At 46.5% G+C, this 70,919-nt stretch overlaps 2 protein-coding genes across 17 annotated transcripts; one reads left to right on the top strand and one right to left on the bottom strand.

Annotated features, from left to right (window-relative positions):
• Positions 1–23,603: 23,603 nt before the first annotated feature.
• LOC121457508 (MAPK-interacting and spindle-stabilizing protein-like) lies at positions 23,604–37,465 on the bottom strand. 15 transcript variants are annotated; one of them, XM_041666262.1, is made up of 6 exons: positions 35,738–36,040; positions 31,981–32,166; positions 29,720–29,886; positions 28,887–29,037; positions 27,640–27,701; positions 23,604–24,760 (listed from the first exon to the last, which is right to left on the bottom strand). In XM_041666262.1, exon 6 carries the CDS (start codon positions 24,671–24,673, stop codon positions 23,696–23,698), a length of 978 nt encoding a protein of 325 aa, XP_041522196.1. In that variant the 5' UTR covers positions 24,674–24,760; positions 27,640–27,701; positions 28,887–29,037; positions 29,720–29,886; positions 31,981–32,166; positions 35,738–36,040; the 3' UTR covers positions 23,604–23,695. The 15 variants fall into 15 exon arrangements, with proteins under 15 accessions (XP_041522196.1, XP_041522197.1, XP_041522201.1 ...); XM_041666263.1 differs by having other exon boundaries at positions 31,981–32,163; XM_041666267.1 differs by lacking the exons at positions 31,981–32,166; positions 35,738–36,040 and adding an exon at positions 37,277–37,465.
• Positions 36,059–66,518, top strand: Ppp2r2d (protein phosphatase 2 regulatory subunit Bdelta). 2 transcript variants are annotated; one of them, XM_041666257.1, is made up of 9 exons: positions 36,059–36,293; positions 36,377–36,469; positions 56,037–56,134; positions 57,302–57,467; positions 57,991–58,103; positions 60,391–60,568; positions 61,607–61,771; positions 62,872–63,133; positions 66,000–66,518. In XM_041666257.1, the coding sequence occupies exons 1-9, from the start codon at positions 36,287–36,289 to the stop codon at positions 66,277–66,279; spliced, it is 1,362 nt and encodes a 453-aa protein (XP_041522191.1). In that variant the 5' UTR covers positions 36,059–36,286; the 3' UTR covers positions 66,280–66,518. The 2 variants fall into 2 exon arrangements, with proteins under 2 accessions (XP_041522191.1, XP_041522192.1); XM_041666258.1 differs by lacking the exons at positions 36,059–36,293; positions 36,377–36,469 and adding an exon at positions 36,717–36,798.
• The last annotated feature ends 4,401 nt before the right edge of the window (positions 66,519–70,919 follow it).

Below are 70,919 nucleotides of genomic sequence, written 5' to 3'. Positions count from 1 at the left end.
TGGGGAACCCTCCTGTCACCCCACTCCTGGGCCTGGGAACTGCCCTGGCATCATCACTCACTCACTGCACACCTTTACAGCCTCATGTTCTGCTCTCTCTCTCTCCCTCCCTTCCTCCCTCCCTCCCTCCCTCCCTCCCTCCCTCCCTCATCCCCGTGTGGCATCCTCCATCCAAGGCATAGGGCCCTGCAATCATGCTGCTGGAGGACAGAGCTCAGCCATAGACTCAGCATAAGCGCAACACGGCAGCTGACCAGAACTGACACCATCTCGAGCTATGGGCTCACATAACCTCCTCTTTATGACATTTCTCAGTCTCACAACTTCCCCCACCTCCTCTCCAGGCTAGAACATATGGGCCTGGGCCATTCCTTGGCTCTCTAACACTAGATCACAGCCAGCAATGGATGCTCACAGCCAGACAAAATGCTGATTGGCCGTCCACAGAGCAAGGTGGCATCTGGACCCATGCTGGCATAGGCACTCCACTCTTACCCCTGTGTGGCGCCCTTAGGCTCACCCAGCTATTTGCAAAGTTGATATTGGCTAGGACGCATCAGCCAATCAGGATCGTCAGGCAGCCCCCTCTAAGACCAAAGCCCAATAACCTTGACTATGACCTCTGTGCTGTGAGTGTGCAGTCTCTCAGCCACGTGGAGTGACTTTAGGTGGGAGAACTCATCAGCCAGAGCCAGGGACACTTTGCATGATTCTTTTGTGTCCAGCTTTCCATGCTGTGCTCTGACACTTCTCCAATAGCAATCTCAGGGGCATAGTCATTTCCTTCCTGGAGTCCCTTGAGATACATAAACACATCAAGTTCAAGGCTCTGTGGTGTGAGTTGACCTCCATTTATGAGGCCATTTATGGGAAGAGGCCAGCAAAGACTCCACAGACTATCTCACTTAAACCTCCAAAAAGTAATTCTCCCCCTTTCCACCAATGCCTTCACTGGAGGCCCCAGATTCAGTAAGGTTGTTAGGGGTTGATCCCGGGATCCCCCAACATTGCCTCCCACCCCAGGGAAGAAGGTACCCACAACATCAGGAGAGACCCTGAGAACTGGCCTCTGGGTCACTGGTGCCACCTGTGAAAACTATGACTGTGTCTCCTGAAACCCCTTCCAGTCTAAGGACAGGCTGGCGTAGCCCATTACAGAAGGCAGAGGTGACACAAGGCGACTCCTGACACTATGTCTCGTGAGATGATGTGACTGCCATCTTGTTCGCTGGACCTGTCACACTTGAGCCAATGAGTGAGAGTCCCTCCTTTGGCAGAACCACATGTGGCCCCTTATCAGGCTTCAAGTCTTCCCAGCACAGGCACCGGACATGTTTCAGTAGAGACCTCCCAGCCCCCACTGCTCCTGGGGCACACCTGCGCCCTTGTGAGCCAGAGAGCAACAGAAAATAATGGCTGCGGGTGTGGGTAACTTGTTACACAGCAGCTGCTCCTGCACCACGGCCTGCAAGGCCTGAGGTGCAGTGCTTTGGATGAGAGACTAGAGAAGTCATCTTAGCAAGATTTTGTTCTCTTGTGCCAAAGCGGCTGGGCTTTCCCAACATAAGCCAGCTGCTGCACAGCTCCCTTCCTTCCTACCGCAAAAGAGGAGAGGCCTTCAGAGGCCAGCAGAGGCCAGCCAAGGCCGGCAGAGGTCAGCAGGAGAAGCTGCCAAACCTCACAGCCTGGCCAGGCCAGGCAGGCTAGTGGTCCTGTTCCACTGTGGCCACACACAGCTGGAGTCAGTTCCCAGGCTACTGGTGACAACGCAGCATCGTCGGTGGGCTTCCTGGGATACTCACTCCTATTTTTCCCTCCTTCCCTGTGGCAGCCTTAGGCAGTTTCCTATCGACAAGCTAAGTCTGCTCTGAAAGTTAGGCCTTAATTCAACGCGGGGAAGGGGACTCTGGAAGCATTTAACACGGCAGCTTCAGCTGGCGCTCCATTTAGAGGACGCTTATTGTAATAACACGGAGATGTTTCTTCAAGGGTGTTTGACAGGCAGTCTCTAGAGGCCATCTTCCCACATCAGTATTTTTTCCCCCCGCCTAGAAAAGAAGATACATGGTAGTTATGTCTTTACTGTAGCAGAGGAAGATTTACTTTCTTAATAATCGAGACCCTGATGCAGCTAGGCCTTGCAGCACACTGCAGTTAACGCTTGCGTTTGCGGTGCAGTTCCGTCATGAGGGTTTAATTGACAACTTGAGATTTGCCATTGCGCAGCCATGAAACATCTGGGAAGCTTGAGAGACACGTGTTTTTACAGCCTTAAGGCTACTCGCAATTTGATAAGCATAATAAGATATGGATGATCTAAATGCTTAAGCATTTAATTACGAGGAAATGGAAGATGTTTTGTTTTGTGTTGTGTGGCTTATCCTTTCATAAGTTTTCATTTAAGCATCTGGGAACAGAAGCCAACTTTCTGTCTTTGGTTCCACTGTCACCCTCTCCTTAAAGAGCAGTGCACAGCACACTCCAGGAAAACAGGATTCTGCCTTATGCTTCCAAAGCCTTGAACAAAATCTCCCGAGGCCTGTGGCAGCCTCCCCTTCACCATGGCCCTGAGAGCATCCACGTCAGTAGTAGGGGGCTTTGCTTCTCCTCCTTAAACCCCAGAGCGGTAATGGTGTGGCATGGGCAGTCAAAGGTCTCTGCATGGTGAAGACAAGGCCACAGGCACAACCAGGAGATGCCCAGTGTGGGGCAACCAGGAGATGCCCAGTGTGGGGCAACCAGGAGATGCCCAGTGTGGGGCAACCAGGAGATGCCCAGTGTGGGGCAACCAGGAGATGCCCAGTGTGGGGCAACCAGGAGATGCCCAGTGTGGGGCAACCAGGAGATGCCCAGTGTGGGGCAACCAGGAGATGCCCAGTGTGGGGAAACCAGGAGATGCCCAGTGTGGGGCAACCAGGAGATGCCCAGTGTGGGGAAACCAGGAGATGCCCAGTCTGGGGAAACCAGGAGATGCCCAGTCTGGGGAAACCAGGCATCTCTGGGTCCAAAGAGTGAGAGCCGATCTTTCCCCCCATTGAGCACCAGCCTCGGCTTTACTCTTGATTTTTAAAAATTCAGGATATAAAAGTCCAATGGCAACGTGAGTTTTTAAATGTCTTTATATTTACATCCACAGATGTATCATTGGCGAAAGTGCACCTGTGTGTCTACAACACAGTACAGACGTTAAGCCTGTCTTTCCCTTCCCTGCTGTCTTACACGCCCACTTCTCCTTTCTTTTTTTTTTTAGAATTTTTTTTTATTTATTATGTATACAATATTCTGTCTGTGTGTATGCTTGAAGGCCAGAAGAGGACACCAAGACCTCATTTCAGATGGTTGTGAGCCATCATGTGGTTGCTGGGAATTGAACTCAGGACCTTTCGAAGAGCAGTCAGTGCTCTTAACCTCTGAAACATTTCTCCAGTCCCCCACTTCTCCTTTCTAATGCTACTCCCTCCATCCCTTTCTGGCCTCTCACCTCCCCCAGAGAGCCCTTGGTAGAAATGGCATGTAAATTTGTCACAGACCTTCCAGCATGAGTGCCTGACTATTCGGGCAAAGGCACATTTAGAGGGGCGTCTTCCTTGTTAATTCTAGGAAACATGAACCTGGCCAGCGCATTTTTCCGAGACTTACCTTTCTCTCCTAATAGCCCATGTGGCATTCCATTTTTAGTGTTAGGGAATCTCTCTGCCAAACTCTGCTCAGGATCCAGGGACAGGCACCGGCTGCACGCACAGGTTTCATTCTAGAATGCAGATTCCCAGCAGGGTTACCTACATCAGCGTGTGCACTGTCATTGTTGACAACTGTTATAAGCTAGAGCAACATTAAAAAGTGGCTCCAACCTGTCAGGTCAACACATGAACCCCACCACTGTCGGGTATGGCAATAGCCACCCCAGCCACCTCCAGTACCATCCTCGGCTCCTGACAGAACTGGAATGAACTCTGGCCCAAATGCCCAAGCACCACATTCCTCCTTTATCCCGGAATCTGAGACTTGGGAGCCTCACCAAACAAACCCCCAAGAAGCTTCCAGCTCTGAGCACTGTAGTCTGCTGATGGTTCAACAGGATCGCCGCTGTCCACTTGAAGCTGGTGCCTCTGGATGTCCCCTGTGGCCTCCACACTGGGCCTCCCTCCCAGGCAAGCCTGTTCCGGAACTTGCATACATGACGCTTGCTACCTGGTGTTTTCCAGGTGGAAGGAAAAGGATGGTTCCAGAACCTCTGGGCCAACACTGGGCAGTGAGAACCGCTGAGTGAGCAATCCAGGCTCAGAAAGGCTTGCCAGGTATTGGCAAGCAGGAAGAGGAAGATCCAGGAACTGTGATGGCCCATGGAGGAGGGCAAGGGCTGTCGGTCAGAGCAGGCTGAAGGGAGATCGGAAAGAAGAGAGGTGGCCCAGCTGTGACATTCTAACCTCCAAGCACAACTACCCCGGCACACAGGGAAGGCAGCCACAAGTTCTGACACAACCAAAGACTTTGGACCTGTGACCCCCAACACCATCCCATCACCCTGATCCATTCCAGGGAAGGTTTTCCATGCATGACCCTGAACCCTGCACTTATATTTAAATGTGGTTATTTTCTCCCCCAATGAAGTCAACAAGCAAGCACGAGCTGCTGGGAGAAGTCCCCACAGAGCCCTATATGGGGAGCAGGTAACAACCCCCCCGACACTGTGTGGCTTCTGATGACTCACAGGGACAATGAAATCTCACAAACACAAACCTTGGAAAGACACTCAGCAACGTAGGGTCACTAGAGCTCATGATTCAGGCTGCCAGAAGAGAACCTGGTCCTCATCTAAACCCTAGGGGTTCTGATGCCAGATACTTGCTCAACATCAGTTCAGAGCACAGGTGGAGAAACAGCTGCTGAGATGTCACCCAGCCAGATCTCAGTGCATACGAATGCTTCCAAGCCACAGACGGGCCAGATGAAGTATCCAGCCTCTACTCCAGCACAGCAAGAGGCCCTGAGGCTTCTTCTGTGCCCTGAATACACTGCCCAACACAAGCAGAAAGAGAAGGCATGTGTCACCAAAACCTCTGGATTTTATGACAGGTGGGGTAATCCACCCCACACTCAGGACAGCACAGAGCTCCTGGCAGGCTGTGGAAGCGCATCACACCCGCAGGGCCTCCTGCCACTGTCCAGCCCCATTATCCTGTCACCAAAGAGTTGTGTTGACTCCTCTTCTTGGGTAAAATTTGATGTTGTCTGGTTTTAAAATACTTGGCATTGGAAGGTGTAAAATGGTGCCAACCTCCATCGGAAACCATGTTCTCCTTGGGCCCCCTGTGTACCTCAAAAAAACAGGACAAGGAACTTGAGAGATGGCTTAGTTATTAAGAACATTTGTTTCTCTTATAGAGGATCCAGACTCAGTTTCCAGCATCCACACAGTGGCTCACAACAAGCACAGGCAAGAGCAGGGGACCCCCCCACCCCGGTCAGAGAAAGAGACCAAAGGACAAACATGTAAAACTTCCACAGAGTCAATACCTAGGGACAGTAATGCCAAGCACAGCCAACTACCTCAGCTCCTCTCTCTTCCCAACCCTGCTCTGGCCAGTCCCATGCCAGCCAGAAACTTCAAGCATTCCTTGATGCTTCCTAGGAACTAGTGTTGGAGACATAGCCTTAAGAAGTCAGTGCCTCTCTTGGGAAGCAGGGCTGTAAGTCAAGGACTTTCAAAATATATATACTAAAGGGGTCAAGGGTCAGGCATGGAGGTACAGGCCTGTAACCCCAGCACTAGGGAGGCTAAGGCAGCAATACCTTGAGTTTGTGATCAGCCTGAGCTACATATCAAAACCATGTCTAAAATAAATTTTAAGATAATAATAAATAATACAAAAACATAAAGAATACAAGGGATTTGGACAGATCTATTTCCCTGCTACCTTCCTTCAGAAGCAGGACACACTCCAGAAACCTGGATGCCACCCTGACTTCCAGCATGAGACAGCCTAGTGAAAAGTCATGGACAGAGGGAGACTGTCTTGTTGGGCCCTGGGGCCAGGATGAGCTGGAGTAACTGAGCTACCTCTCCTCGGGCTCTAAGGACAGCAGAGAATGTCACAGCCAGCTTCTTCCAGCAGGGCCTGTCCTGGGCAGGGACAATAATACCTCCTGAAGCTGGGTGCTCCATTTTTCTACACATCTGGGTGCAAGCTGCCTTTGCCTTCCTTCCCCATCTGGCACCTGGAGGTGTGGCAGGCTCAGGGGATGTTTTGGAAGACAGGCCTATTTACCACAGAAAGCACAGCCGGGCTTTCAGACATGCACACTGCACATAAATGCTCAAACCACAGGGGAGGATCAATTAGGAACGTGTCTCGTACCTGAGAAAATGAGGGGGTGGAGGGAGCTGTCACTCTTGTTTTAGAACGAAGGATGCCTAGAAGAGAATCATGGTGAATGCCACCCATGTTGGGGACAGGAAGGGGCGAGGGTAAAGCTTGGTGGTCACGTTCCTTCATACTGTGAGGTCAGGTGGCTCTAAGCATACCCCAAGAAGTATGCTGTGACAGACACGGGGATTTTTCTGACCACACTCAGCATAAATTGCTCATGTAGATGCAGTGGTCTCCACTAGGTCTGGAGAGACAGCTCAGTTGGTAAAGTGCTTACCATGGAAGCATGAGACCTGAGTTCAATACCCAGAACCCACATAAAAAGCCACATGTCACTGCATGCCTACAATTCCAGCACTGGAGAGGCCGATGCATGGGGGGAACCAGTCAATTTAGCCAGTCTGGTGAGCTGCAAGTTCAGGGAGACAGCCTGTCTCAAATAACAAAGTAGAGACCAATTGAAGAAGATAGCTAATGTCAGCCTCTGACCTCCACATGCCTGCTTGCATAAACACGCACTCACACACACACACACACACACACACACACACACCACACACCATGCACGTACGTGTACACAAACACAATAGCTCTAGATATTCCAAGATGGTCCAGAATTTGGACTACGCTCTGCAAGCGTGCCTGGAGAAGCAGCTCTTTCTGTCCCTGCTCTGCCCATCTTGGTGAGCCACCAGGGAGACAGCCACCTTAGCCAGCCCTAGTGGAGAACCAAGAACATACCTTGCTGGGAAGGCTGCCAAGGTTCTGGGTCAGACAGCTTTGGCCATGGATAGCTTCAGCACCATCATTTCAGGGCCAGGCCAATCCAGTCCCCCACTTCCCGAGTTACCCTTTCTCTCACGTGGACTCCAATTCTAGGGATCTCCCTGGGAGCCTTGCCCTGGCTCTCTCTGGTCAGGGCTCCTCACACCAGCACTCTGGACTGTTTCACAGGGCTTTTGTTTCGATTATTATTCTACTGTGTGACCCAAAGCAAGATGGGGAGAAAGGGGTTTATTTCATTGTAGCTTACAGTTCGTCATGAAGGGAAGTCAGGGCAGAGACTCAAGGCAGGGATCGGAAGGCAGGAGCCGGAGCAGAGGCCATGGAGGAAGGCTGATTACTGACCTGCTCTCTGACTTGGTTTTTAATACAACTCAGGGCCACCTTCTAAGGACTATCACTTCCCACAGTGGGCCTGGCCCTCCCACATCCAACATCAATCAAGAAAATGGCCCATAAACTTACCTAAAGGCCAGTCTGATGGAGACAAGTCCTCACTTAAGGCTCCCTCTTCCCAGATGACTCTAGCTTGTAACAAGTTAACAAAAACATAACCATCACAGCTCTCCACATCTCTGACACAAGACAGCCTGACCCGAGTAGAAACCACAGATGACTGGGCAGTCTCAAGCTAGCCACCTTCTACCATACACCCCCGATTCTGCCTGTGACCAAGAGGCCCCTCGCATGGCTGCTGCCCCCAGCAGAAGGAGTATGTAAGTTTTCCTGGGAAGAAGTGGGGCTGGCCACCTCCATGCACCTCGCGCTCAAGCCATAGGTAAGTCAGCCTCTGAGAACAAGTGAAAGCAGTTCTACTTCCCAACCTCAGACGACTGTCCGCCTAGGGTGTTTGGTCCAACCTGATCACATGTGCCTCCCTAAAACAGATGCTCTTGAGAAGCAGCAGGTGTCAGAACCAGCTGGAGGAGCATGGAGGCATCTGCCACTCATCCACTGCTCCTCGGGAACCCTTGTCTGAAGGACTGTCCACTGATGAGCCCCCAAAAGTCAGGCAACAGTAAATGAAAATAACCACAGGCCCCGTGTGCTCATTCCTTTAAAGCAGCAGTGGCAGAGCCAGCAAACAGCATAGAGCAGAGCTGGGGAGGGGGGCTTTCCTCTGCAGACACCTGCTCTCATGGCCCTTCCCTAATCAGTGGGTGATGTTGGTCTAGCATTCCACACCTGGATGAACTCCAGCTGTGGCGGATGAAGAATGCAGAAACTGCACACAGGAGGATCCACTGGCTGACCTGCTGTGCACGTCTACTCAGAAAGTTCTAGAAGACAGAGTCCATCAAAATGAGAAATAAAGTCAGAGCAAGAAAGAGAGGGGAGTCGGTAAAGTGTCAGACACAGGAGAGAGGCAAAACTTAAAAAAAAAATCCAGAAAGGCGGGGTGAGGAACATCCTCAGGCAAGGGCCAGGGTGGAGCAGGAAACTGAAGAACTCAGAAAAGCCTCAACCAAATAAAATACACGTAGGCCTCACAAACACTACATGGAGGCTCCTAAGAGCTCGGTTCCCCTGAAAGGTCACTGAGTACGTATCTGGGACATTGTCTGTTGTTTTAGAATGTGGTGTAATTTTTCTAAATATGCTTTGGTTAAGCAGTTAAGGCTAAATTTAAGTAGAATGGACCCAGGTCAAAACGGCAGGTAGGCTTGCTGTTGTGGCGGCAAGCCAGCGGCTGGATGGAATTTGAAAAGGTTTTCACCGTGCTGCAGAAATCAAAATACTGGGATTCGTGCAAGGTGATGCAGTATATGGGGATAAAGATGGGAAAGAGGCCGTAAGAATCTTTCTGGGAGATTTAACAGAATATTCCGCATTAAGAGAGCCTTAGACCTGACTACAAGATCTTGTCTTAGGAACGGGGTCAAAATATGAGGAGGATGAATTCTACCTTGAGCCTCACCTGAAAGCCATTATTCAGGAAAGAAAGGGTACGACCGGGCAAAGGAATCTCGTAGTTGAGATCTATGTGTGGCTGGTCTAGGGTTATTCTTAGGAACTTGGTTTTCTGAACCCCAATTTAAGAATTATTTGCTTTGTAGATGTATTTCTATAATAATCTATATATAATATGTAGTATTATATACACATATATGTGTGTGTGTGTGTGTGTGTGTGTGTGTGTGTTGAGATCATTTTTAAAGTAGAATGGACATTCACAAAGACATCTACAAAGATGGTCACTACTATAGGGTTAGCAATTTGTAAAGGTAGCTTAACTATCCAACCACAGGCATAACCCTGTGAATTTCACAATATCTTGGCATAGGCAAGGGGTCTGTCTCAGGAGTCATTGTAACTTAAATATGCTTTTTATTGCATAAGATTTTGGAATCCCTCAAACAGAACCCAAGGAAATTCTCTGGGTAGGGCTTCCCTTTCCCTGTCCCCTACCTCATGACACTTGTCTTTTCAGGGACAATTCTCAGACCTGAAGTATTGATCATTCTACCCAGTCCCAACCTTAATGACAAGTTGGTTGTGGGTCTTTGAGCATCATGTGTGTCAGGATGTAACTCACAGATCAGGAATGTCCATCCCCACTGAGCACCTGGAGGTCAGAATCTCATGGCTGATGACCAAATCTTGCTTTACACTGAGCTGGTGAGAGTTCCCCAAGTGCTAATGTCCCCAGATAGATTCTATTCGTGGACCATAGCCCCCTGCAGAAACTGAGATGGAAGTCCACACGTGCAATGAGACAACCACAATCTTCATGTTGCATGCTCTGGATGACTTAAATCTCCATGCGACACACGACAACGGTCGCTATCTCTGGGGAACTAGCGGCAAATTTCATCAGTCTCTTGAGAGTTCCCTGAGTATTTCCTTGCTATTTTCCTCTCTTGGTCTCCATTTTTTGTAACATGATACATGACTTCTGACACTGAAAGCTATTTCCAAGGGTATGGTCAACTTGCATCCCTGAGAAACTGTGCCACAGTAGGAACCACCACCCCTAGGGGACCCTGACACAGGGTCCAGCCTCCTTCAGGGAAGCTCTAGACTTTGTGAGGTATTGGGGAACTCGGTCTGGCCTTGGGCAAGTGGAGCAAATGATCAGAAACCATCGTGTTGGACTGAGGATGCAGTCGGTAGAGTACTTGCCCGGCGTGCATGAAGACCTGGACCACACCCTCTGCATCACTTAATCCAGATGTGGCAAGGCTGGCTGTAAGCACGGCACTCAGGAGGGGCAGGCGGGAAGATCAGAAATTCAAGGACGTTCTTGGCTACAAAAGTCCTGTCTCAAAAACTTAAAATTTACGAAAACATCACTGTCTCTCCCCACTGAGGGCAGAAAGCACTGGGCTTTACCAGCATTGAGGGTGTCCTGAAACAGGCCTACAGTTCACTGTCCCTGACATCCCAGGGTCCCATGGGAACCTGTCCCCACCTCAGACTTTTACAGAGTCCAAGACAACCACGGAGGGCCTTTCTCAGGCAACATAGGGACAACCATCTTTGATCTTCAACAGATAACAAATTGAGATTGCAGGTCTCTTCCTGGCGTAGCTACTCTGGAGAGTCTCAGAGCAGCCTGGGATCTGCACGGGGACACTGCTGCCCCCTGTGGCCACAGCAGCAAACAGTACTGCTCCTCCCACCTCCCTCAGTGGAGCTGGCCAGCCCCTAGGGAACCCTTCCTCAGAGACCCCCTTGGGTTAGGACAAGACAGCCCCCTTGCCCACGCAGGACCTTTGCAAATCCCCAGGAGCTTGAACACCAAGCGCCATGCACCGTGCCTTTCCCCAGGACCTGCAGGGTTGAGGCAGATGAGGGAGAGAGATGCTAGGGTGGTGCGACCTCACCCAGCTCTACACACACACACACACACTGCCCTCACCTTCACCTTGCCTCCCCAAAGCAGTCCATGGAGGGAAGTGGAGGTACAGAGTGGATGTGTTAACTGACTATTAGTGAACTCCTACCCACACCCCACCCACAGGGATAATCACCACAGTCAAGGAAGAAAGTTTCCTTGCCGGCCAACCTGAGAAGCCCCTTCCCTCTCCTGTTTTCCCACGTCTCTGAATGACCCTACCTCCCTGATAGTAAACTGCAAGCAAGTTTCAAATTTAAAAAAAAAAAATTGAGAAACTGGCGACAACAACCATGGACATAGTTCCTGCACTTCTGGGAATGAAATGGCTATACAGCAGCAAAGTCACCCCAAGTTAGAGGCCAAGGTGAAGCTCATGAAGACGTGTCACTCTCACATGCGAGCCAGGTGCCGGTGACCTAAAATTTAAAAAGGAGGGCTTAGTCACTTTTCCTCAGGCAATGTAGACCTGTGCTCTGGAGTTAGCAAAAAGCTACCCTTGCTTGTTTTGCCACTTTAAAACATCAAATTCACACAGGTCACACTGCCTCCCGGGCTGGTACCCACTAAATTCAGCTGAACGGTAGGTCATCTGAAGCCAAGCAAAATGAAGAGCCACTCTCCAAGCTAGAGGTGCACAGCCCCACAGTGACAGACATCTGAACCCATGCTGGGGAGAGGTTCATATCAGATGGCTTGTACCTGCCTGGGTTTCGGGGGCCCTTCCTGCCATTCCAGGACCTTCTGGAAAACTACGAGTGTGGGCCTTCCTATGTTCCTGTCAACAGGCATCTCCAGCTGGAATGACAGGAACGCTGGGCTCCACTGGGACAGCACTCAGGGCGGACTGCAGCACCTAACTGCCAGACTAAAGGAGACACGCTGCCCCACCCCCGCCGGGCAGAAGCTCTGTGGCCAGCTGAGTCCTTTCCCATGGCCAGATCCTACTGATATCTGAGAGAGACAACCAGACACTGCCAGTGAAGTCTAACCAGTAACCCTCAGGGAACCCAGGGGTGGGGAGGATGGGGATGACCTGGGAAGACGCCATGGTGCTGCCTCTTACTCTGCAGCTGGCCTAGACCAAGCTCAACTCATCTTGTTTGTGACAGTTTGAGGCTCAGCAAGACCATAGGAGCTGGAGATGATATGTTGAGGGGTCACCTCACCAAGGTCTGCCCACTCACCTGGGCTCCAGGCCAAGGGTCCCCATGTAAAGGTTTGGCAAGGAACCGAGCGAGTGTGTGCAAAGGCTTCGTCAACTGTCAAGAACTAAATAAATGCTGGGGTTGTTATTTCTTGCCAAGTTCCCCATCTGGGTTCTCTAATTGCCAAGTACTCCTGAGCAGAGCAGATCTGGACACCAGGGCTCATTAGGAATTCCAGGCGATTCCATGTCTTTTGCTGACCTCGGCATTAATTCTTGCCCCTTTCTCCCCTCATTAAATCCTATTCCTGGAGCTGGCATTAGCTCCCTAGTCTCTCCCCTGATTAAATAATGGCCAGGGATCACTCATTTTAGGTGTTTCCCACCTTCATGACACCACCAACCTGAGGCACCCATCTGTGGATGTGTCTGCTCTTGTGGGTGCTGGCTGGCCTGGCAGATGTCACTAAGCCACCTCTGCAATATCTTCAGGCGGGTGCCTCTCATGCCAATTTTTTTTTAAGCTTGCAGCTTTCATGGGGGAGGAAGCTGCACTTCTATAAATAATTAGGTTGGGATTTGATCTCCCCTGCAGTAAAAGGACACTAATGAACCCATTCTGTCAGCAGAGTTCTCATCTTGAAGGTTGGGATCGTTTGAGATGCTCTTCACTGAAAGCCATGGGAGCCTTGTTCTGGGGTCTGCCTAGCACCCTGCCTCCGCATTAGCCCTCTGCTGGTTATCCAACTAGTGTTTACTGAGTAGCCCTTCCCAGTCCCTGGTCTGGCCTCTTGGAGTGTTTCCTGGCCTGGATTAGAAGTTCCAGCTCGAATTTCTTGCAGGTACAAACACAAATCATTTACAAAAGCAGTATTTGTAAATAATCAACAACCCAATTCAAACAGAGGCAAAGGACTTGAGTATCCCATTTGACAAAGAAGGTTGTGCACAAATGGTGAATGAGCACATGAAACATGCCCCAGACCACCAACCTCCAGCCGGTGGGAAATGGTAAGTCTGTGGGAAGATAAAGAGAAAATGAAGCCTTGTGTACTGCCGGGGAAGTAAAATGGGATGGCCAGTGTGGAAAACAACATAACCCTTCAGAAAATTAAGAACAGGGTTTGGGAGATGGCTCAATGGGTAAAGGACGTGCTGTGCAAACATTAAGAACCTGAGTTCAGATCCCCCGCACCCACATAAAAAGTCTGCCATGGCACATAACTGTGATCCCAGTTCAGGGACTGGAAACAGAAGGACCCTGAGGACTGAGGATAGCCAGTCTAGCCAATCAGTGGGAGACCTTGCTTCAAAACATGAGGTGGAGGGGGCTGGAAAGATGGCTCAGAGGTTAAGAGCACCGGCTCTTCCAGAGGTCGTGAGTTCAGTTCCCAGCAACCATAGGGTGGCTCACTACCATCTACAAAGAGATCTAGTGCCCTCTTTGGGCATGCAGGCAGAACACTGCATATATAATAAATAAATCTTTTTAAAAAATAAAATAAGGTGGAGTGTAATAGAGGACAACGCCTGACATCACCCCTGGCCTCTACACATATGCACACGTGAGCATGCACACGTATGACATCACCCCTGGCCTCTACACATATGCACACGTGAGCACGCACACATATGACATCACCCCTGGCCTCTACACATATGCACATGTGAGCACGCACACATATGACATCACCCCTGGCCTCTACACATATGCACACGTGAGCATGCACACATATGCATATGCACCCCCGCCCCAGCACACATACATTGAAAATACAACTACGTTATGATCCAGAAATCCTATTTCTGGTCAGACACCCCAAAGAATTGAAAGTAGGACCAGGGGTGTTGTATAATCGTTAGAGCACTTGCTGGGCTTGAACGTGCCCCTTGGTTCAAATCCCCAATTCTGAAGAGGAAGAATAAAAAGAACTGAACACAGATTGAGCCCCATTGTTGTAAACCTTGTGCACAGCACTGTCCTTCATGGCCCAAGTACCCACCAGTAGGTAAGTGACAGGCGGACAGATAAGGAACATATTGCTTTGCTCGGTTCAGATTGTCATAAGAAAATGCCATGAATTCAGTGGCTTACAAACAACAGCTCTGGAGGCTGAGGTGTCTGAGGTCAAGTCACCAACCATTCGACATCCAGTGGGCCTGCTGCCTGCTACCTGCTGGCACTTCCCCACTCTGTCTTCCCACGGCGGAAGAAACAAGTGAGTTTCAAGCGATGAAGAGACCTCTTCTGCAGGGCACAAACCACATCCATGAGGCCTTGGTCCTTGTGGCCTAACTGCCTCCTGCAGGCTCAGTCTCTCAACACTAGCGCCTGGGGATCAGATCTGAGGGAGACACCAACACCCAGGCCCATATATAACTGTATATTCCCTGTATTTATCCATGCAGCGTAGCATTAGGCGGCCTTAAAAAGGAACGAAATTCTGATGTGTGAATGACCCTGGAAGACACGATGCTGAGTGATGTGTGCCAAAGACAGGGATTCTCCTCAGCTACGACCTTTGTTACTAAAAACTGCCCCGTGTCACTAGAGAGTCCTAGAAGTGCGCATGGTGGCTTCAAGTCCTGCCCTCACCGATGCATGCCATGTTTTTGCAAGGGCCTGGGAAGAGATGGCTCCGGGCTTCTCAGAACGCTAAGGATAAATGGGGCTATGAGTTACCAGAGATTATTGTGTTGCTGTGACAAAATGCCTTAAGTAAACAACTTCAAGAAAGAAAATATCGTTTGGGCTCCCAATTTCAGAGGGTTTGATCCACAGTCACTTGGCTCCACTGTTTCTGGGCTGTGGTCAGACAGAGCCTCATGGTGGGCCACACAGGGTGAAGCAGAGCAGCTCACCTCATGGTGGTCAGGAAAGAGAAATCAGGGAACAAAAGGGACCAGTAACAAGCAAGGTATGCCCTTCGAAGTCAAACCCCAGCAAACTTCTTCCTCCAGTCAGGCCAGACCTCCTAATGCATCCAGCTGTGAACTCAGGGGTTCACCCTCATGAAATCAGCGCCTTCCTGAAGCAATCGCCTTTCAACAGCGCCACCTGCTGGTCATCAAGCCTAAGCAAAGGTACTGTATCCTCAACCCATAACAGTTAATCATAATAATCAAACAAATATATTAAATATGCATCAGCGGAGATAACAGGAAGCTGGTTCATTAGAAGAATCAAAGAGAGGGATGGTCAAAGGGTGGACTTGCAATGACAGAAATGGTTGTCATTCAAATACTAGTCTCTCTGGGGTCCTTTAGGACCGCAAATTTTCCTAGTATGCAGTGACAGCCTGGGTCTTCCTTAGCAGGAGAACCCAGACCAGATGCTCTGGAGGGTTCCTTGAAGTTCTATAAAGAGAGGTCCACTCCAAGCCTCCTGGTAGAACTGCACATTCCAGTAGTAACTATTTGGATGGAAGCCTCACTCGGGCTCCTGTCATCCATATATCCAAAGAGTCTGGGATGTTTGAATGGAAGCCTCACCCCAGCCCCTGGCATCCATATACCCAGAGTCTGGAATGTTCGGGTGGAAGTTCCATCCTAAGCTCCACTCCCTTGGAGTTGTCTCAATCCAGCCTCGCCCCCGAAAACGTCCTCCAAACAATGACACCTCCCCAGGGATGCTCAAGACCACTCCCACAGGATACTTAAACTGCCACCCAGAGAACAAAGACGTGGTTTTCCAGTCTTCCTTTTCTGAATGCTCTCTGGGGGGCTGGAAAGTCATCCAGGAGCATTTGTATCCATTAAACCTGGGCTTTTCCTAATTTGATTTGGTCTGATTTGGATTATTGCCTCAGTGGTGAGGCTTATTGGGGTGCAGAAACTTTTCAGTAACCCCTGGCTGCATATGGCCACTTTGTTTCCATTCAAACAAATTACAACTGAATAAAATAGCATTTAACTGGGTCCCAGGAGTCTTGTTTCAAGTCCTCAACAGCTGTGTTGGGTTAGCAGCACACACTGAGCTGCACACAGACCTTTCCCAGCAGGCAGTTCTTCCATGGGGCTCTGCAGCTCCTCGGGACCACATAATCCCAGCCTGTGTGGTCAAGGTCATCTGGAGAAGAGGTGGGTTCAGTTCTCCTCAGCATCTCTAGGGCACTGAGGAGTCCCAAAGGCAGGAAGCAACACAGGAGGGTCACCCTCCTGCCCAAGGATAGGCTCCTGGGATGGACCCAAATGGAAGCAGCAAATTGGGTCTCTGGCATGCTGGTCTCCCGGGAAGGTGACAGGCAAGTTCATCCTGGTGAGTACTCTCAGGTGACAGAAATCCATGTTTAGTGATTAAAACTCCAGTCTCATCCACATAAGGCCTAGCACTGACCTTTGGCCTCCTAACGCCTTCATAATTGCTTTTATTGTTATGCCAGAATTTTATCTCAGTTGAGCGTTTCTTTTTTGCATCCTATTAAAAGTGTTAATAAGCTGCATTTAAGGCCTTACCTCACAATTATGTTGAATAGGCTGAATAAATCAACACTGCTCTTAGTCCATTTAAGGGGGAAAAGTGAACTGCTGTGAACTTAAATATTTTAAAAGTCAGAGCTGATGAACATGTTAATGCTGTCCAAAATTAGCATGCTTAATTTACGGTGACAAACAGGAGGCCAGTCCCTGCAGAGCCCTGGGGGGAAGAAGCACCAGAAGGCAGGAGCAGCCAGCAAAATGCATTTGGCAGAAGCTTCTTGGAGCTTCCTGGGTTCCTGGTCCATGGTGTCTCCTTAATTACACTCCAAATTCAGATGAGAAATCCCTCTTTCGTGTGTCTGTGTGTAGGGTGGAGAGGGGTGCCTCCTGCAACCCAGGCTAGTCTTGAGTTTGCTCAGTAGCCAAAGATGACCTTGAACGCCTGCTCCTCCTATTCCTGCTACCAGAGTGCTGGAAGGACAGTCCTGCACCACCACACTAACCTGAGAAGCAGCATCTTTAAAGCCCCTGGCGAGAGCTGGCGAGATAATTCAGCAGATAAGAAAGCCTACAGCACCAACATGAAGACATGAGTTTGGATTCCATGGACTGCACAAAAGACAAGCACAGCCAGGTGTGCAGCCTGTAACTCCAGCACTTAGTGGGGGGTCGGGGGTGGCAGAAATAGGAAGATCACTGGGGCTTACTGACAGCCAGCCTAGGATTCAATCAAAGGGATATGGCAGAGAATGATAAAACAGGACACCTGACATCCTTCTCTGGCCTCTGCAGGCATGTGCACACAGATGCAGGGCACACCCATGCACACACATACTTGTACACATACACCACACATATAAATACCATGCTTACACACAATAACAACAATAATAAATAAAAGCCCCTGGCAGGGGTTTCCATGGGAGCCATGCAGCTCTGGACACGTTCTGCCAGCATTTTATGAAGCTCAACTCATTCTCAACTGTTCTCCTCTCTCTTCCCACTAATACGGTAGGAATGTGCCCTGAGAGTAAAATCCAAATGGACTCCCAGACCAAATGGCTAACATACTTGGCCTGCCACATCTTTAGTACAGAGCTCAACAGGCCAAAGTTGAGGAGCTGGAGAGATTTCATAATGGGTACAAAGCTTGCTGTGCAAACATGAGGACTGAGTTCAGATTGCCAGCACCCATGTCAAAGCTGGGCATGGTTATGTATATATAACCCTAAAACCCTGTGCAGGACAGGCAAAGACAGGAGGACCCTGAAGCTTACTGTCTAATGTAGCTAAAATGGTGACCTCTGGGTTCAGTGAACAACTATCTTTAAAAAAAAAAATAAGGCAGAGAGTAATAGATAAAGACAGTGTGAACCTCTGGCCTCTATATTTGCACACACAAATGGGCAGGTACCTAGGTACATACATAGACATACATCAAACACACACGGGGGTGGGGCATAGTCGGAGACTGGATAAGTATCCCAGTGGCAGAGAGCTTGCCTAGTGTGGCAGTTAATCTTCATTGTCAACTCAACTGGATTTAGAATTATCTAGAAAACACAATTCAAGGTATGTATGCAGGAGGAGGAACAGCGAAAGCAGTAGAAGCAGGAGGAAGAGGAGCAGGGGTAGGAGCAGGAGGGGCAGAGGGAGGAGCAGGAGGAAGAGGAGGAGGAAGAGAAGGAGCAGGAAGAGGAGTAGGAAGAGCAGGAGGAGAAGAGGAGCAGGAGGAGTAGAAGGAGCAGGAGGAGGAGCAGGAGGAGCAGGAGGAGCAGGAGAAAGAGCAGCAGGAGGAGGAGGAGCATGAGGAGGAGCAGGAGGAGCAGGGGGAACAGGGGGAGGATCAGGAGGAGGAGGGAGAGAAAGAAATCTGAACAATAGCACTTGTCTCTCCTCTCCCCGACAACAGGAGCAGTGTGACCAGCTGCCTCATTTCTGCTGCCCTGCCTTCTGTTATGGTGAACTACACATCCAAACTGAATAAAAATAAAGCCTGCCTTCCTTAAGCTGCTTTATTCGGGCATTTTATCATAGCAATGAGGAAAGTAACCAAGAACAACTAGCATGTACAAGACCCTGGGTTTCAGCCCCAACACAGCACAAAAGGACAGCTCCAGGGTGTGGGAGCTCAGTGCGAGAGTGCTAACCTGGCACTTGAAAAACCCTGGGAGATTCCCTTTACTACAAAATCTGGCGCTAGGTTCAATCTCCAACACCAAGGAAAAACTAAATAAAGCAGAGTGGCTGGCTCCAGGCTGTGGGGAAGGGATACCAGGCACAGGCCTGCCCATGGGGTGGGTCCCATACTCTCACCTGGTGAGGATCTCCAACTCTGAGTAACTTGCCTAAGAGAATGGAGGTTGGGGGGATGTGGTGGGAGGTGAACAGGGGGGAGGACACAGATGATGACACTGCATGCTTGATACAGGCTGGGGCTGTGGAGCTTCTGGACAGAGGGACAACTGGATACACTGTAACAGGCATGTGTCCCATCCGCCCCCCCCCCCTCCGCAGATGACACTCATAGGAAAAAAAAAAAACAGCTTAGTTGTTTCTTTGTAAATGTCAGTATTTTGAGATATATAACATAGTCCTTAACTCTGCCACTGGTTAATGGGGTCTTTGTTTAGTTTTATTTTGAAACAGTTTCAAGAATATGTAACCCAGGCTGGCCTTATACTCACCATCCTCCTGCCTCAGTTTCTCAAGAGCTGGGATAACAGTATGAACCACCATGTGAATCTCCTTCATTTTAATACATAAAACAGTATGTGAGCAAGTTCCTGTGGAGTAAAAGCAGTGTTCTGAGAAGTTCACCACTTTTCTCCAGGACAAGGACCGTTTCTGAGACAGTAAGACAGAGGATGCACTCTGAGAGGTGTGACTAAGCTCTGCCCAGCAGGGGGAGTTAAAGTCAAGCGCAATTTTTTTCCCAGCAACTATTTCACAGCAGTGGTAAGGTGCCATTAACAAGGTCCAGGAAGCTTCCATACCTGTACTGGATCTCTCACCCCTCCTAAGATCAGAGGCAAAGATGACCTTTGCCATCAACTCCAGGACCCAAGAGCTACAGGGGAGGGAGCGGGAGATGTGGGGCCCCTAGAAATCCTCTACCTTCAGCACAGGTCAACAGTCAGTGTCCTGTGTTGTCGTCTAACAATGACAGCATGCATAACTCTAGGCTGACATTCCCCTTCAGCATTCTGTAAATGTACTCAAATTGCTTATGCATTGTTATTTATTGTATTTATGGAGTCTCGATTTTCCAAGTACATTATTCTCTCCTGACTCTAATATATGAGTTTGAAATGACAAGCGTTGCAACATTCAACACAAAATGAGCTCCGAATTAGAGATGTGAGTCTTCAGATGTGGGGATAGAAATGTCCAGAAAGCCACTTGAAGTCTGCGTATTTAAAATGTCAAATAATAGAGAGGGTTAGTGGAATTTAATGAGTTACAGCCTCATGTTCTTTAAAATAGTTTCTGCCACAGAAAGGCTACTCAGACTGTAAAACCCCCAGGGAGGAGAGCCTTGCGTGCCCACATCATGAACACTGTCTATTTCTAACTACAGGCTTTCAAACTGTTCACTGGTCACATCTAACCAGGGGTAACTCAGGTGCCTGGCCAGTCACTCAAAAAGATTTTGCTCAGTTCCCAGGGCAGCCTCTGGCCCACGATTCCCAAAAGGTCTGCTCCTATGTTCTAGGACATGTGTAGCCCTGGAGAGAGAGTCCCTACTGGGCAGGAGAATGAGTACACACCAGGGGACAGCTGGCCTGCCTGCCAGTGTAGCGGGTCCCCAGAAGCATGCTGGAAAGAAATCTAAACAAATCAAGCAGTCCACAGCCGAGAGAGTGACCAGGCACTAAAACAAAAGGTGGTCTGGGGCTTTTCAGTTCTGGGCTTAAGAACATGGCATTCGGTCTTATCCAAGAATGTGTGGAACTAACCCAAGTTGGTCCTGTTGCCCTGAGGGACAGAATATGTGTGGCTTTTCCAAGCAGTCAGGGCCACTGGCCAGTCCCTGATGTGTTCAGGTCCCCTCAAGGCTCCCTCATACAAGGCTTTCTCAAAATAATTTCCCAAGCAAATGATGGTGCTACACATGGCAGACAGACAACAGGAGTCTAGTGCTGCAGGACTCTGAGCAATGACTTTGCTCCAGCACCATCCAGCCCAGGTCCCTGTCAGTACTGAACAGATCCCTAAGGGACTGGGACTCATTCTGAACCAAGGGTAACATATTGTGCTGCAGCCACGCCATCTCCTTGTCTACACTCCGCAGGCACTCCCCTAAAGTTGGTCCATCAGAGTATACAGGGAATGAACAGCTGACAGACCAGCAGGCAGATCCACGGGAAGTGTATACGTACACGTCCACAAGGAATAACTCGTTTTGCAGAGCTGCGGGAACACTTCTCTTGGAAAAGTCGCCATCATCTCTGTGGAAACCTTGTGAAGCCGTGATTCTTCCCTTTGAAATGGGAGTTGACTTCTGTACAGAGTGACCTTGCTCCGTTTCCCCTCTACCACTAGACGCTCACTCTTTGTTCTAGCAGTAAAATTTACATAGAGTCAATCCCATAAAATTGAAGACTTGCACTGAGTGGGAAGACAGCATGCCCCACCTTTGCTAACAAACAAATCTGGGCGTCCCCAAAGCTGGTTATCACCAAAAAGATTAGATGAGGAGAATGGGTGAAGCCAGGATCCAGGGGTATTTAGTAACTTTATCTAGTTGTTTGGATTGCCAGATACTTCCTCTTGAACTCTGGCTTTTCCTGGGTTGGGTCACCTGTTCCTGTTCTGGGGTACAACTTTGTCAGGTTCTACCTGCCCTCTTTGTGATTTTGATATGCATACTGTCATTGTCCTTGCCTATGGAATTTTCCAACTAAGTATGTAAAAAACTAGAAACCTCGTGGAGATTAGCCCTTACTCTTCTTTCTTCTTATTCTTCTCCACGCCCTTTCACTTCACTTTCTCCCCTCGCATGAAAAATAAGGAACACAGAGGTAACATATTTGAGTTAAGTAAAAAAAAAAACCTCAGATCCTCGCCTGCCATAGACATTCAATTCTGAGCCCTGAGGGGGTATTAAGGCTCGTACTCAGGGCTCCTATACCCCCAATGTCCACTATGAAGTAGGAGATTGTTCAAGGTTTGGAAACACTCAGTCTGAGGCCAGAGGCAAGAAGCCTGTTATCCAAGCAGAGCTTCCTAGAGGCCAGGAGCATGGCTGGAAAATCCAGGAACCCAGGCTCAGTGCTAGGAGACCCAGGGCACAATCCAATCCTGCAGGGAGCAGAGAGTCCCCACCACCCCACCCAAAAGGAAGATGTTCCTTCAGTGTCTCTTGGTTGCTACAATCTAGATAGTGCTTGCTCACTGTGGCCTTGCCCTGGAATTGGTCATCTCATGCTACCTCAGACCACAAGACGTCCCATCCTCAGGACTCCTCATGCTTGACTTGGACTTAGTGAAGGATCCAATCCTGCACTGCAGCTCTACACAGGTGGGGCCTTGAGAACTATAATTCTATCAATTTCACCTGCAATTTGGTAAATCAGCTTTGAGACAGTCTGGTGTAACCCAAGGGCCTCAAATTCACTATGCAACAAGGGTAGTTTTGAGCTCCTGATCCTCCTGCTTCCACCTAAGTGCTGAGATTACAGATGTGCAACATCATGCCCGGTTTATGTGATGTGGAGATCAAAGGGCCTCATGCATGCCAAACAAGCATATTACTAACTGAGCTAGAGCCTAGCCCATAGCTTCTTTTTAAGTGTTTATTATTTATACTCATGTGTATATGTGCAAGTCTCTGTGTGTGAATACGCACATGAGTCCAAATGTCCGTGGAAGTCAGAGGCATTAGGTCCCCTGGAGCTGGAGTTTCAGGGCACTGTGAGCGGCCCACAGCTTCTTTCCTCTTTGACAGATTCTCTAGTGTCAAGGCGAAAGAAAACTTCTAAACCTTTTGTTACAGAGCCTTTTGGAAAACTCACTAATGGCACATTTCTGTCTATCTAGGAATTCTAGAGGAAACCAGATTCCTCTTAGCAAATGAAACCCAGATGGAATATTTTAGTGTTTCTTTAGAGGCCACAACAGTGGGGACATGTAGCTCAGTGCTCAGGATCCCCAGTCCAGTTCCCAGTGCAGAACTGTGTGCCCTTTCCCCAGCTCATCAGACGCCTCAGAATCCAACAAATCCAATAAACAGTGAGCATCTTATTCCTTTTTTTCTTGCAGGGGACAGCCAAATGACCCACACCTGAAACAACGGATGCTAAGGAGGAGGAATATGAAGGCAAGCCCGAAGTTACAGCAGTACTGCATCTCACTTCAGGCCTCCTCCTGTTCATCTTGCAGATAAATTAGTTTAAATAAAAAAAAAAGTTACCTTGGGAAAAAAAATCCTCTTAAAATGAGATACAAGAGCGCCACCCTGTGGTGATTCTCTTTCATCATCTCTGTCTATGTTTCCCACCACGGTCCGTATTTTCCTTCTAACAAGGTCACATGTATGAACACCTGTGGCAGCACATCACCCAGAAAGTGCATGTGACATCTGAAAAGGGGAGCCTCTCTGAGGCAACCCTGACACCCCAACCAAGGAAACTTGGTGAAGGTGGAGGGGTGCCTAACTGGAAGGTCCAGGGTAAGGGGTCTCAGAGAGGGTGATCCCACACACAGTCCTCAGAAGAGGCAGGTGCCAAGCTTCAGGGACAGCTTCTTCCTGGTTTAGGCCTGGTCTTTACCAGGAACCCTGGAAGTGCTGCGGCCCCGATCGCTGGTCACTGACCTGGAAGAATAGGGACAGATTCTAATGGAGAACAAGGGTTACTGGGAAGCCCTGAGCTGTTGCTGCTTCTGTGTCCTCTGCAATAGAGTGGGCCAGAACTTGATGCTGGTTGATATACTGGTGAAACCTGAGTGCCTAGCTGTCCCTCGAAGGTACCCCACTAACAACCAAGCCCACAAAGATGGACAAAGTCCAGAACAAAAAAGTTGACTGGTGGTAGTGGTTTTTTTTTTTTTTTTTGTCTTTTTGTTTTGGCAAAACAACATCATACTGTTTATTACAGGTGTTACAGGTGTGCCTTTTATCCCCACTGACAAAAATCACTTTGATTCTGCATTGCTACGCTGAGAATTAACATGTAATATAGTCATTAAACATAACAGCATCATTTTGGGGTCAGTAGTATTGTGCCCTTGTTGTTTCCCCAAGGTCTCAGCTTCATGAGTTAAAGTCTTGATGTCTCCCCAAGTTACTGGCTTACTCTTCTTCTTAGGACGCCTCCTCTTGATGAGTTTGTCATCTACCTTCGGTTGCTTCGTTTGTCCAGGGGTCTCTGGGGTGCTCTCCTGGTTGGATGCCTCAGGACGGGAAGAGCCACCTGGCACTTCGCTCGTTTTATCGGGGCCACCAGGCACTGGCGGAGTATCAGAAGGTCCTGAAGGTACTCGGTATGGATTATTTGGAGTAGAACAGGGTCCTGGTGTGGGATATGATCCTGCAGGGGCAGTATATGGTGCTGGTGGTCCCCAGGCTTCCGGTGGCACAGTACCCCATGGAACAGGCAGTGCTCCTGACACTGGAGGAAGAGCTGTGGGATGCTGCCCTCCCATTCCTGATGCCCAAAGTCCAGAAGACACAGATCCCCGTGGACCTAAAGAACCAGCTGCAGCTGGATCTGGGGGTGCACCATATGGCTTAGGTAGCTCTGGAAAGGGCATATTTGGTGTAGCATATGGCCCTGTGGGACCAGGGCCCCGTATAGCAGGGGCTGGATAAGGACCACTAGGTTGGGGACATGAGGGTCCAGGAGGAAGAAAGGATGCTGGGGTTCCTGGTGGTGGTCCAGTTGGAGGAATGGAGGGATATATTCCTGTTGGTGCTGGTCGAAAAGGCAAAGCAGAGGGTGCTGAACTTAGTGGGAGTCCAGACAGCACAGCTGGTGGCGCACTTAGGTTACTCCGAGGGCCAGAGCCTAGCCAGCCTTGAGGAGCAGGGCCAGCTTTTATGTTGCTCACATATGCCAACAAAAATTCATCTGACATTCTCCCAGCAGGACCTAAACCTGAAGCATGACGCATAGTGGCGATGAATCCGAAGAGACAGGCAATGGAGAAACGACCTGAGCAAGCTGACGCTTAAATCTGCTTCATAAAGGAAACTTTGTCCTAAACAAAACAAAACAAAACAAAACAACTGGTTGGTTAGATCCCATTTTGAACCTTTAGTTGTCTGGCTACTTTTCCAAAATGAAGAAAAGGCCTGGGAAAGGCTCAAGTGGTGGAGACTGGATGGCTGGGACAGAGAAAGGAGGGGCCAGGCTGTAGGGAATGGGGTAAGGACAACATCTACAGAGCAGGTATGGAGAGAGATGGTTCTAGAAATGTCTCCACTCTTAATTCTGGAAAATAGTCTTGTAAATTGATTTTAAAGACGTAACCTAGTAAAAATTCTAGTAGAGTGGAAATCCCCAAATTAAGAAAGAAGAACATTTACAAAAAAACTAATGTTGGCTTCTTCCTGACTGGTGAGACAGTAAATTATTTCTACTTGCGATCAGGAAGTACAAGACTGGGAGCCAATGTCACCACTCCTACTTGGCATCATAGAAGTCCCAGCTAATAGGAACTAAAAGAATACTGAAGGGAAAGAAAATGTAGGGAGATGAACAAAGGAAACAGTCTCTATTCCAATTATTCAGCTGTCTGTGTGGAAAGTTGCAACGAATGAACAACAGAAACACCTCCTGGAAGATATAAGTGATCACAGCCAGGCTGCATGAGTCACCACACAAAATCCCAAGCCTTCCTGTGTACCAGTCCTACAAGAGTGCAAAGCACCAAAAGGGTTAACATCAGAATTCCAGAATCATAAAGACAGCAAAATCGACACTACCTAACTTCAAATAAGGCTATATGGTGACAAAAGGTAAAACAGCATTATACTAAGTGAATAAAAACAATGGGATAGAATAGCTAGTCCAGAATTAGGATCACACAAGATCCTTTGATGAAGGAGCTAAGACATAGCAATGGTACAAAGAATGCCTATTTCACAAAAGGTGCTGAAATCGCCAGATGTCCACAGACCAAAGCAAGTAACTCAGCCAAATATGGACTCCTCTCACAAAAGTAGATCAAACAGATTACAGACCTAAAGGCCAGGCATAATAAACACAGAATACTTAAAAAGAAAAAAAAATAGACAAGACCTTTGTGACCTCAGGTTTGGCGATGAGTTTTTTAGACACAATACCAAAATCACAATTGTGGAAGAAAACTAAGCTGGAGTTCTCTAAAATGTAAAGCTTCCACTATGTGAAAACCTGTCAAAGACGGAAAGAAATGGTCGGGCTGTCCAAGAGACAAAATATACAGTGTATTGCCATTGTCCGTGATTATCACCACTCCCCAGGAGGGGAAGGTAAGCCCCTATTGATAAAGATACCATGCACTGAAGATAGCTGTTCAGAAAATAGGCCCAGAGATCCCTGACCTAGAACTGACCTAAATGCCCCCTCGTTGAGGGCTAGCTTTCATGGTACAAGAAGACACTGTGCAAGCTTCCAAAGGAGGGAGTTAACCAACAGTCCTACCCAGCTGTGACACTTATGAACCACATCGATGACCAGCAGGTCACAATAACCCTATGGGTACAATAGTGGCGCACAAACCTTGGCAGTAACCAGTAGCTCCCTAACTGGACTCATTCAAAGAGAAAGAAATGAGGCCTAGTACCGGAGACCTAGCCAACTACTCAAGTACCTGTGAAGCTATAGATATTTGAGGAGAATCTACAACCACAAATTTACTAAACCACCATAATCCCTAACAATAATCTAAACATGTCTGTTTTTATACCCAAAGATAAGTGTAGTCTTCAACCATCATCAAGGAAACTTCTGTTTGCAACAGAGTCCACTACAGAAAAGCACAACCAATCAAAATGCAGTTGTAGAGCCCAGTCCCAGTGAATACATGTACAAAACACTCCTGCACCTAAGGCTCAGAGAACATTGTAGAAGAGGGGGCAGAAAGACTGTAAGAACTAGATGATCAGGAAGTTAGTTGGCTGTAAGAGTGTGTCTTCTGGCAATATCAGAAGCTACATCCATAACGTTTCACCAACATGACTTCCCAAACATGAGTTGAAAAAGGACAGCACCAATGGACATGCCAAAGTGGACAGCCCACAAAGCCCCAACCCTACACAAAGAACTAGAGGCAGCTGAGGAAAGCTGGCAATGGGAGAGGTTGTCTTCCCTAGGGAAGGGCACACTAACTGGTTGTCTAGCGCCAAACGGTCAGCCCTGAAAACATATATGCAGGTAGCATCATATAATATTAGGAACATATATCTATACACATATATACATACAATAGCAATTATTTTAAAAGGAGGTCATAAACTTGAGGGAGAGTGGGAAAGGGTACATGGGAGGGTTTGAGGGAGAAGAGTTGCAATTATAATCTCAAAAATTAAATAAAATAATATCCCTGGTAAAGAGTTAGTGTCAACAACCACAAGGAACCCAGAGAAAGGAGGGTGGTTGATATACTGGCTTATTCAGCTACTCTAACAAATTGCCCATGACTTTCATGACTTTCAGCAACAGAAGTGTGCTCTTCCTCAGCTCAGGATATCAGACGTTCACAAGCAGCCTCACTGTGGGCTTGGCTAGCCTTCTTCCAGGAGGTTCTAAAGTCCTTCCTTCGGCCTTCTAGACAACTAGACTACATCACTGTGGTAGCACCGGGAGTCACCATCTCACCTGCTCCGCTGTTTTTCTCCCTTTGCCTCTACAATAAGATCACTTTCCAGGGTACCCGGGGTTACAGATAACCAGGTCATCATCTCAAGACCATCAACTTGGACTGGAGAGATGGCTCAACAGTTAACTGAACCCTGGCTGCTCAGGAACTAGACAGATGTGATACACAGATATAATGCAAACAAAATACCCATATGCATAATAAATAAATAATTTTTAAAAATCTCTCAGCTTGATTATATCCAAAACCTCATGTGCCAATGAGGTCGCACTCACAGTTCAGGGAATGGAAGCATTGATACATCAGCTTCAACAGACAGCACGGGAAAAGGGTTAGCCTATGAAGAAATGGCATATCAGATCACAAGGAGGCATAACGGGGCCTAAGGCTCCCTGGCTGGCTTCAATGTCTAGGTAAGGTTTAGAGGTGCTCTCACATTTCATGAGGAATCATGGGAAGTTTCAATAACAGTAGTATCAGACAGATACTGGGGTTGTGTTGTTGTTGTTTTGGTTTCCCAGTGTAACCTTGGCTGTCCTGGAACTCACTCTGTAGACCAGGCTGGCCTCAAACTCAGAAATCTGCCTACCTCTGCTGGGAGGAAAGATGTGTGCCACCACTTCCCAGCTTGATGCTGGGTTCTTACAGTGTCTCTTGCAGATGGTTGACAGAAAGGCTGAGGGGAGACAGGGATCACTAAAGAAAGGTCAGTCAGACATTCTAACTCAGAGAGAAGCTAGGGCAGAAGCTGCCAGATAGGCTCTGTCTCCCCAGAGAACCAGTGGGCTTGGCTTCTGCTTCTCAGCTCAAACCTGAGAGCAGGAACAGCTATTTGCTCAGACCAAGAGGCTTTGCCAACCTAATTTTCCTGCTTCAGCAGTACAGGGGACACTATGCCTTCCCCTCTAAGTTGAGACTTGATTTCCACATGAAAATAGTAATAAATCACAAGGAGTACAAGGGGCATGGTTTTCCAAGGACATGGGTTACGCTTATCAAAACCAGTTACAAACAAGACGCCTGGCTCAAGGACAGCTGGGTCTCCTTGTGAAGACCTAAGCCCAAAAGTCTCATCCTTGAACCAGACACAGAACAATCAGCCATGCCTCAGAGGCAGTCGCGGCATTTTCCCCGGAACCCCAAAGGGCAGAGACACGCTCTGCTTTGTGAGGATGACTGGGCCAGGTCATCTGTCAAGGATGACACACACACACCTGCCCTCCTTCCACTCACTTTTCTCTCCCTTTTCCTTCATCCCCCTCCCCCATCTCCAGCAGCAGGTGAGGGCCAAGGCCAAAGGTCAGGGTCAGGGTATGTCTATAGCTTAGATGCATCCTAACGACCTCACTGCCCCCTCAAAGGCTGATAAAAGGTTTCTGTCCAGGATCTTACAGTGGGTTTGCTAGTGTGTTCAGATTCTGCCAGCTTACAGGGGTAGGGCTCAGTTTCTGATCTTGAGGAATTTCTGTTCCCAGGATGTTTTTTGTGAAAACAGAATTCCAATCATCCACCCATCCATTACCTTGGTCTCTTCCAGGATTTCAAGGTGGCACTGAGCTGTTTCCTCTCTCTCGACCAGCAGAGGGCAGAAGTTCCCTGATGAGGAAAGCACCAGCTGCCAGCTTTGTGCTTAGGGAAGCTCCTCCAAGGGCTGGATCAGGCATCTGGTACTTCTATGGAGATACATACACATATACATACATACATGGACTGGGAACCCATAAATGATTCCCAACTCTCTGAAGCTCAATAACAAAATATCTCCCAATGAGGCCACAAATAAGGTTTACGTAGAATTTTAGTTTACTTTCTGGTGCCCTCCTACCTCCTTCTGCTAGGCTAGACCTGTTACTCCTAACTACTGATGATGGAGAAGCTAGTTCAGAGACGCTAGAGAGGCACTGGTGGCACACACTTGTGTGTTAGCATATACCTGTGTGGTGGTACACACCTGCAATCCCAGCATTGGAAAGAGAGAGGCAGGAAGGGTTGGGAGTTCAACAGCATCCAGGACTACAGAGTCCAAGGTCAGACTGGCCCAAGTGAGAGTAACAAGGAGGAGTGGGGGAGAAGCGTGAGTCTGGAGGAACAGAAGCTTCAATTCCCGACTTTGTTGGGATCCTAGCCTTGCCCACGAGGGAGACACTCTCTATATTCACCTAGTTCTTGCATGGGAGTGTGGTGGTGGGGATTGCTGCTTCAGCTGGACAGTCAGATTAGGGTAAATCCCAGGAGCTTCTGTCAAGTTCACAAGACCAAGTCTCTTGGGCATCCACTGTGTTAGTTCTAAAGGCTCAGAAGAAAGGGCATGGGGCCACCGTGGGGTTAAGTTTTGAAGAACACATTCTTGCATACCTGTCTCTTCCTTGTTCTGGATGGGTGGAAGACTCTGAGTCACTAGGCTTGGTGTGGGTTCTGTTCCTGATGGTGGCATGTTTCTCAAGGTGACTCATGGGTAGATGGCAGGTGCTTATATGAAGAGGGTGCCCTAAAAGGGCTTTCCACAGAGCAAGCAATCAGAGCTGAGGCAGAAGAGACAAGCCTGTGCACTGGGGCTCTCCTCAGAGCAGCCCTCACTCCCCACATTACATCAATCAAGCTGACATTTCCTCCCACGAGAAGATGAGACAACGCACATTGTTAAGGAGCTCTGATGTACAAAGAGCTTTTCCCAATATACAGGATTCCTAAGTTACTAAGATAAATGGGGGAAGATTTGACATTTATTGTGCATAATTTAAGTTCAAATAGGTTCCCAGTGAAGAAAAATTGCAAGTTGCTGAGCTGGGTCTGTGCCTTCAGCTCCATGCCTTCTGCTGCCATGCCAGGTCTGCACTGCGCTCAAGCTGCCTTGATCTTATAATTCAGAGAACTAAGCCATATTGCAGAATATTGGGAAGCTGTATTTTTATTTTTGAAATTAACTTATCCCCGTATGTGAATTTTTTCTTCAGAAAAGCACTTAAAATGAGCAAGTGTTTTCCTCTCACTTTAAAATACGGAATTCAAAAATTTTTTTTAAAAAATGCATCATACCGGCATTGGTGGCACATGCCTTTAATCCTAGCACTCGGGAGGCAGAGGCAAGCGGATCTCTGTGAGTTTGAGGCCAGCCTGGTCTACAAGAGCTAGTTCCAGGACAGGCTCCAAAGCTACAGAAAAACCCTGTCTCGAAAAAAAAAAAAAATGCATCAAATAGCTATCAGTTTAAAAAAAAAAAAAAACAACAACAAAAAACGCAGGTATCTATCAAATTTAGAGAGGAAAAGTTTTCCCAAGCCTCTAGGCCAGCTTCCCAGAGACCTGCTGTGCATGGATTCCATCAAGTGTGAGCTCTGCTCCTAATTCAGGGCCTGTTCTGTTGCTCCAAAATATGAACAGAGATGTACCTGAATACCCGTATATCAACTCAGGGTGAACAAACCAAGCTGCACCCTACTATATCAGCAAGGACAGGAGATCTCAGCACGTTGCTTCCCTTTCAGATATGGCAGGAACAGCACCATGGAGGGCAGCAGAGGGGACTGATGCACTGCCATAGGTTAACACCATGGCCTTGGGAGTTGCTGAGTTAATGCAGGTAAGAGGTAAGGCAAGAGCTTTCTACTGACACCAGGACTTATGGAACTTTGTGCTGAGTCTCCATTCCTAGGTAGGAAGCTAGGGTGTGGGGAGAGGTTAGCAGTAAGTGCCTGATTCATACTCCAAGCTCTTCAATGGCCTCTAACTTGCCAATGACATACATGTATAGATACCAGAACATCTTGAAAATCCAATGAGTACAGATTAGGTAATGTACCCGCTTCTGATTCCTTGGGTGACACCTAGAGATTCCAGAAGTGTCACTGGACTTTGGCCAAAAGCAATCTCAGGGATTCCAGGCAAGCAGACTGGCAACTGGGTTAACAACCCCAGCAGAGTATAATTGTCCCAGGGTTCCTGCCTCTCCCTGTCCCCAAGGCTTCTCTATGCTCACCCTTTCTCTTCTCCAGGTTCCTGACCAGCCCCAATGAGCTCCAAAGTCTGAATCAGGATGGTAGCTTAGACTGAAGCTGATGTAGGCATACAGCTGTGTGAGTCAACCAAGTTTCTACAGCCGTGATTAGGCCATGATTGACAGTACTACTTCTCCCACTGAATTCCTATTATCAGGGTTATCAAAAAGCCTTGGAAACAGAACCCTTTAAGAAACTGGAGACTCCTGCTAACCATGATCCTCCCTGCTTACCTGCTCTGGCTACCTGACTACCCAGAACAAGGACTCAGACCAAGGTAGCAGCAGCCCGGGTGTTTCATCCTCTACAAGACAGGTGTGCTGCAGGGGCCTGAACTTCCTCCTTCAGGTTCCATTTCCTGCAGCGGAACCTCTTGGAGGGTGTTCCCCTGCGTGTGCGTGTGTGGGTGGAGCCAGTTCCTTATGTCTCCATGCTGTTCCCCAAGGGAGACAGTCTCATCTGAATGACACCTACTCCACTCCTACTTCAGACACTGAACTTTCCATGCCTAAAGTTAGATACACGCACCCCCTCTGTCCTCTCATTCCTTCCTCAACCCCTATCACCCATCAAGCTCACTGATGTGTCGCCCCCCGCCCCATCCATAGCCTCAGCACCTACCTTTCTGGCTAAAGCCCATATCTCCACTCTTTGCTGAGCTCCCGTGGACTCCCTCCTGTCCCACTCCTTACACGAGACAGATACAGCTCAAAGACGGCCTGCTCCTGATGGACTCTGAGCTCCTGTGCACAGAACTGCATCAGTCTCACTCAACAAAGTATTTGTTCCATTCACTACTTACAGCTGCTGTGGAGACATTAAGACCAGAGAAGGCAGGGGCTAGAGCACAGTAACTTAAAGTCTCTAAGGTATGACCCACAGTTCTCATGAGGGCAGGACCAACTGAGAGAGGAGAACAACAGAGACAAGAGAAGGAAGTGGGGATAGAATGGGGGTGAGGAACAAAGGCAGGTACCATCCTACTCCATATTAAAGTAAGCAATCAAAAATGATGAGGCTGGAGATGGCTCAGGGGTTAAGAGCACTTGCTGCTCTTCCATAGGTCCTGACTTGGTTCCCAGCACCCACATCAGGCAAATCATAACTTCCTGTAACTCCAAAACCGAGGATCCAACTCTTCTGGCCTTAGCACAGACATACATACATTAAAAAAAAAATTATATTTGAGGCTGGGCGGGGTGCTGGTGCAAGCCTTTAATCCCAGAACTCAGGAGGCAGAGGCAGGAGGATCTCTGGGAGTTCGAGGCCAGCCTGATCTATAGAGTCAGTTTCAGGACAGTCAGGACTGTTACACACAGAAACCCTGTCTCAAAAAACAAAAACAAAAAAATTATTAAATTTGGCCTTTTATGTTGACACACAGGGTAGAGGAGGGAGCCTCAACTGAGAAAATGCCTCCAAAAGATCCGGCTGTAGGCAAGCCTGTTGGATATTTTCTTAATTAGTGATTGATGGAGAAGGGTCCAGCACATTGTGGGTGGGGCCACCTCTGGGTTGGTGATACTGGGTTCTACAAGGAAGCAGGCTGAGCAAGCCATGATGAGCAAGTCAATGCGCAACATCCCTCCATGACCTCTACATCAGCTCTTGCTTTCAAGTTCCTACCTGTTTGAGTTTCTGCCATGACTTCCTTTAATGATGAGCTATAATGCGGAAGTTAAGTCAAGTAACCCCACCCGAACTTGCTTTTGGTCATGGTGTTTCATCACAGCAATAGTAACCCTAAGATAGTGGTTCAAGTCTTTAAACCCAACACCCGGGAGGCAAAGGCAGAGGAGTCTCTTGAGTTTGAGGCCAACCTTGTCTAGAGAGTTCCAGGACAACCTGGTAAGGCCCTGTCTCAAACAAAGAAAAAATTTCAATTAATTTGCCATTTATTTATTTATTTATTTTGGTTTTTCGAGACAGGGTTTCTCTGTGGCTTTAGAGCCTGTCCTGGAACTAGCTCTGTAGACCAGGCTGGTCTCGAACTCACAGAGATCTGCCTGTCTCTGCCTCCCCAGTGCTGGGATTTAAGGCTTGCGCCACGCCACCATCACCTGGCTTAATTTGCCTTTTAAAAAAGAAAATAAAACGATCAAAGTCAAACCCATCCAAAGTCACTGTAAGGAGTCTAACCCCATTGACAGCAGCAACACAGAGGTCAAACTGTGACCCAATACTTCAAAACAAACCACAAGAGCTAGTTCAGCACTAAAATCTGCTCTTCAACATCTAGTGATCTGTGACTACACCAATGGTCACAGTGCAGCTATGCAGAGGGGACTGAGATCTGGGTAAGGACAGTCCATTTAAGAGGGGAGGAAGCTGAGGTTCTGAGATGTGATCTTCACAGAGTCTGTCTGGTATCTAAATCTCCGCTGTCACAGTGCTGGATCCAAGATAGAGCTTGAGCTGGGGAGGGATGCACAGAGCAGCAAGAGCCTGCTCTCCAGATTCTTCAGATAGAACGTGCAGAAGCTGTGTGTGCCAGCTGCAGAAACGGACTGACACCCACTCTTCCCTACTGCACTTCAGTGATGTCAGGCTGGTAGCAATGAGGGTGGTAGAGATGGCTATCTCCTCCTGATACTCGCCCTCCCCTTGAGCCTTCTCCTCCTTCTTCTTTATACTCAAGAGTTCATTTCACAATACACACTGCCCATCATTAATTATGAGGGCAGCTACCTACAAGTCTGCCCATTCTGTCTACCATTCTTCATAAAGATGCTGGCCAGGCCTGACAGTAGTGGTGCAGGCCTTTAATCTCAGCACTGAGAAGGTAGAGGCAGGTGGATCTCTGAGTTCGAGGCCAGCCTGGACTACAGAGTGAGTTCCAGGACAGCCAGGGCTGTTAAAGAGAGAAATCTTGTCTCAGGAAAAAAGATAAATAAATAAAAATAAAAAACAAACAAACAAAAAAAAACAGAACAAAAGATGCAGCCCAGGGCACACGGACACACATCTGACAGTGGGAGCCATTTTAACTTTTGCATGTTTTAAACATGCAGCTACAATTTGGCAGAATGGAATGTTTCACAACCCTGGTGTTACTTGAAATATCCATGCTCTACATGGAGTCCGAATACATTTAACTTAGGCCCCAAATCCACAAGCAGTCTCCTTCCAAGGCTTGGAATTCCTTCCTCATTCCCTTTGGCTGCCCAGGGTCAGCTCCTCCCCAGCATGTCCTCCCAGGGTTATACGTGTGCTCTTAACAATCCTGAAGCTCTGGGGTGTCACCTGCCACTATTCCCACACCTTCAATGCCCACGTCTCCCCTCTTATTCTTTCTTCTCCAATTGTCTCACACACCCAGACACCTGCAGCTCATTTCATCCTCCTACTTACCGCAGACAGTTTCTTTCAGAAGCAACCCTAGGTGTTGTGACGGTAGGCTCTGTTCCATCATGACTCTCCCTAACTTACAGCCAGAGTCAGCCATTTCATCAGAATCCACCTCCTGAAAATGGCTTCCTGTTCTGTCCCCCTGCCCCTACCTCCTTGCCTCCACTACTATGACTAGCCTTCCTCGGCCATTTGCCCCGGTTTCTTGCTGCTCCTTAAATATATCAGAAGCTAGGTGTGGTGGAGGCCAGCCTCAGGTTACATGACAAGACCCCAACCAATGTGCATATGTGTGTGTGTGTGTGTGTGAGAGAGAGAGGGGGGGGAGGGAGGAGGGAGGGTGAGAGGGGAGGAGAAGGAGGAGGGGAGGGAGGGAGAGAGACTGAGATTGCATAAGGATAAATTCAAAGAACGAAAGAAGAAAAGGTCAGGGTGGACCTGCGTGTGCACTGGCTGTTCCCACTTTTAGCAGCTGCCTAAGTCTTTGCAGGGCTTGCACTCTTGTCTCCTCCAATTGCTTGCTCTCTTAAGACGCCAGCTCTCCTGTTCCTATATCCTTTCCCTCCTTCGCTACTGTATTTCTCTGTGCTCTACCTGACTGTCCCCATGTTTTCGTATTGTCTCTTCTCCACTGAGGAGTAAGCTTCACCAGGACGAACGAATCAACTCTACACAAGCAGCATTCCAGGCAAGACAGAGAGAACAGGCAAGAGCCTGCTAAAAAGGCAGATGAGCATTTGTGGAGAATGCTCTGACTTGGAACAACTGCCCTCTAGTGGTGCAATACGCCCACTGCCAACCTCACAGTATCTATGAAAATTGATTTGGAATACGTCAAGCCCACCAACGAATAACCCTTCTGTATGCTAGAAAAACACACCCACAAATAAAGCAAAAGACGACAACGGCTCCATGGGGCTATACTGCGAGATCAAGGAACCTCTGAAGGTGCACTCTCATGCTAACGGTGCGCAAAAGCTAAGAAAGATCCTGGGGCAAGAGAGCGTGGGAGATGGGCAAAATTACGCACTCAGGTGCTGGGCTCCAGATGCTGAAGATTCAGAGGCCCCGCCTGCCCACGGCCGAGCGCTCTCTATTGGCAGATTCACGGAGGTACTGCGTTCCCGTTGGTTCAGCAGTGGGAAGGGTCCGGGCCTACGAGCAGCGAGTCCAGCCGGCCGCAGAAGCCAAGTCTGAAGCTCTTAAAGACGCAGGGGTGTCGCGTCCTGGCCCTTAACACAATTCGAGAAGGCCGCCTGTACCTGTCGGCGGACTATTCCAAGACACTCTTTCCACGGCCCGCAGCGGCTACGCGGTTCCAGGCTCGAGACGGCTCGCGCAGACGCAGTCGGCGCACGGTGCGCCCCCGGCAGCCCCCGCGGCACTGGCCGTCGGAGGAGGCGGAGGGGGATGACGTCATCCAGCGGGGCGACGGGCATTGGGCGCCATTTTGAAAAGGGAAAAAAATTCCCTCCCCGGCGGCGGCGGGAGCGGCGGCGGGAGCGGCGGCGGCGGCCGGGTCTGAGCGCTCGGAGCGCCTCGGTCGGCCGCGCTCGGCTGGGCGCGTCCCGCCCGCTCCATGGCAGGTAAGGGCCGTGCGCGAGCGGGCGGGTGGACGGACGGTGGTGGGACGGGGCGGGGCCGGCCTGACGGGCGCGCTCTGTTGCAGGAGCCGGAGGAGGCGGCTGCCCGGCGGGCGGCAACGACTTCCAGTGGTGCTTCTCGCAAGTGAAGGGCGCTGTCGACGAGGACGTGGCGGAAGGTGAGGTCCGACCGAGACCCGGGCGCAAGGTCACTCTCGGCCGCCGGCCCGGATGCGGCGGCCTTTGCCCGCCTGGCCGGCGCTGTCCTGGGAGACCCTCGGCCGGCCGGCGGCTGAAGAAAGGGAGGGGCGGCCGTGGGGAGCCGGCTGGGGATGCCTGCGTGGGGAGAAACTGCAGTGGAGGCCCGCCTCGCGGGTCTGTTGGGGAGACGGCACCGGACGCTAGTCTCGGGAGGCTGTGGGGAGATGGCCGTGGACGCCGACCTCGGGGGTCAGTGGGCAGATGGCCGTGGAGGCCAGCCTCGGAAGGCTGTGGGGAATCCGAGGAGGTAAGGCGGGAGACACAGATCAAGGCATGCGGGGTAAGGTAGGCTTGTGGCCACAGGTCTCTGGAGTCTAGGGTGTACAACTGTCTTGATTGCAGGCCCCCAGAGACTGTAGAGAGACAGGGCTGTAGACGCTGAGATTGAGCTAGGAGCTGGTACTATAGGATGAGATGAGGCCCAATGGGGGGGGGGGGGCCGGTAATGGTCCTTAGTCTTGAGGCCCTGTGGGGTGAATCAGGTCTCAGACACTGATGTAGGGGCCCATGTAGTATAAAAGGGGACCATGGACTCTGTTTTCCTTGACGCTTGTACAGGGAAAAGGAGATCCAGGCAGGGTTATTGGTCTCTGGGCCTCTTCGGTGTGAGCCTGGACTCTGAGACACTGGCTGCTCCGGTGCTCTCCCCGGTGGCCTAGGTGTGCCAGGCTGCCCGATCCTGTCTCGGGCCAGATAGACACTGGTCTTGAGCAAGAGGGACTTACCTGGCCATGAGGTCTCCTGAAGCTCTGCAGTAGTGGCGTTCCACTGCTCAGTGTTTTCTCTTCCTCCGCTGCTCTTTCAAAGTCACTTCCCCAGACTGCATTCTGCTTTTTGTTTTAGTTTGGTTTGAGTTTGTTTGGTTGAGAAAAAAGTTCTTGGTGCTATAGCCCAGGCCTTGAACTCCAAGGCAATCCTGTCTGCCCCCATCCTGCCCAAGTGCTGGGATTTCTCAAGCATATACTTTTCTCCTCTGCGATATTATTTGTTTATATTGTGTGTTTGTGGGTGTGTTCCTGACCCTACACAGGTTGAGGTTAAAGGACAACTTGTCAAGAGTTGATTCTTAACCAGGTGAGTCCCAGGTGACTTTACCTGCTCAGCCGTCATACCATCCTCTCCTCCCCACTTACTCCTTCAAATTTACTTGTTTTCTGTTTTGTTTTTGTTTGTTTTTTGAGACAGGGTTTCAAGTAGCCCAAATTAACCTCACACTCCCCGTATAACTGAGGCTGGCCTTGAATTCTCTCTCCACACAACAGCCCTGGCTGTTCTGAAGCCAGGTTTGTACACCAGGTTGTCCTCAAACTCACCGAGATCTGCCTGCCTCTGCCAGAAATTGAAGGTGTCAGCTTCCTGAGTGCTAGGATTGAAAGTGTGCCCTGCCACACCCGGCTTTGGCCTTGAATTCTTTGGCACGCACCAAGTTGCTTTATCTTTATCACAACTTTAATGAATCTTTGTTGCGGGTCAGTAGGCGGGGAACTGAGGGAGCTTGAGGGTCGTGGAATAAAACCTTAGAGACCTGAGCATTAATGTTTTATGTCAGTCCTTGCAACTTGTTCAGCCATCTAATAAACATGGACCTTTCACGTTGTTTTAAAAGGAGTCTGTTCATCCACCCACCTTCCTTGCCACCAGCAGCCTCTACTCGGGGTCCTGTCCTGCTTCTTGTTTCCCTCCCTCAGTGTCTCGCTTGACTCTTGACCCTTGAACTTCTGGAGGCCTATGGTCCCAGGGGACAAGACCAAACCAAGTTGTCTTGGCCCATAACTGCTCTCCGAAAGTTGCAGAGGTACATGGTTTGAGATTGAAGCCAGATGACTTTTATGTGAAGTAGTTTATTGATTTTGTTTCTTCTGTATTGGCATAAACTATATTACTGTGTTTCATTTTGCATGTGCCAAGTAGGTGATAGGTCAGCCTTTCTCCTGTGATTTATTGTAACTGTGGTAATAATGGTGAGTCAGCCTTAATTTCTGGTTTCTGTGTGGTTTTATTTTTTTTTAACTGATAGGTTAAATGAATTTATACTGACTTTATAGAAAGTTTAAATTTATAGAAAATGGCATTCTTCGGCAGTAACACACACCCTTAAATCCCAGCAGGGAGGCAGAGGCAGGCGGATCTCTGTGAGTTCAAGACCAGCCTGGCCTACAAGAGCTAGTTTCAGGACAGGCTCCAAAGCTACAGAGAAATCCCATCTCGAAAAACCAAAAAGAAAAAAGAAAGAGAGAGGGAGAGAGAGAAAATGGCATTCTTTTCTATAGAAATTTTAGCAGAAATATTTTGTTGCTTATGTTAAAACTGATTAGATTTTTTTGTGTTGTGTTTTAAGTTTTGTTTGTTTGTTTGTTTGTTTTGTTTGTTTGTTTCTAGACAAGGGTTTCTCTGTAGCCCTCGCTGTCCTGGAACTCTGTGTTCCTGGGTGGCCTTGAGCTCAGAGATCTGCCTGCCTCCACCCCAGATTAAAGGCTGTGTTCACGTACCACCTCTGCCTGACTTTTTGTTGTTGTTTTGTTTTGTATTTTTTTTTAACCTCTATTTTAAGTAAAACTTGAATTTTAGTTGGCACGTCTTTTGAATGTGTGTATAATACTGTGGTAATTACCTGTATTTTTCTTTTTAATTGTATGTTCTGTGTTTTAATCCAAATACTTCTTAGTCCATCATTTATAATATCATTGTTTTTATCAGACGGAACTTTGGTGTTGTTTGAGTTATCAGTGGTTGTTTAAAAAGGCAAAGGTATTGGCAACTAGGACTTGTAGCAACAAGAATCACTACCTCAGTCCTATCCAAACTCAAACTTGAAGAAGAAATGTTAGTGAGAGATAATTAGAAGGTGGCATTTCAAGGGGTTTATTTCATGTGCTGATGCCTGGATTTGAGAACCTAAGGTATGGCCAGATTTATCTGTTGAAACTTGTAGCCTATGAGGCTTTTTGTTCAGCTCTGCAAAATTCCATGTAGCCCTGCTCCTGACTTGTCTTTCTGCGGTCCTGGCCACAGACAGTCAGATGTGTCCTAGAGATTAAGTCTGAGGTCTTCTGACCTGGCAGGCAATACCCAGAGAGCATGAGGGACAGAGGGCAGGGCAAGATAAAAAGGGCTTTTGTTTCTTTTTGTTTTTGTTCTGTTTTTAACCTAATAACCTCTGATACAATATTGAACTGCATGCACTTTATGTGTATAAGAATTAGAGCAGGCTGGAGAGATTGCTCAGTGGTTAAAAGCACTTAGAACCTTCCAGAGGTTCTAAGTTTAGTTCCCAGCAAATATAATGGTGTTTCACAACCATCTATAATGGGATCTGATTCCCTGTTCTGGCACACGGCCATATATGCAGACAGAGCACTAATAAACTAATAATACATAAATAAATACACATACAATAAAAAAAACAGAATTTTCTGTGAGTCAGGTCACCATTTCTGCTCAAAGTCATGGTTTCATTGTGTGGTCTGTGAGTTTCACAGACCCGCAAATGGAAGCAAGCTGGGCGCGCAGGAAAATTAGTAATTGTCCTATTGTTGGCCAGATGGGAGCATGTCTGACAATAGTGATTGGCTTTTCTTCCCGTGTTGGAGAGTAGACTAGAAAGGAAGAATCAAAATGGCAAACTCTGGGGACTTACAAGTACTAGGCTTTAGTTACTGCTTTGGGGTTGGTTATTTGGGCAGATTTTGTGATGTGCAGTGACTCACAACTAGCTCCTACTCTATCCCTGAACTTGGTGAATATTACATGACATTACAATCTTTTGTGTGTTTGGACTTGGTATACTGAGTCCTCAAGACTAGAGACTGGCTGCTAGCTAACCCTTGCACAGGATCTAGTCAAAATGCAGTGATAGCTAACATTAATGGTTTGTGTGCCAGAAATTGTGCAGAGGCACTACCTGTGCCAGTTAACTTTACCTTTACCCATCTGAAATGTTGCTCTTCCCAGTTTCAGATGTACAGACAAGGCTCAGTCAGCTCCATAGCCATACCAGAACAGAGTGAGGGTGTGGAATTATGCTCCCTGTTTCCAAAGCCTGTGTGTGCCTTGCTGTTCTGGGAACCAGTATTAGCTAGCCCTGGGGAAGCCCCTTGTGGAATCTAACTGTCCATTTAGCAGACATTGTACCACTAGCAGTTGAAAACACGGGGAAACTTCATGCTTTAAAAAGGAATGCTTATAGCCTGGTGTGGTGCACACACCTAGATCCCAGCACTCTGTGAGAGTGCCCAGGCAGATCTCTGAATTCAAGTTCCAGGTCAGTCAAGACTCTTCTTGGAGGGGTGGGGAGATGCTTATCAGATAAAACAAGGTCAGTAGTAAAAAGTTCAAGTGTCTCCTCATTTTCTCAAGCTTAACATCAAAAGTAAGCCTCACAGACAAGTAGTAACTGGAGCCCTATAAGACAGACTACTTTTTTGGGTTTTTTTTGAGACAGAGTTTCTCTATAGCTTTGGAGCCTGTCCTAGAACTAGTTCTTGTAGACCAGGCTGGCCTCACAAAGATCCACCTCCCTCTACCTCCCAAGTGCTGGGATTAAAGACGTGTGCCACCACTGCCTGGTGCCTGACTACTCCTTTTAAAACAAGTTTTCAGTCACCTCACAGGGAACCTGAGGGCCTCTCCTTTTTTGTGTTTGTTGCTTTTTCAGAAGAAACTGATAAAGGAGAGGAGAGTCTTACATTGAATTTGGTGTTTTTGAGCTTCGTATGACGAGATCAACCAGTGGGATAACAACTAGTTTCATTTCAGAACTTGAAATTTTAAATGTCTTGTCTTTGTATAATAACTTTGTTGTAATAATTTATTTTTCTTCATTTTTGTCATTTCTGTACCTTCCTCAGCCTCTTCCAATTCCTCCTATATCCCTCACTACCTCTCAAATACTTGACCTCTTTCTTTATAACTGTTACACACCCACATAAATAAGGAAGAATAAATACAACCTATAGAATCTATTTAGTAGTGTTGCTTTTATGGGTGTGTTTAGGACTGGCCACTTGGGGTTGGATAACCTGTTTCTTTTTAAACTTTTATATTTGGAGAGCAGACGTCAGAAGACAATTTAGGGGAGTGGTTCATATGGGTTTCAGGAATTAAACTTGGTTCATCAGTTTTGGTAGCAAGTACCTGTCCACTGAGCTATCTTACCAGCCCTGTCATTTCTTAATTAATCCATGAGGTATTGCTTTAACTTCAATGTTAGCTTTTTTGTTGTTGTTTTTTTGTTTTGCTTTTAACCTAAGTTAAGATAAAGGTCTATGTGCTTAACTCCAGGGTGAACCCTGGTGACTGATTATAAGTGACTTGGTAAACTGGATGATCCCGCATAAAGAGAGAGAGAAAGAGGCCCTCCTTAGTGATCATGTGGTGTTTTGAAAGAAACCTGGAATGTAACAAATGAAGGGAAATTGGGCTAAAGTCAGAAAGTAACTATGTTTCATTGAATGTAAAATATCTCAGCCCTGCAGTGGTGCGCTGCTGGTTAATCCCAGCACTCAGGAGGCAGAGGCAGGCAGATCTCTGACTTCCAAGCCAGCTGGGGCAGTTAAGTTACACAGAGAAACCCTGTCTCAAAACCAAAAAAAAAAAAAAAATCATAGATAGTTATATGTGGGGAATGTGGGGATATTTAATCACGGTCTTTATGTGTTAGTATTGATTCTGCATGCAGAAAATGGAAATTGGTGGTTATCATGGTCTGTGTACTTTTTCCCTTTCTTTTTCAGTGGCACAAGGTGTTTGGGAAGTTGAATTATTTCCTGTCTGAGTTCTGCACACTGTTGCAGCGCTTTCATTCTGCCTGTAGGAAAGTGTGTCAGGCAAAGCATCAGTGAAGCTAGTGATCCAGTAGTAGTAAGTTTGCAGTGGAACTCAGCGGGGGGGGGGGGGGGGGGGGGGATCAGACACCTCCTCTCCCCAAGATCCCTGCAGTTCTTCCTTACTGGGTCAGCCACTTGAATCTTTAAAGTTAGCTCTATGATCAAAGAGTTGGCCTGGTCACAGTTACATAATCAGGTGTAGTTTCCAAGACTGTGTTTACCATTAAATGAACGCTGTTTTTAGTCCTTGATGTGAAATTTTCTTTTTAAAGGGAGATCCTGGGTTCGGAGTGTGTTCAGCAGTTACCAGTTGTGAGGGCCCTGCTGAGCCTTGATTGTCTAGAAACCACACCAAAAGATTTATGATCAGAAAAGTGCAGTATTTTTGTTAGTGGTTACAGTACTAATCTGGATGTTAAATAACCAACTTGAAATATTTGGATGTAACTGTATTTAAGCAGGGGTTCCTTTTCCCCTCTGCAGTCTATTGAATCCTGTCTTCTGGACTATCATCTTGACCTTTTTTCGCTGTTAACCCTGTGGTGTTGCCATCCTTGCATCATTGCTCCTCCTTCTTCCTGTTCAGGATTATTCTTTTCCTGTCTATTCTCAACAGGCCACTGATCCTTCTTATTCCATCACATTGCACCTTGTTGGTAGATCCCTGCTCTAGCTGCTCTTCAAACCTGCCTGTGGACTGTGGCCTGTCCTTTTACCTGATGTCATGTTGGGCTTGTGTCTTCAACTTGATGCCACTCAGTACAGAAAGGCAGGATGCATGGAAAGGCATTGTGCATAGATGTGGGTACAAACCCTGTTTCCATCCTCTTACTAACTCTGTGTCAGCTCAGCAGAATACTTCTATTTCCCCATCCAAAAAGTGGGGACTTTACCCATGACCGTTACAGAGTCGATGAAAGTCCTGAGAAATCAGAAAACTTTGGCAAGCAGGGACACACAGCTGGTTCCTAGGGTTTACCATAGAGGAGCTGACCCTGTGCTGCTGTGGGAGGCATGGGGAAGGAATAGTGGTATAAGGCTAAAGAAGTCAGCACAGTGCACTGAAGGGCTGCCCAGGGTTGGCCTGGGAAGTGCAGAAATGAAGTTTAGTCAGTGGGTAGGGCATTGCATCCTTGCTAGATCTAGGATATGTAGAGAACCAGAGAGGTTGAGCATTGCACAGAGGAAGGTAGAGGTGGAGGGGAGGAAATCAGGGCATGAGAAGAAGAAAATTATGTGAGGTAAAGAGTGCTTTGTGGAGAGGCTGGAGAGATGCCTCAGTCGTTAAGAGCGCTGGTTGCTCTTCAAGAGGTACTGAGTTCAGTTCCCAGCACCCACGTGGTGGCTCACAGCCATTTAAAATGGGATCCAAAGGCCTCTTCCAGCATTCAGGTGAACATACAGACAGAGCACTCACACATAAATAAATAAATAAATAAATAAATATCTTTAAAGGGCTGGAGGGGAGGTAGGCTCAGAGGTTAATAGCACAGACTACTCTTCCAGAGGTCCTGAGTTCAAGTCCCAGCAACCACATGGTGGCTCATAATGATCTATATTGATATTTGGTGCCCCCTTCTGGTGTGTAGGAATACATGCCAGAACACTGTCTACATAATTAATAAATGAATAAATCTTTTTAAAAGAAGTTTTGTGGAGAGGTATAAGAAGCATGGCTTTCTGAGAAGTAAGAGAATCCGATTTGGGCCTTTGGCAAGCAGAAATGCTAATAACACAGTAACTATATGAAGGTGAGACTGGCTGTGGGTGGAGGAGCACAAGTTCTAGGGAGAAAATCAAACTCGGGAATTTGTACAGGTTTCCACAAAGAGCCAGATGGTAATAGTTCAGGCTTTGCACTCTGGACTGTCCTTTCACTTGGTCTGACTTTGTTTGACTGTGTCCTATGTCATGTGTTAGACTTGTCTCTTCAGCTTGGTGCCAGTAAGAGTACAGAAAGGCGGGACACATAGAAAGGCATTGTGCATCAATGTGGGGACAAACCTTTACTTGCTGACCTCAAACCTTCTTACAGAAGGAAAGTAGCTGCAGCTCATCAAAAGGACCAGGCCTGCTGCTGCCCAGGTAAAGGTCTACCTTGCTGACTTCACTATAAATCCTGATTCTCAAGTGTCTTACTGGAGACCCAGAAAAGCCTGTGTGAATTAGACCTGTCAATATTTACTATATATGAAACTAGAACAGCTTAATTTTTAAAAAAAAAAATTATGAAGTAGGTTTAATGAAAAGAATGCTATTTATTGTCTTACACTTAGCAATTCCTTTAAATACTTATTAAGAGACAACTGGTCCTCAGATCTGTTACCAGGTTGGGTCTGTCACAGTTGGTTGTTGAAGTTCATGAAGAAAATTTGACTTCAAAGTGTAGTTAGCAAATGGAGAAGCGATTACTCTTTCTAGGGAATGGTGGTTGTTCTACTCCTTAGTTTAGTTTTTGTCCTTTAGCTGTACCTTGGTATCTGGACCATCAGGGTTTGGTTTGTGTTTGTTTGTTTTTGAGTCGAGGTTTCTTTGTGTAACCCTTGCTGTCCTGAAACTCTCTCTCTAGACCAGGCTAGCATTGAACTCACAGAGATACTCCTGCCTCTGCCACCTGGCCATAAGGGAACTGTTATACTCTTGTTGGGTCAGGCTCCATAGTTCTTGCTCTTGTGGAAGTGGGGCTTGGGACCAGCAGCAGTAGATAGAAGCTCTCCAAAGTTTAATGTATTTTTGAAAACCTGGTTTTATTACTGACGACAGGTTTTATTCATACTTTACTCTGAAGTAAAAGGCTCACTTCTCATTTTCAAAAAATCTACCACATGTCAAAGTCTGAATAACCAACATTGGTAAGTGGTTCTAAATGAAGATAGCATTCCGTGGAAACAATGGCAATGAGGTGCCTTTCCTGGAGACAGTTGTTTATGAAGAAGTAGCAAACAGGCTTTGTGAAAACACAGAAAAAGCTGGCTACAGTGTGGGAAGCAAGTCAAGTCAGAAGTTGCAGTGTTCATGGGGGACAGTCCTAAGGAAAACTGGCTCCTTGCCTTTTCTTTGGTCACATGGATGTCCTGCAGAGCTTGAGGAGTGCTACTGCAGTATGGTGCTGGGCTGCATGCCTGTGGCCTCTACTCATCTACACAGAGGGCAGCAGTGGTTCAGCAGATCACAGATCTGTGGCATTGTCAACAGAGCTTTGACCCTTGGGGCCTCCGAGGGTTCCTAAAGGTTTCACAGACCAAGCTTGAGTCCCACTGCCGTGGAGGAAGCTATTAACAGTGGAATGACCAGAGCAAGGCAGGTTTGAAGAAATCGCATCTTCTTGTCTGGCTAGATTTTATTGTTTTTGTTCCAAAACACAAAAATACAGTGTTATTTATGGAAAACCAAATGGTAGAGCCGCAGAAAGGCTAAATGAAGCCTCTCTTGGTCCTCCCACTGTCCTTGGAATCCCTCCTAGGTCACCACCTGTAATTAACAGTGTAGATATTCTCAGCCATCCTTTGTACTTATCTATCTGTTTATATTTTATGATTAATTTATTTATGAGCAGCAGCTTCCTCGTGGACTCCTAAATTCTGTTTGTGACTTTCTTATTCGTGTGTAACTCGAGTTTCCCTTGGCAGGTAGTTTTGTGTTTGACTCCTGAAATCCTGGCCACAGCCCTTAGCTATAATTGCTTCATTAGTGTCATTTCACATGTAAAGAAATTGATTCCCAGGAAGAGTGGGCAGGTCACTTTTGGCTGCTGCAGAGCTGCAGGTGTTCCAGTCAGGAACACATCTGTCCAGATGTGTTACCCACTGTTTGTGCTCAGATATGCTAGACCACCTTTATCTGTGGCTCCAGTCATTCATTCTTCATGGTAGCTAGCTGCATTGTATTTTGTATATAGATGTCTAAGTTAGCATTTCTATTATTGTGAAAAGACACCATAACCACAGCAACTCTTATAAAGAAAACATTTAGTTGGGGTGACTTGCTTATAGTTTCAGAGCTTCAGTCCATTTCCATGGCAGGGAGTATGGCAGCATGCAGGCAGACATAACAGTCGTATATCATGCAGGCAACAGAAAGTCAACTGAGACTCTGGGTGGTATCCTCAGTGTAGGAAACCTCAAAGCCTACCCCCACTTCCTAATAGTGTCACTTCCCATGGGGACCAATTACATTGAGACTACCACAGTAGGTGACCTCATTCATCAAACTGTACTCGGTACTACAAGTATTACCATAGTACAATCTTGTATATCTTGTTCATACAAGATTGTACCTTTAGACATCAACCCACTGAGAAGTAGGCACATATCAGTAACTGTGAAATGGTAAGAATTCATTTGCTTAGCATTATAGAATCGCTCTTTGCTTATGTTTAGAGGGCAATTGGCATCTGTGTAAAAAGATGAGATCCCAGCGAGGCACGGTAACACATATCTTTAATCCCAGCATTTGGTGGGAGCAGAAGCTATCAGAGTTTACTGAGTTAGTTCAAGGTCAACCTGATACGTGGAGAAGAGTTCCAGGTCAACCAGGGCTATACAATGAGACCCTGTCTCAGTAGGGAGAAAACCCAATAATAATTAGGTAAGTAAATAAATAAAATAAAAGACATGCAACCCCGTGGTTCCATGTGAAGGAATCCTACAAAAATGAGCTGGCATGTCACCAAGAAGTACTTTGCAGTCGTAGAGCCTAAAGGCAGGGAAACAGTGAACTGGTGTTGAGTGACAGCACTTGCCAATCAGTGAGCCTGTATAAACGGTGGTAATACCCAGGTCAGGGTAGCACTGGCAGTTAACATATGTCACATGTGAATGAAGATGGGGGTTGCCATTGAGGGGGTCTTTGCTTTTACTTTGCTGCACACCAAGATGCCTTTCATTTTACAAATAGCAGCTAAGCAGGGGCAGGTCTCCTGTGAACTGTTAGTGAAGATCTTTGTGGATTGACAGTCCATTTTTCCAAGGCACACTAGCATTTGTAAATTGTTCTAGGCCGCTACTTTTTCATGTTTGAAATTAAGATTTATTTTCTCTTTTAATTACCCTGCTCTGGGCTGGGTAACTAGAACAATAAAACAGCTGTTTAAAAAGCTCATTGTTGATAAAAGCTCATTTAGGCGGGTGGTGGTAGCACACACCCTTAATCCCAGCACTTAGGAGGCAGAGGCCAGCCTGGTCTACAGAACAAGTTTCAAAACACCTAGGCTACACAAAAAGACCCTGTCTTGAAACAAAAAACAAAAAAAGTTGAGTTACTTATATAAATGGAATCTCTCAGTTCTTTTGTATATAGGAACCTGGGCTGAAGTACTGATCGCTTGTCACATCTTGATGTACCCTATGTACTCGACGGTAAAAACACTAGTAGTGATGTAGTGATAGGTATAATGCAGGCACCCATATATCTTCTCTCTTGTTAACTCTGACCCCCATGGTGTATTCTGTGCCACTGTGTATTTGTACCAGAAAGAATGGAATTCAAAATTCAGTAGTTTTTTTTAAAATAGTTTACATCATGAGAATGTTTGTGTGCAGGTTTCTATGGTTTAGGTAAAATACTGCGAGTGGGGAAAATTTTAATGGGTGAAAAAGTAAGCACTGTGTACTTTATTTTACTTTATTTTTCAGATACTAGAGGTTGAACCCAAGGCTTCAGACATACCAGACAAACATTCCATGCTGAGCTACATATACCCTCAGACCTTTTTGTTTTTATTTTGAGAAGGCTCTTGCTGAATTGTCTTATTGGCCTCAGTCTTGTTTCTTGGCTCCCAAGTAGCAGGAACTATGGGTGTGTGCCCCTGTCTTGAGCTAAATTATCGCCTCAGATGTTTGTTTGTTTGTTTGTTTGAGTCAAGTTCTCACTGTGCCACCACCTTCCAGCAACAAAAGACTTTTTTTTTTAACCCAGGACACAAGAAGTGATTATGATCTTAATACCAAAACCCAAAATAATCCACACCCTAGGTCAAGATAGTAGTCACACCTTAGTCAAACCCTTGTCAGTACCTTCCAGGATCAAGAGTAGGCCTGCACTCCCTGACCACCAGTCAAGGTGGAACAGATCCACTCCTGTGGGCTCCCAAAATCAGTTTTACTACAATGTTTGTTATTATTGAACTAATTTGTATGTCTTCTTATATTTTTATTTCTCTTGAACTTAATGGTTACCTCATACTTTTATACAAAACTGGTATCCCAGCTGAGCAGTGTTGGCGCTTGCCTTTAATCCCAATACTTGGGAGGCAGAGGTGGGTGAATCTCTTGAATTCAAGGCCAGTTTGGTCTACAGAGTGAGTTCCAGGACAGCCAGGGCTGTTACTCAGAGAAACCCTGTCTTGGGGGGGTAAAAAAAAAAAAAACCAAAAGAAAAAGTTCCCCATCTCAATTTTTTTTTTCTGCCCTCATTTTGCCAAATTGTAACTTTTTAAGATTTTATTATTTGGGTGTATGTGAGTATGTGCATATGTATGAGCATGCCCTCAGAGTGTCAGATCCTTTGCAGCTGAAATCACAGGCAATTCGTGAGCTACCCCACATGGGAATCACACTCTGGTGCTCTGAAAAAGCAGCAAGCAGTCTTAACCCACAAACCATCTCGAGGCCAATTAGTTTGTAGCATCCAGCACTTTTTGGTGGATGGATTTGACTTTATATGTTCAAAAATATTTTTATTCCTTCTTCAACCTTAATTAAAACATGACTTGGTATAGAATCTTAAGTAGAAATTGGTTTTTCATTGAGTTTTGAGGCTAGTTATTATTATTCATACCTCTATCCACAACCGAAGTGTGGCCGTCAGACTCTTCTTCCTCTTGTGTGGTTGGAATGTTTCCTACTCTGGAGGATGGCCTTGTCCAGCATCTGTGCCTCAGTTGTTGTGGGCTCATCAGCCCTTCAGCCTGCAGACCTTTGCACCTGGGAGACTCTGGTCCTGATCCTCTGATACTCTTCTTTCTCTCTCATCTCTGAACTGTCAACTGGAACACACCCTCCAGCTGTGTTTTCCTTTCTGTTGCCCATCTCCTTTTGCCTCGCAGTTTTTAGGATGCTTACATTTCAGGTAGAACTGCCTTCTAGTCAGTCAGGAGTGACAGTAGCTGCCTCCCAGCCCTGGAGCTCATCCTAGGTGTGACAGGTTGTCTGTGCCCCCAGGAAGACACACTAACATGGTGAGTGCTTTTAGTGAATGGTGGTCACTTTTGGTCTCTTATTAGTGGACTTCTGTTCTTAATGTTTTCGTTGTTTGGTTGTCTTTTCTCACATCTGAAGATCCTGAGGTATGTGTTTTGTTTTAAAAGTAGAGCCACTATGAAGACAGTGTGAACAAGTGGTCTTGGAGGACTGACTGTCTGCATTCTGAACTTTAGTGTTTTAGTGGTATCCTGGGGTGGGGGTGCTACATTGAGGTCACCCAGCATCTCAGGAACAAGAAATGGGAATAGCCCCAGGGAATGCTTCTCTAACTAGACTATCTGGCCTTGGAGCACAATAGCTGAAATTGTCTCAGTGGAGTACTGTGGATGGTCAGAAAGGCCTCTGTAGCAGCTGGACCACCACTTTTACAGTTAAGAACCTCAGTGGTCTCTCACACCACAGTGAAGTTGCAACCAGTTCAGTGTGAGCAATAGGCAAATTGAATAACCTCAACAAAGAATATAATTTAGAAATTGATCAGTGCCCTGTGTTAATACCATGTTTATGATTTTAATATTGGTCTCCTATTGTAAAATGGCATTCATCAGAATGAATTGAGGTTGATTATTTAAATTTTACTGGTTTTACAATCTGTTCACATTTCATGTGTGCATTTTAGCTTTAGAGCTTATTTAATCTTTACAAAGAGCATTTCCATCTTTAGGATTGTAATGGTCTTTCCTATCCCTTTAAGAGACAAGCCCCGCCCACACCCTTTCCCCAATTATCCCTCCCCCTTCTCCCTTCCCCCCCCCCCACCCCAGTCCACCACCTAAGCAGGCAGATCTGCCTGCCTGCAGCTGGAGTCTTTCTTTTCCATTTCTACCTCTCTCCCTTCTCCCCTCCCCCTCTCTGTCTCTCTCTCTCTCTCTCTCTCTCTCTCTCTCTCTCTCTCTGCTCTGCTCTTCTCCCTACTCTTCTCCCTCCTCCCCTTCCCTTTTCCCTCCATAACTCACTAAATAAATAATTCAACCTCACTTTGCATGGCGTCCCTATCCGCTGTCTCACCTCACCCGCCATGGCTGCAGCTCCTCATGGAACTGGCTGCCCCGCCACACGGCTCCATCCCTGGGACCTGGCTGCCTTGGTGGCCCGCTTGGCCCCATGCCCACTGCCACCACTCAGGGAATGGCACCATTTTATTTTTACCATTACACTCATGCCTCCGCTTCCCAAGAGCTGAGATTACAGATATGAGCCTCCAATGACCAGACTGGGGTACTTTGATTAGCGGCATACACTTCATTCCTGCATTGAACCCAGTGTTTTGTGTATAGCAGGCAAGTGATCTACCACTTAGCCACAACTCTAACCTATTACCCTTAAATTTCTCAAAATAATTTAGTATGCTTGAATGAAATTAAAACTTTTTCTATTGGTCTAAAAAAGGACTAAATCTGTGTCTTTTATACCCAGAGGATAGACACTTACATAATTAATGATGTTTTAGCTGTCAGTGATTTTCAGCTTAATTAAAACAAACCAAATCTTTTAAGAGAGGAACTCCCAAGTCTATCCAGTGCTGAGAAATAATTTCCATTAAGTCACAAATTATGTACGATCCTTGTTATGGTTTAAGTAAAAATGCTGCAGGTTCCTTGAAGAGCGCAGTGGCAGAAATGCTGCATATCCCCGAGTGGCAGCAGTGGGCAGCAGGCCACAGGCCATGAGAACATGCCGCAGGTCCCCAAGCAGTGGTGGGTAGTGGGCATGAGACCACGGCAGCCCACCAAGGCAGCCAGGTAGGCAGGGAGCCACATGGTAGGTGAGAGTACTCGGAGGAGCAGCCAGTCCCACGAGGAGCTGCAGCCCTGGCGGGTGAGAGACAGATGGATAGGCACACCATGCAAAGTGAGGTTGGATGTTTATTTAGTGGTCTATGGAGGGGAAAGGGAAGGAGAGAAGTGGGGAGGAGAGAGAGAGGCAGAAGCTACCTCTGAAAGAGACTCAGGTCTGCCTGCCTTGGAGGTTGGGGGGAGTAGGACAGGACAGACCATTATGATGAGGATTAGGAGTTCAAGGTCAGCCTGAGCTGTGTGAGACCCTCTCTCAAAGAAATGAAAAATATAGTCCAGTCCTTAACCAACTGAAGCATTTTGAGGAATGTAGCCCCCACAGTGGGATCAGCATGTGGTCAAGTCAGCTCTGAGATGTCTACAGGAAAACTACTGGCAGTTACTTGATTAGTACACTGTGCAGTGTTAAGAGTGTTCTGTCAGAAACAGATGCATTTCTACCTTTCCACTGTGTTAGAGTTTTTTGAATAACAATAAATTCACAAGGTGTAGTAGTTTCATTGGTTGCAGTTTGCCAAATAATCCTGTTTTCTTTGACAGCTGAGATAAACTGGTTCTTTTGTTCCCATTGTAATTACTAATATTAACACTCAAATCATGCATTACGCATCATTAGTAATATCTCTATACATACATGTAGGCTACAGAGGTTAAAGAGGCCCTAGCAGAATTCAGGAAGTTGCAAAGAAGCCTGGGAAGCAGAAGCTGGTGGAGAGGCAAAGAAGCAACAGATCATACTCAAACCGGGGCCTGCTGAAGATACTGCCATCACCTTAGGATCAGAGTTAAGCTGCAAAAGTGGGGTGTGGGGAGGCTGGAGACGCAAAGTATAGAACCAGATCCAGGTAAATATATGGGAAGATGGTTGATGGCAGGTCCAGACGGTACTGGGTTGAATGGAGAGACAGCAGTTGGAGCAGGTTACATCATAGACCAGGCTGACCTGAAATCCCTGAGGCAGTCAGGAGTTTTCTGCTTTTGGGTGCCTTGGTGCACACCCAGGTGGTCAGATGACAGGTTGGTATGGCCATCGCGTCACAGTGTAAGTTGCCTACCTTTGTATAGGTTCCATTTGAGGGAGCTCCACCTTTTCCCCAGTCTGGAAATGCCAGGCTTGGCTTTCCTGGTGATGACTTAATATGCTCTTGTGCTTCTGTAGTCCTCATTTACTTTGATAAATTTACAGGATGGCACCCTTTCTACTTTTTATCAGCTCAACTTGAGTCTGTGGATGGTACCAGGCAGATGGTGTTTGTTTACAGTGTCCACCCAAGTACAGAGTTTTTCTACATTCTCATAATGGAATCAAATACTGCTTATAAAATGGAGTCTCTTGGGGCTGGAGAGATGGCTCAGTGGTTAGAGCACTGCCTGCTCTTCCAAAGGTCCTGAGTTCAATTCCCAGCAACCACATGGTGGCTCACAGCCATCTGTAATGGGGTCTGGTGCCCTCTTCTGGCCTGCAGACATACACACAGACAGAATATTGTATACATAATAAATAAATAAATAAATAAATAAATAAATAAATATTTAAAAAAAATAAAATAAAAAAAAAATAAAATGGAGTCTCTTGGGACAGGGCATAGCCTAAAAAGATCCAGGTCTTTGGTTTTTGTTTTTGAAAACAAGCTTTCTCAAAAATCACTTTTCCACAGTAAGGAGTAACTTAGAGCAGGACACAGTTTGATCTCATCTTAAAATTCTTAAGAATTGCATCTATTCATTTGGGAGTTCTTAGCAGTGGTTTCAACCTTTGGTTGTTCTTACTTGTAGAGAAGGTGCTTACAGCTGTGTTCTAGTTGCCTTTCTGTTGTGACAAACACTATGACCAAAAGAAACTTGAAGAAAGGGCTTATTTCAGCCTATAGGTTATAGTTTATCATTGAAAGTTACCAGGGCAGAAACTTGGGGGCCGGGGGAGCAGAAAGAGACCCTGTCAACTGCCATCCCTACCCTGCCTGCCACCACTACCTAGAAAAAAGAAAATGCTTTACAGTCTGGCCACAGGCCAATCCGATTGAGGCAGTTCTTAGCTGAACTCCCTCTCGTCATGTAATTCTAGTTTTTTGTTGACAGCTGTTACTGACCTGAAAAGCTGTAGAGTATTTATCTCTGCAAACTTCCTACTTTAGTATAGTTTGGGGGACAGAAACACAAAGATCTATATACAACATGACTGGCCTCAAGGCAACTGTAGAACTGTAGTAAATCAGCTATCCTACTGCCATATGAACTACAGAGTCCCATCCACAGGATATGCCCAGACTGCCTCAGATTGTGTCCGGCCTTGTTGTCATTTAGGCAGCAGGTGACACAGCTGAAATGTGTAAGACTATCCTCCAAATATATCTCCAGATCTACCCTAGATCCTTTTCTGGATGATACAACAGCTCCCCCCCCTCCCCGCCAAGGAATGGAGCCTATTTCTTTCCCACCCCCCACAGGGACACACGCCATTCATTTGCTCCAGAGACTCTTGCCACACCTTAGAGCTGGAGAAGAGCTCCTATTTCAGTTTGCTGATCTTGAACAGGGTGGCCATAGTGCTTGGGCTTACCCAGCCCACAGCTGCAGTTCCTTAGCTGTAAGAGTGAGCTCCCAGAGTCGGAGCTCCCTTGTAGCCTCTAATGACTTATCAGGGAATCTTCCTGCTTCTCATATAAGAGGCAAGGCCAAACTCCACCAGCAGCTGCAGTGAATGTGCGCTGCCCAATCTTGGCCACTTTCTCTTCAAGAGCAGAGGACGGAGTCTGCAAGGTTGAGTGTGATGCTACACTACCAGCAATGCTACCCATGACTGATATAGGCCTTGCAGTGAACTTAGTGCCTTCAGGGACACCCATAAAGACACAGAGGAGACACTGGGCCATGGAACATATTTCTTTCTTTCTTTTTGTATTTTCGAGACAAGGTTTCTCCGTAGCTTTTTGGTAGCTCTTGTAGACCAGGCTGGCCTCTAACTCACAGAGATCTGCCTGCCTCTGCCTCCTGAGTGCTGGGATTAAAGGCATGCGCCACCACCGCTGGAACATATTTCTTGACCTAATGTATTATAAGTCTAGACCTGATGTGGAATATTTGCTTAATGATGCAAAGGTGTATTGCATTCTAACTCTGTGAAGCTGTGTTACTCTGCCTGTCTAAAATACCTGATTGGTCTAATAAAGAGCTGAACGGCCAGTAGTGAGGCAGGAAAAAGGCAGAGAGAATAAATGGAAGAAATCTGGGGAGAAAGGAGGGAACAGCTGAGAAGAGAAGGAAAGGAGGATGCTGGGGACCAGCCACACAGCCAGCCATGGAATAAGAAGGAAAGAAAAATACAGAAATAGAGATAGGTAAAACCCAGATGCATAAGGTAGACAGGATAATATAAGAAGCTGGCTAGAAACAAGCCAAGTAGAGAATGAGAGGAGAGAAAACAGCTACAACCTACTGTCTCTAATCACCAAAGAACTTTTTCAGTGCTTATTTTGATTGGTCTTTGAACCCATAATCTTTACTTCTGGTGAACCTACTCAAGACTAAAAATTTTTGTGTATGTATGTCTTAAAAAATTTTGAGGATTCTCACTGTCTCATTATATGAATGATACTGATAATAAATGGTACAGGACACTGACATGAACTGTCTGTAGTTTGTACAGAGGCTAGCTGGATAATAACTGTTTTGATACTTACACTTCTTTATTTCTGTTTTAATACCCATGCCTTCTGTTATGATTGTGTAAGAATCAAATTTAGGAAGCTGGAGAGGTAATGCAATGTTTAAAGAGCACTGACTTCTCTTGCAGAGGGCCTGGACTCAGTTTCCAACACCCACATGAAGGCTCACAACCACTGTAACTCAAGTCTCAGGGAATATGCTCCCTTTTTTGCTATCTGAGTGTACTGCATGCATGAGGTACACATACATGCCTTCAAGCAAACATTCATGTGTATTAAAAAATATCATTTATTTACATAAAGTATTTTAAAATTAGGTACCATTTTTCTAAGACCAACCAGGGTGCTTTATGTTGTTATCCTTAAAAGTTATTTTCCAGGGCCAGAGAGATGCCTCAGCAGTTAAGAGCACTGGCTCCTCTCCTAGAGGTCCTGAGTTTAGCTTCCAGAAACCACATGGTTGCTCATAACCATCTGTAATGGGACCTGGTGCCCTCTTCTGGCAGAAAGGTATACATGAACTCATGTACGTTAAATACATACATCTTAAAAATAAAAATTTCCTGCCGAATGGTGGTGCCACGCTCCTTTAATCCCAGCACTTGGGAAGTAGAGGCAGGTGGATCTCTGTGAGTTTGAGGCCAACCTGTTCTACAGAGCAAGTTCAAGGACAGCTAGGGCTACACAGAGAAACCCTGTCTCTAAAAACCAAAATAGTAATAATAATTTTTTAAGATCATATCCTACTTTTCAAATAAAAGCATTCCAGTCTAGACAAGTTTGTGTGTGCTGGGACACCAGGTATTGAGTCAGTGAAATCAGACCTCCAGAGTTCACATGTACTGGTGAACTCTTATCTTAGATCCAAAAAGCAGCCAAGAAGTGTTTAAATTTGTAATGGGATGTTTTGTTTTATTTAGAGAGGAAGGTTGTATGTGTTCGTTTTTTGATCCTCACAGAAACATCAGTTGTGATTGACTCTGTCTTCTGTTGACAGCCGACATCATCTCCACCGTTGAGTTTAACTACTCTGGAGACCTTCTTGCAACAGGAGACAAAGGTGGCAGAGTTGTTATTTTCCAGCGGGAACAAGAGGTCAGTGCTTTACAGTTCACAAATCAAATGGCATCGCTGTACTCGCTGTACTCTGCATATACTGCTTACCAGAAAGGAAGCGTAGTTTTTGGTATCTGGTTTTCTTGGACTCAGTCCTTTTGCAGTAACTGTGTAGAATAGAACAGTTTTTCAAACCCTACCCTGGCAGAGGAGGAAGAAATCTACTTCTCACTGTGAGTACTGCTAAGGTGTTGATGCCTTTATCCTATTGCAACAGGCATTTAGAAAATATTTTTGTTAAAGACACATGCCTATCTTATGTAGGTCCATAAGACAGTTGAAAAGAGTTTAAAAATATGGTATCTCATATCACTCGTATTTGACTACTTTCCTTTGGGTTACCTGCTTCCTTGTGTCATAAGCACATTAAATCACGATAAGTCATTGTCTTTATCCTTGGATTTCAGGAATAGCAGAGCTAACAGGACTACACCCTAGACATGAGCAATTATCCACAGGGCAAGGCTGCACTGCAGAGCAGAAGCTAACATCTCCCGAGAGCCAGTACAAATAATTGGAACCAGAGTGGACACTAGATAAAATCACCCTGGCCAAGACTGCCAGGCTACACATACCTCTTGTGTTTTGATACTGGGTTTTGTTTTGTTTTTTTTCTTTTCTCTATTTAAATTTAAAGCTCATATCAGTGCCCTATAAATGAGCCATTAGCCATTAGACCTTTCTGCTTTCCCTGATGTGGCCTATTTAAATCTTCGTGTTTCTTGTCTAGCTTTATTTTGTACTGGCGTACTGGAACTGGTAGCCAAAGCTAGCTGGCAGGGGCTGCCAGAGGTAGGACTTGGGCCCTGAAACTTTGCTTACACTGTAAACTTACAAGACTTGGGGTCAGTTTAACAATTACAAACAAAGGAACAAAGGTGGAGGAGGGGAGCAGGTCTACAAACAAGCCTAATCATGTCCACACAAAGCTACTTGCCCACTGCAGAGAACACCTAGATGTGCAGTGAAAGGCTACAGTGCTCTTTATCTCTTCCAAGTGCATTAAAGTAAACTTCAGCAGGTTTTGAACTGAGACCTTTTTTATCTTAAAAATATGTATGATCATTTAATGCTCATGTTGATAGTAGCAAAAATGTGTCCTCATTGTGCTTTGTTCATTAAAGAAGCTATCATGTTTCCTTGCAGAATAAAGGCCGCGCTCACTCTAGGGGAGAGTACAATGTTTACAGTACCTTTCAGAGTCATGAGCCAGAGTTTGACTATTTGAAAAGTCTAGAAATTGAAGAAAAAATTAATAAAATCAGGTGGTTACCGCAACAGAATGCTGCTCATTTTCTACTCTCTACAAATGGTGAGAATTGTAAAAGGCTATTTGATTTGATCTTTAAGTCTAGTGTGGATGGATTCTTATTTCAAATAATTCTAAGGGTTGTTTCTGCTTTAAACTTTGGAGAGGATGAATTGTCAGCTAAGGTGAAAACAATAGCTAGGAAATTCAAATTCTGTACAAAAAAAGTGTTGCTTTGTATATTTGTCTGCATCTTTAGTTTTTGTATGTGTATGATGTTTGTGCATATATGTGGTAAATGCTTATATGCTTCTGAAGACCATTGGGTGTCCTGCACTGTTACTCTCCCATTATTCTATTGAGTAACCCCAAACAGTGCTGGGGTTATAGGGACATGGTGAGGGATTTGAACCTGGGGTCTCACGCTTGCTAAGCAACCATTCTTAACCAGTGAGCCACCTCCCCAGCCTACCAAGCATAGACACCAACTTAAGCAGGCAGAAGTTTCCTAGAACAGTCAAATAATAGTGATACATGTTATTTGTGGTTTTTCTTTTAATATGAAGAATAAGGTTTTTATTTTCAGATAAAACTATTAAATTATGGAAAATAAGTGAACGGGATAAAAGAGCAGAAGGTTATAACTTGAAAGATGAAGATGGACGACTTCGAGACCCATTTAGAATTACGGCACTACGGGTATATGCTGCATTTTCTTTAACCTTTCCAGCACTTTTCAAAAATTAATCCAAAACAGTTATATCAGTTGTTGAGACTACTGTTTAGTGAAGTATGACAAGGTCTGCCTTGCTGGATCATCTGTAATAATAGCAGTGTCCCTCCTTGTTGTGTACTTGTTGAAAATGGCACTCATCCGTGTCACCAAGGTCACAGTCTTCAGAAATACGATGGTGCTGAGGGGAAAAACTCGTGTTTGGTTTCCTGGCAGAGCTTGTGTTAAGAAGGACCCAGGCCAGCTGGGCTTCTGTGGTGGAATCCAGAGTACTTGCTCATGGAGAGACACGATGTAGGTAGGATGACTGATGAACCAGTGAGACATTAGCAGCAGAGTTGGTGAAATTTCCTGAGCTAATATGGGACACTGGTGGGTTTTTAAGTCTTCAATTGTTGGACCTGATCATTGATACTTTTAATGGTGGGCTCACTGCAAACAATGGCACCTGGGAAGGAACAGAGCATAGCTATGTTTTAGAAACAGGTGGGTAGCAGGTTTTTCAGTGAAGTTTAAGGCTTTGTTCTGTTGTTAACCAAGTGATGGTGTGGTAGTGTTGAAAGTAGCTCTTGGTATCTGGTAGCCTTTTTTCTGTCCTGCTTCCTAATAGGTTGCCTCAGGCCCAGCAGCCACGTACTTGAGAAAGCTAGAGAGTGGTGAGAGCTGTCCCTTAACAAAGATGGTGGACAAAGCAGGTCTGATTATCCAAGGACAGTCTTCCTCCTCTACCATTTAGCCTAATACCAGGCCGAAAAAAGGAGATATTGTTTGTTCAGTTCTGAGTCATAGGAACCCAGATAGATGCCTTCTTCCATACTGTTGATCGGTTTTGGCATAATGTGTTGTGTTTGCATCCCTGACTTGGTGTGTTCACATTTTGTTTTAAATCTCCCATGGTGTAAGGTGCTAGTGCCAAGTTCTCGGAAACCTCCTGCTCTGGTCTTACCTCCCCTGCCACCAGCTCTACACCTTTTGCACACACAGCCCTTCCCAAACTCTGAGATCCTCTCATTCAGACCCCTGCATATCCTATAAGCTCATGCATGTGCTTATTGGGAAAACTCAGGACCTACAAGGCCCAGTATTGGTTTTATTCTAAGCCTCTTTGACAGAGTTAATCTGAATAAAATAAAACCTGTCTGATTGGTGGGAGTAAACCATATGAGAGAAGTGATATTACACTGGCATGGTGTGAGGACAGAATCATTGGCCAGCGACTGTGATATTCTTAGGTCTGTATTGGAGTTTCTATTTCTCAGAGCTCAGAAAAAAAACATCTGGCTTTCCCTGAGTGAGAGCTGAGGTCTTTTAAGGATTTTGTTTTTTTTTTTTTCTATTATTTTAGTTCTATGAAAAAGGACTGTAGTTAAAAGGGCTCTTTCATTTAGGATTGCAGTTGCTGCTTTGATTAGCTGGAAACAGTAGAAAACCATGACAGTGTGTCTTAGACCTGCATACTGTAAAACTGTCGTTTTTGTTCTAGGGAACCCCAAAGTATGGTCAGCACTGACATAGGTTAAAATGAGAACAGCATCACTACACATTTGTCCAGGCAGGCTCACTTTTATAGAATTTAGCAAGAGAAGACTCAATTGAGAGATTCTTCTAAGCCTTCAATCAAGTTTTTATGGTGTCTAGTTATATCAATAGAAATTACTCTAGTATTTGGCTTTCACTGGAACCTTAGTCTTCCCTTCACTGAATGATAGAGAGAGGAACCTTTTCCTCTTCTCTCTTGTGCTGGTTCTTTAGACTGACTCTTATGCCTGTATCAGGCACAAGTGCTCTGGCCAGGCCATCCTTCCCCCAGTATCGTCTGGGACTGTGACACCAAGACCTATACATGAAGGATTCAGACTCTGGCTAGGCCTACATCAGGAGGTAGAGCCTTCTCAGCCCAGAGGGCCTCCTGCATGCTATTTTTTTTTTTTTTTTTTTTGCATGCTGTCTATTGATCCCTACATAGACATCCACCCCACCACTATGGCCCAGAAGTTGACACTATGAAGCAGACCATCAGTGCTGTGAGAGCAGAGATTTGTCTGTTTCCAACAAGACCCTATTGCCTCTGTAATGCGAACAAAGAGAAATATAGCTGGGAACAGACAGCTTTCCACTCTATGCTCTGTAGCGGCTCTCCTGGTTTGAGGTGTTACACAGCTATAGAAAACCTCTGTCCCTTTTCTTATCTAAATACCGTATGCTATGCTGCTATGACCTTTGTTTTGAATTCCTTTCTCCATTCCATTTTAGGTTCCAATATTGAAGCCCATGGACCTTATGGTAGAAGCAAGTCCACGACGAATTTTTGCAAATGCTCATACATATCACATTAATTCCATTTCAGTAAATAGTGATCATGAAACATATCTCTCTGCAGATGATCTGAGAATTAACCTATGGCATTTAGAAATCACAAATAGAAGCTTCAGTATCCTTTATTTACCAGGTGCTGTCTCTGCTTGGTTCTGTGGTCATTGTGCAGTTCTCATGAGCAGCTATATCCCAGTCCCTCAACACTGACCTTTTGAATGCATGGTGTTTTAGAGTAGTGGCAACATAAGGTCTTTGTGATTGAGTGTTCCTAAAGATACATATCTCTGCCTGAAAGCTCACCTGAGAAACCTTGAGTCTCCTTGGATCAGCCTCGGCCTTGCCTCTGGCTCCTGATACTGTCATATGCCTCCCACCTCTTGCACTCAGATGAACCATTCAGGTCCTGCCCATCAGGACCATCAGGAGTTTGTGGTAGCTATAAGTACTGTAGTTCTTGTCACCGTAGAGGTCACAGTACTTCATCTTGCCCCAGGCTGCCTTGCTGTCCCTGTGCTCAGTCATTACTCACACTTTCTGTGAGGTCTCAGAGTCTTGACTCCTAGCTGCCTCTCTAGCATTTTACCCTGTAACCCTAGCAGCTTCCCATCTCCTTAACTTAAGGGTATCATCAGACTCTTGGCTGGGTCCCCTCTCTTCGGCAGCCTGACAACACTAACGGGGCACCTTGAGGCTTATACTGTCTCTAGTCTCTCTGGGTTCTTGTCTCTTAATTGTGACAGCCAATGATCAGATATAGACTCATACATTGTGTATTATTTTTCTTAGTTTCCATTGGCTTATCTCTGTGGTTGACTTCCTGCTGTTAATATTGTTCTGACAACCCCAAGTAAGCTCTTAAAAAGTCAAATAATAAGGAAAACAAAATCATTTGTGATTTGATAATGTTTGCATGTTTTTAATTCGTTATAGATAGAAATATTTGTAGATAGCACTGCTTGCCTTTGTAGATATCATTCAGTGTGCTCTGTCATAGTCAGACACTGTCCTGCATCCACCTGAAGCCCCTTGCTGTGGGCTCGCTCCTCTGTGGCAGTATATATGGTCAGTCTCCCGCAGCTCCTCCCTCACTGCACAGCTGTCTATCAAATTTCCCTTGGATGGCCACGTATTGTGCCTTAACTTCGCACTCCAGACATTGTGGACATCAAGCCAGCTAACATGGAGGAGCTGACAGAAGTCATCACTGCCGCTGAGTTCCACCCACACCAGTGCAATGTGTTCGTCTATAGCAGTAGCAAGGGGACCATCAGGCTGTGTGACATGCGCTCCTCTGCCCTGTGTGACAGGCATGCCAAGTGTAAGTCTCCTAGGAATACCCTTGCTTTCCAGAAACTAGCTGTCTGCACTGATAGACATCGTCCATGTCCTTTGCAGGCCTGGAGTATGGGGAGGCTCCACATGGACCATGCTAATAAAGAGATGCTCCATCAGCTTTCCTCTGCTCTGATTCAGCTCAGCATCTGCCCTAGCTCCCCCTCACCTAGGTCCATCCAGTGGAGCACCATCATCATGGCCTCTTTTGTATGGCAGGACCTGGACCATAGCCATCAAGAGTGCATTCTACCTGTGTTTTCTGTAGCCATAAAGAACTGACCCAGGAGATAAAAGGCTGTGTGACTGGGGTCCCAGCTACTCAGGAAACTGAGGCAGAATCACTTGAGGGCCAGGAAAAGACTTAAGACTCTTAGGAGACTGGGGATGAAAAGATGGCTCACCTGTTAAGTATATACTGTTCTTGCAGAGGACCTGACTTTGGTTTCTACTACCCAGTTCAAGTGGCTCACAATTGCCTCTAACTCCAGCTTTATCGCAAAAACAAAGCCATGCCCTTAATCCTGGCTCTCTGGAGGCAGAGGCAGGCAGATTTCCAGGCAAACTCTGTGTCTGTGGGTGGGTGGGTTAGTGGAGTTCAGCCAGGGCTACATAGTAAAACCCTGTCTTAACAACAAAAACTCTCCATTTCCAAGGGGATTCCCCACACTTTCTGTACACACAAACACACACATAACTAAAATTTTAAAAATAAAACTTTAGGGCCAATGAGATGGCTCAGCAAATGAACTTACATGGAAGAAGAAGAAAACTGACTCCTGAAACTTGTCCTCTCTCTTACATATGCAAGCCCTCTCCCTAAACTAAATAAAATATATTTTTTAAAGGTCCTACTTTAAAGCATACCATGGTCGGTGTTGTCCTGGTATACCATCTTAGAAATCCACCATGTGCAACTGAGCAGTAGAGCTCCCCACTCGCAGACTGAGGCACTTTAGCGTACAGGGAAGCAACTGTCGCTCAGGAGGGTGGCGCCATGAAATGTGTGCAGCACCAGTGGTGCTTGATTAGCGCATTAGTCATGTGATTAACACAGTAGCTGAAAGTGCCCACTTTGTTTTTCAGTTTTTGAAGAGCCAGAAGACCCCAGCAGTAGATCCTTTTTCTCAGAAATAATCTCGTCTATATCTGACGTCAAGTTCAGCCACAGTGGTCGGTACATGATGACCAGAGACTATCTGTCGGTGAAGGTATGGGACCTCAACATGGAAGGCAGGCCTGTCGAGACCCACCAGGTACATGAGTACCTACGAAGCAAGCTCTGCTCCTTGTATGAGAATGACTGCATCTTTGACAAATTCGAGTGCTGCTGGAACGGTTCAGACAGGTAAGGCTGCCAGCATCGTAGGCTGGCATCCAGAAGTGCTGGTTCCTTCAGGATCTCCAGCAAATCCCTCAGACTGAGTGCTACCAGAATACGGATAGGATTGTATTCTCCTTCTATTCATGATGTATGTCAGAGAAAACCAGTCATTTGAGCAGACCTTTCCTCACTGCCAGTGCACCGTGGTTCATAATAGTTGTAGAGTGTTCGGTAAATGATGACATAGATAAGTGAAAGGAAGGAAGCAGGAAGTCATTTATTAGTCCATAAGGCCTCTCCTCAGAGAGGTTTAAGAAACAGCCTTTAGGCTACAGCACTCCTGTACACTTCTCTGGAATATGCTGCCTCATTGCAGTCTGAGGCTGCTTCGTTCATCTCCTGCACATTGTATAGAGATTACACTGTTGAGTGCTACTGAGAGGTCTTTGAAATCATCCCAAAAAAAGTCATGTTTCAGATTCTGTAATCAGATTCTCGTAGGTTATCATTTTCTAGAGTTTCTGTTGAGAATTTAAGTGAATAGACAACTGAAAACCCCTTCAACATAAATGACTGGGGATATAGTGGCACACAGTCTTAAAAGAGTACAGCATTTAGGTGCTAAGGCAGGAGCATCACCAGTTCAAGGCTAGCTTGGGCTATATAGTAAGATGCAGTCTAAAAAGTATAACTACCTAGAAACATCAGCTATGATACAAATACTTCTTTAAGTAATAGTTGAGCTCACACACTAGAATTGCTGTCTGAGCCCCGAATGTTCATCCCTACAGAGTGTCTCTATTTCCACCCATGTAGAAGTTTGAGGTCTGTCCTAGCTGCAAGATGTGGAAGACCTCACACCAAAGAACTAAATGCTTACCCGGGGGCAGAACTGAGCATCCTTGAACATACCTTTTCTTGGACTGCTCACAGATTAACTAGCATGCCAGTTTAAATGTTCAGAGGCCATGCATGCGGTTATTGGACTACAGCAAGCAGCGTGAACTTGTGTAGAGGCCCACCTCAGTGCAGGCACTGTCTGTCCTAATTGAGGACCAGAGTTCACACCCATGCTGATGATAAGATACTTAGTCCTGAGGAACACCTGGTTGCTCTCTGCTTTCTGTCCTTGTGGCAGTTGCTGTTGACTCCACTCCTGCCCTTTCATAAGCATTGGCTCCATGCAGAAATGGAGAGGACTGTAGCAGCGGGTCCTCTTCTACAAACTCAATCCTGCACACTCACTTCAGGTGCTCTCTCGAGAGTGTATCAAACCATAATTCCCAGCTCCAGCCCCTCTGTTACCACTTATTCCTGTGTTTACACGGTAGTTTTGTATGAACAAGAATAGCTATGTAAGGTTTTTCTGAGTTTGTCTGGTGTGGAATTTGGGGCAGAGTTAGCCAGACTGTAAAAGTATTTACAGTCAGCTGAGAAGAGTCCTGAGCAATATAATAACTTGAAGAACTTAGGCGTTCGTTGTAAAGACCACTAGGCATGTAGTAATAAGAGAACAAGACATGGCGGTCCGGATGGGAGTAGGAGAACTTGAGGTTTTCCAAGGAGAAGACAGACAAGATTGACTGGTCTTCACTTGCCAGGGAAGTGAGAGGGCAGTGTGAAATGTATTTTGTTTTTGTTTTGTTTTGTTTTATCTGAAACAGTATTCTGTATTGTGTAGCCCAAGCTGGCCTCTAACTCGCTATATAAGTAGGCATGTTGGCACATAGCCGTGTTCCCTGCATTTACAGGAAAATCAGGAATTTGTGGTCATCCTCTACTACATAGCAAGTTTGAGAACAGCATGATGCTATGTGAGATCTTATCTTTAAAACAGGGAGGGAAAGGCCTCACTGTATGGCTGCTGCTCGTCATCCCAACAGTGGAACATAATTCCCACAGGGACAGCAGACACAGGATCTCAGGGGCAAGATTGGCAGCTAGACTAGTCAGAATCAGAGCGGTCTGATTCAGCAAGAAACCCTGCCTCCTCAGTAAGTAAAGTGGAGAGCAGTTAAGGAAGAAACTCTGTCAGCCTTGGGCCTACATGCACACATGGACATACCTGTGTTTAAACATCTTGCAAACCAAATATACATTCCAAAATATAAAATGTAAAAATGGCCCCTTCCAAAGTCATGTATCAAATTGCTCCTTTGACTCCTGCCTCAACTGTCTGGGTGCAGATGTGCACTGTACCTGGCTGTGAAAGAAACTTAGAAATTAAATTAGCCACACTGTTTGATAACTGAGTTAATCTCCATTGGGAAACGTGATCAGCATATGACTAGTTTTGACTTAAATTTGTTGATGAGATGCTCCAGGCTCATAGTTAACTATCATATCAGTTCATGAGAGTCTTTATGGGGGGCGGGGATAATTGGATTTTTTGAGACAGGGTCTCTTACGTAGACCTTGGTGTTCTGGGACTCACTGTGTAAACAGACTGGCCTCAAACTGACAGAAATATGCCTACCTCTGCCTCCCCAGTGCTAAAACTAAAAGTGACTTGGACAAAGTTTTCTTCCCCTACCCTGATCTTCCTATGTTCTACTCTTCCACATCCTACCCCCCCTCCCCTCCCCTTCAGTACATTAGTTTAATTGAGATGAAGGAATTCTGTTCCCAGCCCCCGTGTCAGACAGATCACTACCTCCTGTAAGACCCACTGCGAGGATCTTACACTCTTTTCTGGCCATCGTAAGCTTGTATTTAAAATGACGGATCCATGACTTTACTTGGACATGAAAATATGTGATGGAGTTCACTGCAGAATCTGCAGTGCATTTCTTTCCTGACAGTGGAGAGATTGGGGCTCATGGAGGGAGGGTCTGTGCTTCATGCCTTGCTCCACTGCTACTCAGTGTTCCCCCTTTTCTCTCTTGAACAGTGCCATTATGACGGGGTCCTACAACAACTTCTTCAGAATGTTTGATAGAAACACGCGGAGGGATGTTACACTGGAAGCCTCGAGAGAGAACAGCAAACCCCGAGCCAGCCTGAAGCCCCGGAAAGTATGTACAGGGGGTAAGAGAAAGAAAGACGAGATTAGCGTGGACAGTTTGGACTTCAATAAGAAGATCCTTCACACAGCCTGGCACCCCATGGAGAGCATTATTGCTGTAGCTGCCACCAATAACTTGTATATATTCCAGGACAAAATAAACTAAGGAAGCTGACTGGAGGACCAAGTGTTGTCTTGCATAGTTAAGCCAGTCGTTTTCCTGTCACAGAAAAGGCGTTGTCCTCTCCATTGAGAATAGTGATGCACTTCCACTTCCTCAGAGACACAGGAGAAGAAGGGGTCTCAGCTGGAGTCTTGGGAGAGATGAGTGCCGCTGCTGAAAGGAAAACCTACTCGAAGCTGAATTGGTGGACTTTGTTCAATAAAGGCCGTTCCTCAATTGTATTTATTTAAGTCTGAGCCTTCCTTTCCAACTTACTTATAGACCAAAAAACTAACATCTGAGAGGATAAAAAGCTCATCCCATCTCTGTCCAGCTCTTCCCTCTGTCTCTGCCATCCATCCCTGGAGCCCCAGTGGACTGCATCAGCACTGGTGCGTGGATCCGCCCGAGCAGGCTCAGGCAGCTTTACTCACCCACTGTATCAGCCATCACACCTCTGTGGAGCTACTTAATAAACACAACACACTGTGAAGTGTTTTTAAACCCAAACGCCATTGCAGTCTTTTTATTTGTTTCAGTTGCACATAATGAAATTATTCAAAATGTTGTACTTTGGAACGAATTGAGAACTTTTTGACTTTGGCAGAATGATTGAGTTTGTACAGAACTTCAGATTCTAAATGTAACTATCCTAAATTGCCACTTGGTTTCTATAGAAACCTCATCTTGGAAAGCCATAGTTGGGTCTACCTGAGAGAGAATTAGATGAGAGAGCAACAGAATTGCTGCTACCAGATTAACACCTGGTTTAAAGTAGACCCCAGAGCCACTACGGGTAGTGTGTATGTACTTCTTTTAAGTACTTTGAAGAAAGCATACTTTTAAAATACTGCTAAGATTGATTATGTGCTTGCTGGATTTCATACTATGTCAGTAGAACTCAACAGCTGTAGTTGGGAAATGATGTCACCTGTACCTATGATTCATTTTAAAACATGTTAGAAAACAGGATCAAGATTTCCTGATAAGAAATGTAAAAGTTAAAAAAAATGTAAACGTTGCAAAAGTTTTAAAAAATAATGTAACAGTTAAGTACAAACTCTTACTGGGCAGTGGTGACACAGGCCTTTAATCCCAGCACTCAGGAGGCAGAGGCAGGTGAATCTGAGTTCAAGGCCAGCCTGGTCTACAGAGTGAGTTCTAGGACAGCCGGAGCTACACAGAGAAACTTTCAGAAAAACAAGAAGTATCAGCATGTAGTGTTTCTGTAAGAGTCGATCAGTGAGCTACTGCATGTCTGGCAGTGGGGCCGGCTGAAGTAGGTATGGTGTACTGATGACTACTGATTTGTACAAGGCCAGCACGCCTCACCATGGGAATAATGTTAATACTGCTCCCGTTCGCATTACACTAGAGACTGAGAACCTCCAAGGGACTTTATCTTAAAAGTAATCACATTTTGACAGGCACATGTCAAATCCCAGCAAGCAGGAGACAGGAGTAGACATTTCTGGTTTCCAGGTCAGCCTGGTCTACATATCTAGTACCAGGCCAACCAAAGATACATAATGAGACCCAGCCTCAAAGGATAAAAGCTATGTGTTTAATGCCTTTAATCCCAGAACTAGAGAGGCAGAGGCAGGCCTGGACTACGTAGTTCCAGGACAGTCATGACTACATAGACAGTCTCACACACACACAAAATAACTGTCCTGAATCTTGACTGGCAACTTAGAGTGTCTGAGATAAATGCCAGCATCAGTCCTAATACTGTTCATATGCCATCTGTTCTACCAAAAAGTTTAATACATTTAAATGTTAACCCGAATTTACCCTGGGTATTTAGAAAACTTTCCATGTCATCCTCTTGTAGAGGCAGAAGAACGGTGAGCATGCAGCTTTCTGGGAGCTTAGCTGTCCCCCTGGGTTAGAGGCCTGAGCCTGCAAGCTCTTTCTCAAGGAGTCCAGGCTGTTCCCATCTCTGGACACCCTGCATTGCTCTAGTGTAGGATAGGATATCAGGTGCTTTTGATGCAGTTACTAGTGTTGGCTAAAAGGACTCACTTCTGACATACAGGCCCTCTCTGAAGTCTGGTTCTGTTTCCATACAAGATTCTTAACTGGCCTCAAACTTGAGATCCCTCTGCGTCAGTCTCCCAGACACAGGTCACCATGCCCAGGTAAGAATCCTACAGTTCTCAAATTTAAATTGGTCTTTATTATATTCAAACTTGCAATGGCTAGCATTTTTCTAGAATATTCCCTTTAAGAAAGCAGTTTCTGTCAAATGTTTTATTGCTATGCTTCTGGGCTGAGCATCTAAACAAGAGAAAGCAGGTGGATTTGTTTTGGAAGTGAAGACAGGTCTTACTGTGTGGCACTGGCCTGGAACTCATCACTGTGTGGAGCAGGCAGACATCGAACTACAGCAGTCTTAAGTGCCTCTGCCTTCCAAGTGCACCACTGTGTTTGGCATACATGTGGGATTGTTTTTATTTTGAGACAGGGTCTCACTGCCTAGCCCTTGCTAGCCTAGAACTCTGTTGAGTCCAAGTTGACCTTAAACTCAGAGATACTCCTACCTCTGCCTCCATAGTGCTGGGACCAAAAGTGCACCACCACAACCACCCTGTACACTAAAGGAATGCAATCCACATACATGGAGGAGGAACAGGAGTATAAAGTCATCCACTGATAATGAGTTCAGTTAAGTCAACCTGGGCTACAAGAGACGCTGAGGGGTGGGGTGGGCACATACCACAGCACACAGGAGGCAGAGACTGGTGGATCTCTGAGTTCCAACCAGCCAGGATTACATAGACCCAGCAGTTAAGAGCACCTGGTACTCTTGCACAGGACCCTGAGTCAGTTCCCAGCACCCATGTGTGGCTCACAACCTGCTGTCTCCCAGTTCCAGGGGATTGATTCAGCAGTTCAGTGCCCTGGAAGTACCAGGCCTGCATATGCATGTGCATAAACTCAGGCTCACCCCTCCTACAAAGAAAAGAGCTCACTTTAAAAATTGTAAATTTTTTTTCTCTGCCAAGCAGTGGTAGTTCACACGTTTAATCCCAGCACTTGGACTTGGGAGGCAGAGACAGATGCATCTCTGATTTCGAGGCCAATCTGGTCTACAAAGCAAATTCCAGGCCAGCCAAGCGAGGGCTACACAGAAACTCTGTCTTGAAAAAAAGTGAAATTTTTCTAAAGCTGTGCTTCTGTGGCACAGCTATGTATCAGTCATGTCGGTTGACAGGACAGTGATGGTTGCATTCACAAGTCGCAGTAAAACATGCCAAGTGGAAGCCGGGCGGTGATGGCGCACGCCTTTAATCCCAGCACTCAGGAGGCAGAGGCAGGCGGATCTCTGTGAGTTCGAGACCAGCCTGGTCTACAAGAGCTAGTTCCAGGACAGGCTCCAAAACCACAGAGAAACCCTGTCTTGAAAAAACAACAACAACAAAAAAAACAAACATGCCAAGTGGAAACCATCCCAGTGGTCCTGGGGTAGTCCTCCCAGCTACTGAATGTGGAGGAAAGGGGGTGCCTGACACTGTTGCCTGCCCTTTCTCTTGGGCCCTGTCCCACCTGCCATACCTGGAAAGTCTTGTGCAGAGCTAAGTGTGGCAACTGGCTTCTAGGCAGATGTCACACACTGCTCTCCTCAGCTAAGGGCCTGCAGTAGGAGCCCAGCGCATAGTGAGACCCAGTGGAGGAATGGTGGGTCCTGCTGTGTGCCTGCCAGCATTCTTCTGTGCTGGTGCCGTTATGCCCTGCCCCAGCTGCCATGCCTTTGAAGTCTAAAGAGCCAAGGTTCTTGTTGGGCTAATGTGACTGCTAGCTGCTAGTCCTTGGGCATTACAGATAGAGGAGATACCCAATGGTGTTGCCTACCAGTCATTCTCTGCATGCAGCATAGCTGGGTGCTGGCTAGAGAAGTGGAAGGGCAAAAGTTCCATTCTGGGGAGCTGTCTGCCAAGTGACAGTGGGACACGGATGGTGCAGTCACACGCACTTCTAGGGACTCGGCAGCACTTGCAAGAACTTGCTACCTAGGCCAGGTAGTGGTGGTGCAGGCCTTTAATCCCAGCACTGGGGTAGATCTCTGTGAGTTCAAGGTCAGCCTGGTCTACAAAGCAAGTGCCACGACAGGCTCCAAAGCTACAGAGAAACCTTGCCTCAAAAAACAAAACATTTTAAAAATGGAGACTAGTACCTAAATTTACCCAGAGCAGACAGGACCCTGCGCTATCAAAGTGATGGGGTCAGAGCTTTTTGACTCCAGTTTTGTGGCTCTTTTGAGATGGCGATTAAGTAAAATGAGTGGGACTTTGGTGGCAGTTTGAAAATACTTTTGAAAGTTTTTTATTTTTGCAAAGCTTGTGGTCTGGCACAAAACTGCATGCCACGCCGTGAGCAGCATGACTCCTGGCTCTTGTGGCTGGAGGGCACTGTTCAGTGGCCCCTGTACCAAACGCTACCCTGGGAAGAGCACAGCCAAGAGTGACAGGTTGTAGCATTGTCACAGAGCAGAGGTTCAGTGGCCTGTCCAAATCCCACCATCACAGTGATACTTTCAGATTATTAGGTGAATTGGGTGTTGTAAAGCATGCCTGTGCTTGAGAGCGGGAGGCAAAAGGCTCACAGTGAGTTTGATGCCAGCACGATATACAATGAAATCA

This window comes from Microtus oregoni, unplaced genomic scaffold, assembly GCF_018167655.1.
Source record: "Microtus oregoni isolate MIOR12 unplaced genomic scaffold, Mior012 000016F_ref0000370, whole genome shotgun sequence".
NCBI lineage: Eukaryota > Metazoa > Chordata > Mammalia > Rodentia > Cricetidae > Microtus > Microtus oregoni.
This window is presented reverse-complemented; position numbering and strand designations above follow the sequence as displayed.

Excerpts from the sequence above, each read along its gene's own strand:
- LOC121457508 (XM_041666267.1), bottom strand. The coding sequence starts at position 24,673 with ATGCGTCATGCTTCAGGTTTAGGTCCTGCTGGGAGAATGTCAGATGAA.
- Ppp2r2d (XM_041666257.1), top strand. Across the intron at positions 36,470-56,036 it reads CGACGAGGACGTGGCGGAAG|CCGACATCATCTCCACCGTT; the intron begins GTGAGGTCCGAC and ends TTCTGTTGACAG. Across the intron at positions 57,468-57,990 it reads TTTTCTACTCTCTACAAATG|ATAAAACTATTAAATTATGG; the intron begins GTGAGAATTGTA and ends TTTTATTTTCAG.